Raw genomic sequence first — 60,529 nt, forward strand, 5'->3', positions numbered from 1 at the left:
GACAAACATAGGGTGGGTTCCCTGAAAGATTTTGACAAAGACGATATCTCGGTGCTACCTTTCTGAGGAGATACATACACTCAATGCAAGACCTGCCCATCACACAGCGGCTGCGTTGACCTCGGTTCTGTGAATTTATCATTTTCACACACGCGCTTGAAATCTCTTCAAATAAAAATGTTCAGAAAAAAATATTTATATAATGTTGGGAAGAAGTCAATGATCCGTATTTGAGTGGGTACACAAATTGGTTAGTGAACACAACTAAATTAGCAAAAACAATGGGGCCTAACGGTACAGTCATTTCCTAGGCGGACATACATTTACTTATATTATAAGTCTAATAAAGAAGAAATTGGTTCAGAATATTTTTTATTTAACTACATTTCCAACATATGAAATATATTCAAAACCGCATATAATCCAACAATACATAAAGCCAATACAGAATTCTAAAGTGCATTATGATAAATTCTCCTATCATTCAGAAACACAGAACAAAGAACACTAGTTACAGATAACAGCACTTCTGATTATGAAGATACATCACCTTAAGCGTAAAGGCATCTTTAAAGTCTCTCAACTAAATAGAAACACACACGTTGATCGTAGCCTACCCTATTCCTCCTACACTACCAGGAGCATAAGAGAAAATGGGAATGAAAAACTCAAACATAGATACACACATCACAAAGGTATAACAGAGACAGACACACAGAGAAGAGAGGAGGACTTTTCTGCTGAATGATATAGACACAGGAACCTGGCACCAGGGGCTAAGTAACCAATGGGAGGCCGGTAAGGACTGCGCTGATGTCAGCACTGTAGAAATGAATGAAGCAGTAACACAGCAGGTCAACTCATATCAGTCTATCGTTATGGAATAATGTCAACTGTTTAACACTAAAACCAAACCAGAGAAGGAGAGGAGCGAGGGTGGATTCAATAATTCAGAAGGCGGTGGCTCTGAGCAGATGGTAAGTTACTGTAGTGTTGGGTACGCTGGTGTGTGGTACACTGGGAGGAGATGAAGCTTTCAGCAGTCTGGTCCGGTCAGTGGAAGGAGAAGCCGGAGGCGGGGAGCCCTCCACACCACTGACTCACAAACTTCAGCACATCCTGGCACTCTGGGCTGTGAGTGGTCTGGGAGGAGGACACACACAGACCAGCTAATCACATATCAGATCACACACATACAGGGAACCACAAGACTGTATGTGTGTGTGTGTGTGTGTGTGTGTGTGTGTGTGTGTGTGCGCGCGAGTGTGTATTTGTGCCTCTGTGTGCATGCGAGCAGGCATACATGCAAAAAGTGGGTCTTTAAATCTCTGTTTGTGGACATTAGTCCATTTAACTAATCACACCTCCGCAATACAAATCACACACAAAAGGATGATGACGAAACACCCTGAAATGGGCCGATCTCTGGCACCTAAGACTCAACTCTACACAGTGGAACATTCTAAACCTGGATTCAGAATAAATCAAACCAAGTGTTTCATGCGGTTAAGGGCTGATGGACTAGCAGCTAAATCAGCAGAGGAGGTAACAAGCACAGTTATGTAGACTCCAGAGCTAACATAAAAAAAAACGTCTTACTTTTGTGGCCATTATGAATTTATTCCAGTCATCCTTGTTTGCTGCCTTGCCAGGTCCTTTGAACTCAATCTTATTCCGCAGGACCGGATAGCCTGGGTTGCATAGAGAGAGAGAGAGCTTGCATTATGATTGCATTCGTATTAATAGTCAACCAATTAACAGATGTGCCATCGTACGTGGGTCTGCTAACTGTCTCCCTGAACACAACACACTCCTCTGGGTGTTGTGGGAGACCAGTCTGTCCCTGTATCTCTGGATAGCACTGCATCTCTGTACTGTAAACTAGAGGTTATACGCCACTGTGTCTTGTCAGTTACACTGCCTTCAGAAAGGATTCATACCCCTTCACTTATTCCACATTTTATGTTACAGCCTGAATTCAAAATGGATGAAATATTTTTTTCAATACATGTTCTGCTATTTCAATACATGTTAGAATCACCTTTGGCAGCGATTACAGTTGTGAGTCTTTCTGGGTAAGTCTCTAAGAGCTTTGGACACCTGGATTGTACAATATTTGCACATTATTTGCACAAAAGTCTTCAAGCTCTGTCAAGATGGTTGTTGATCCTTTCTAGACGGCCATTTTCAAGTCTTGCCATAGATTTAAGCCGATTTAAGTCAAAACTGTAACCAGGACACTCAGGAACATTCCATGTCGTCTTGGGAACTCCAGCGTATATTTGGTCTTGTTTTTTAGGTTATTGTCCTGCTGAAAGGTGAATTTGTCTCAGTGTTTGTTGGAATGCAGACTGAACCAGGTTTTGCCTATAGCATATTATATTTTAAAAATGTGCATGTAGTCTATCTAGGTCTTTAATGTCCTCGTTTTAAAATAACAATCCTGTATATTTTTCTTAATTATTCACAGGATTTTGCCTGTGTTTAGCTCTATTCCGATTATTTTTATCCTAAAAAACACCCTTGGTGATGACAAGCACACCCATAACATGGGTGCAGCCACCACCATGCTTGAAAATATGAATAGTGGTACTCAGTGATGTGTTGTGTTGGATTTGCCCCAAACATAACATGTTGTATTCAGGACAAAAAGTTCATTTCTTAGCAACATTTTTTGCAGTTTTACTTTAGTGTTTTTTTGCAAATAGGATGCATGTTTTGGAATATTTGTATTCTGTACAGGCTTCCTTCTTTTCACTCTGTCATTTAGGTTTGGCGCAGGCCTCCTCTGAGCAAGCAGGAGTCAGCACCCTGGACAGCACCTCTGCGCTGCCTACCAGTACAGTATACACTCTCACCTCCCATCAACTAGTTAGGTTGAAGAACCACATATGTTGGGGTTCATATGAAACCTTGTGAATGCATGCAAGTAACAGTAATAACATGGCAATTATGAAATAATTATCTAAGGTAAAAGACTCTCCAGTAATTTCCCCCTCATACAAACCCACCAAGACTTTTCACGCCCCTGGAGTAGATATGGTACAGTCCCAGACACCAGGGTAATGCAATAGAGACGGGAGAGGGTAAGGTGCTCTGTAGGGGGGGGTTCTCCCACCTACCTGTGATGACGCAGGGCAGGGAGCGGATGCCCGTGTTTGCTGCCAGTAAAGAGGCTTCGTAGGTGTCCCTCTCGTCTTTGGGCAGCACCTGCTCCACCCGCTGGTCCATGGACACCGTCAACACCCAGTCACGGATCTCCTCTCGCTGGGCATCCTGGGACACGACAACAAGATCAACAACAGCCTCATACCATAATACAATCGCAGCCTATTGTCACAGGATTGTCCCAGTACAGCAATATTACACACAGGCATTATATAGTAACATAGCAAAGCCAACAATATAACCACACAATGATATAGAGCTATCGAACTAACACTGGCACAGGGCAGTCACATGACCACATTTCAGACCTGTCATGTTATAAGACATAATGACACAGCAAAAAATCTATTTGTGCCTTACAGTGACGTGTATCTTAGCAGGGAAAGGAACCTCGAAGGGGATGTCAGTGTCTTGGAAATCAGAGTGGTCCAGAGTATCTAAGTTCCCTTCCTCTATCCCCTGGAAACACCACAACACAGACAACAGGCATCAAGACAACATTCACTCACTATCTCTTCTTCAAACAATCGAATTAAAACACAATGGATAAAGCAAAAATGTGATGTGGGATAGTTACTCATACCACAGTTGTTATGATGAAATCTATATTGCTATCGATCATATAAGCTACTTGTGAAGATTTTATGCTCAATGAAAAAGTCGGCAGCTTCAGGTAAAGCTGAGGTGAAACCCCCTCAGGTAAAGCTGAGGTGAAACCCCCTCAGGTAAAGCTGAGGTGAAACCCCCTCAGGTAAAGCTGAGGTGAAACCCCCTCAGGTAAAGCTGAGGTGAAACCCCCTCAGGTAAAGCTGAGGTGAAACCCCCTCAGGTAAAGCTGAGGTGAAACCCCCTCATGTAAAGCTGGGTGGAGACTCACATCAGACAGATCCAGGAAGCGGTTGAGGAAAATAAAGGCCATGTTCTCCCAGCCCAAAGCCTGTAGAGAGAATCACATTTATCATCATCAACCTGACATTCACAACTAAATGCCAATACTGAAGTTGAAAAAAACTGATTTTACATTTCCCCAAATAATTTCATTCTGAACATGGGACGATAGGCTACTTCACAATGCAGTCTGGGCACAAAATTATTCATAACCCCTCCAATGGGTCTACCTGGAGCACAGACAGACTCAGGGGACATTGATCTGAATATTTCCCATGGGGCTAGCAACACCAACTCCCCAAGCCCCTCTCTGCTTCCCGTGATTGGCTGAGGCTCATACGAGCAGTTATCTTACCCTGGCAGCCATGCCTGCCTCATAGAAGGCCTTGTCAGCTGGGATGAGCTCCGTGTGGCGCAGCAGGGATATGGACAGCTTGGCAGCCACGCTGACCTGGAGGGATGGAGAGGAGAATGATGGAGGACGCGAGTGTGTACCACAGCTAATACTATACAAAAACAGGCTGAGTAAAATAAAAGATGAGTACAGTATATATACCAGGTCAACCCCGTTGGCAGCGGATCGCGTGGCGTAGTAGTGAGAGATCAGCAGCATCTGCTCAAACTCTTCGTGGGCAGGAGAGTTGGCCTCTGAAGACTTGGTCAGGTTCTCACACTGCAAACAGATTAGACAACGAGACTATGAAAAAAGGACCCTTACACATCATATATGGTCATTATACACTGTGACCAGATACTGTCACTATAGTCCCCTGTCTCTCTCTGGTCCTGTACTCACCAGCAGAAGCATGACGTCTCTCAGGTCAGCCCACATGCGGAAGGACTCAGCGCTGTCTCTACCCAGCAGGTTCAGTAGGTCCAGGAACATCCTCTTGTAGATGTTGAAATTCTGGAGGTTGGCTGGGGCTCCGTGCTGGGCGTACAGATTCAGGGCCTTTTCTGCATGGCCCTCTTTGATCAGGTGGGTGGCGTACAGGGCCACATACTTGTGGAGGATCTTGTAATTCTACAAATATTACAGAAATAAAAACAGTAACGGAATAAAACTGAAGATACAGCGAAGAGGATGAAAGACAATGAAACTAAAAGGAGGAATGTTGACAGTAGACTCAGTACTTGTTTGGAAGCAGTCTCTATGCACTTCTCCCATTGGCCTCTCTCAGCATACATGTCCAGAGCTGCCATGACATCCACTCCTACCAGCTAGAACCAGAGAAGATCACCATTTAGTGGTTAAGAGTATACACTTATCTAGAAAAACTACTACAGAAGGACATTTGGTAGTTTTATAAGGTCATGGTAGGAAGCCTTGTAATAGTTTGCTTTCTGAAACTTTGAAACATGTCTCAAAGCTAGCCTGATGGTTACAAACGCCTGTAATGTCGTGTGTGTAGGTGACAGGGAAGTCAGGTGCAGGAGAATCCAACTTGGTATAAATGGAGTATTTTAATAACGTTATCAAAACTCCAAAACCAAAGTACATAATAATTAAAAGTGGGTACAAGAACCCGTCACGCACCAATCCATAATACACGAGCATATGCACAAACAATCTCTGACAAGGACATGAGGGGAAACAGAGGGTTAAATACACATGTAATGAATGGGATTGGAACCAGGTGTGTAGGAAGACAAGACAAAACCAATGGAAAATGGATCAATCATGGCTAGAAGAGCGGTGACGTCGACCGCCGAGCACCGCCCGAACAAGGAGAGGCATCGACTTCGGCAGAAGTCGTGACAACGCCCACATTATGAAGTCTTTGGTGCATTATGTAGACAATACACACAGTCCTCCGAAATATGCCATTCACTTTTCAGCAGGCAGACTTCCTTATTCAACTAGAGACATCAGTGCTACTGAACCACATTGATGTGGCAAAACAAAGAGAACAAGGACTGTGGATTATTCAGCTCTTATTTCTGAGTGGATGGAACATAGGCCGCCATCTCAATGATCTCCTACCAACAGTAGGGGGGCAGAGCAGGATGAGGTAGGGAGAGTTGAGGAATTAGAGGTGGGCATACGCTGTGGCATGATAGGACGTCTTACAGTACACCACCGCAAAAATCACAAGCTTATTCTTAAAAAATGGATATTGTAAGTTATACTGTACTTGCTAAGCACAACTGCGAAATTGGCTTATTATTTGCGATACGTATTATCGTTAAATTGTAGCTACTTACCGAATCTGCTTTGCCTTGGTTTTTCAAGTGTTCTTTGTATCGCTGGTCCACATAATCTTCAAACCTACACGAATATAATATAATTAACATTTATTTAACACCTTATCTCAAAGCGCTTGAAAACGGCAAACAAATCAAGAATGAAATAAAACAGCTACAGTATATCATAAGGACCATATTTTCAGCCAGAGTTGAATGTTTTGAGTGTTTCAAGCCTCCAACAGATATAGCCGTTAGGATAGACACACAATGTAGAAGGAAAGTAAATGATCCTCCATTATGTAGGATAATGACTGTTCGTTCAGGAGCTGGAGTACATGAAAGCAATGCAACCATGTAATAGTCCCCAGATAGACAAATCACAACACAAATGCACTGTACTAAAGCAGCATAATGAGACTGGTATCACAGTAATAAGTGGGAGCAAGCAGGGATGTTGAGACAAGGCTAAGTCAAGCATGACAACAGCCGTGTGAATTTCGCAATCACATTGTCTAATCAAATAGACTTCAACAAAATGTACAATAAATAACTAATCCACTGTAAAGTTAGCTATTGTCATTCAGTCTGGATAAGATCCTAAATGACTATAATGTAACATACAGAATAGATGAAACAGGAATCTCATCCCATTCATTAACTAGAGGTCTGGAGCTACCTCTGTCCTAGGCCTTGTGTTGTTTTTAAGAGGCAGCAACAGCTGACTGTTGCCTGTGAGGCCTCTGTGTGTTTTCTCTTTCTGTAGCCTAATGACAGACGAGGTATTCTAGCCGGCTAGGCTTGTTGTTAGGGGCGACCAGGCAGAGCCGTAGTGGTGGGCCTGGCCGACAGGCTCACCTTGGATCCAGCTCCTTGGCCACTCTCTTGGCTTTGTTCCATTCTTCTCCCTCAATGAATGCATCTATGGCTTCCTTAATGAGGTCCAGGTTGAGGTACAGCTCAGCCGCCTGAGGAAAATAAAACATTGGGAATCTCAAAAGATTTCTTGAAGGACGCCAGAGACGAGGCATAAAACATGGACGCCTTGGTTTTGGGGAAATCTTTTTTTCAATCAACACACTCGCACCAAAACCATCGCTTTCCGTTGGCAGAACGGCCTCCACACACACCTTTAGATTAATAAAAGCTGTTTCTGAATGTAGTTTTGTCCAATAAATATTTTTAACAGGGACACAGGGGTCCTGTCTACAAAATCATTGGGTGGATACCTGTCTGCTACACTCAATAATAATATACTTTCAAAAAATAATTTTTCCCAATAGAATTTCACATACAGCAGCCTAAAACCATGCATTTACAAAATAACACTAAATAATCAATATCAAAAGCCTGTTAGTATTGAGGGATCAACAGCAGAAAGTGTGTGGTGACTTACAGCGCTGTACTTCCTGAGCTGGGTGAGGCGAGGGCCCACAGAGTGGATGACATCCACAGCCCTCTCGTGCGTCAAGAACTTGATGGCCAACTCAGCAGCCTGGGGCAGGTCACATACACAGGAAACATTGAGGCACTACACTCTGGGTCACAGAAACACACTGGGAACATCACATGGCACGACAGTCATCCAGGGCCACAGATAGAGGCTTGTGTCATACACCAGTCGGTTTGTAAGGACAGCATGTGTGGGTTATGTTATAGTGACATTCATTGCCAGTCCTGGAGCTCTTTTGTGTACCTTCATCCAGCACTTCTCCATAAGGGGCCCGTTGGTGGAGTCCTTGACCTTGAGGTAACACTCCACAGCCCGGGCGTACTCTCCAGACAGCTCCCATTCCTTGGCCTGCTCCACCATGCCTTCAACCCCTCTGCACACACACACAGAACACACACAGACACAGAACCTTGGCACTATGAATTAACTATAACTGAGCTGCATTGTTAAGTAATCGAGGGACCAGATGGATGTGTAGGGAATAACAGAGCTGGAATGAAAGACTTGGAAGCCCATTCTAAGAACAGAAATAAAACTGTACATGTCTGTTGATGTTAAAGTCAAGGGAGTATTCTAAGACACTACTGTGAAGGCAAATACAAGACATTTTGCCCCCGGGGGCCACATTCGGTCTTCAACGAGGTCCGGATGACCGCACTGAAAATGTGTTATGTTTTCTCGCTGTCAAAATGTGCAAAAAAAATGGTCCTCTATCCATCTTTTATTAATGCTCCCTGACTGTCTAGCTTCCATTTCAGTGATTATTAGCGAGCTGGACACAGTGAAGAAACTGTATGAACGTAGGTCCATAATCATTTATACATCGTTTCGGTTTGGTTTTAGTCATTTTAAAGTATATTGAGTTTGTTTTCACCCCCCAATTGGACCCCCTTGTTGGCCATCTCTTTGACACCCCTGCTCTACACAGTGCACTGCACACAGACTTCCCCCATTAAAATCTTAGATCTCTCCTCCACTGTGCTACAAACCCAACCCTTGTGATGTTAAAGACAGAGACAAGAGTCAAAGTGAAAGGCAACATGTGTTAGAGAGTTCTGGCTCTCAATTGAGCATGACTGACAGTACAAGAGGCCCAAATGACTCTCAATTGGGGCCTGAACTGAAGACTGTGCAGAATAAATGTCCTACTTTCCTTTTTTCCCTGTCCTTTTGACAGGCCTTTGATGTTTTCCCACAAGTCATTAAAAGCAGGGAAATGATGGTCGGAGACGGATAGAGGCGCTGCGTGTCTGCACTTTAATTAGCTGCTCATTATGGATTTAATTTAGGATAAAAAGCTGCCATGTTTTAATAACGCATCGACCCAATGCGCATCTAGATTAATAACAGACCACAACACAACAGTGTGTACATAGCCCTTTCTTTCTTCCCCATCTCGTTTAACATGTAACATTGAGACACATTTTCTCTGCCTCTCCAAGACCACAAACAGAGTTATTAAAACGTTCAAATAACCAGGAACATGTGATGTAAAAAAACACAGATGTTATTGTGTGTTTTGCTCACCGGGAGCCCTTCTTGGTAGCCTCCTTCTCGTACTCCTCTTGGAGGACGCTCAGCTTGTTGGGGAGGTACTCTTTACAGATCCGCATGGCATCACTCCACATCTCCACGTCCTGAGACAACAAAACAACAACACTCAGTACCCGGGGGCACCAAACTCTGCGAAGCACATCCAGCCAAACAACCAGCGTGAATTATGGAATGAAAACATTGCGGAGCGCAGTATTGTGTTTAACCTGTAGTGTTCTCTGTAAAGCTACCACCAGATAGCAGAACACAGGGAATGGTGAATTGACTAGATTATGAAGCCTCAATTTAAAAAAAACCCTAGAGTCGATGTCCGCGCCCCCGTGGAAATTTTATTAACATAATATATTAATCCCCATAAAAATCTGTCAGTTTAAACTAGAGATATTTGTTTTGTTCCATTGGACGCTTCTCAATCCACCGTATCTGCCGATGTTGCACTTCCGCAGCTGTAGTGAAAGGTGACAAAGCTAGAGCGGTGTTTGTCAGACCATGAGACATCACGAAAATCGGTCTTCTCACAAAGTTGTCAGTTTGGCCTACAAACTATTATGACCCATCTATAGAAAGATGAAGACCATGAATTTCTCTGTTTTGCTCTACGAGTGTCTTGGGACTCGTCTGCAGTCGGTACAGCTGATCTACCAACTTCTGCCTGTAGCGTCCGAACACTTTGGGCTACATGCTAATATGACCCTCTGTGGAAAGGTGAGACTCTCACAAACACGTACAGTGCCTTCAGAAAGTACTCAGAGCCCTTGACTTTTTCCACATTTTGTTACGTTACAGCCTTATTCTAAAAGTTATTAAATTAAATCATCAATCTACACACAATACCCCATAATGATAAAGCGAAAAACAGGTCTTTAGAAAAAAAACTTAAATATTACATTTACATAAGTATTCAGACCCTTTACTCAGTACTTTGTTGAAGCACCTTTGGCAGCGATTACAGCATCAAGTCTTCTTGGGTATGACGCTACAAGCTTCACACACCAGTATTTGGGGAGTTTCTCCCATTCTTCTCAAGTTCAGTCAGGTTGGATGGGGAGCGTTGCTGCACAGCTATTTTCAGGTCTCTCCAGAGATGTTCGATCGTGTTCAAGTCCAGGTTCTGGCTGGGCCACTCAAAGACATTCAGAGACTTGTCTCGAAGCCACTCCTGCGTTGTCTTGGCTGTGTGCTTAGGGTCGTTGTCCTGTTGGAAGGTGAACCTTCGCCCCAGTCTGAGGTCTTGAGTGCTCTGGAGCAGGCTTTCATCAAGGATCTCTCTGTACTTTTCTCCGTTCATCTTTGCCTCAATCCTGAATTGTCTCCCAGTTCCTGCTGCTGAAAAACTGGATGGTGCCAGGCTTCCTCCAGACGTGATGCTTGGCATTCAGGCCAAAGAGTTCAATCTTGCTTTCATCAGACCAGAGAATCTTATTTCTCATGGTTTGAGAGTCTTAAGGTGCCATTTGGCAAACTCCAAGCGGGCTGTCGTGTGCCTTTTACTGAGGAGTGGCTTCCATCTGGCCACTCTACCATAAAGGCCTTGTTGGTGGAGTGCTGCAGAGATGGTTGTCCATCTAAAGGTTATCCCATCTCCACAGAGGATCTCTGGAGCTCTGTCAGAGTGACCATCAGGTTCTTGGTCACCTCCCTGACCAAGGCCCTTCTCTCTCTCGATTGCTATGTTTGGCCGGGCGGCCAACTCTAGGAAGAGTCTTGGTGGTTCCAAACTTCTTCCATTTAAGAATGATGGAGGCCACTGTGTTCTTGGGGACCTTCAATGCTGCAGAAATGTTTTGGCACCCTTCCCCAGATCTGTGCCTCGACACAATCCTGTCTCGGAGCTCTATAGACAATTCCTTCTACCTCATTACTTGTTTTTTGCTCTGACATGCACTGTCAACTGTGGGATCTTATAGACAGGTCTGTGCCTTTCCAAATCATGTCCAATCAATTGAATTTCTCACAGGTGGACTCCATGGGTACTGTATGTAGATTGCTGAGGAACGTTTTTATTTAATCCATTTTAGAATAAGGCTGTAATGTAACAAAATGTGGGAAAAGTCAAGGGGTCTGAATACTTTCCGAAGGCACTGTACATGTCGGTTGTTTTGCTCTAGGACGCCCACAGATGTCTGAAGGTCCCCCGGTACTAGTATTTAAAAAAATGGAAGTCTATATGGAGACTGTTTAGTAGAACGCATAAAAATGTACATTTGAGAAGCACTGTGCACTTCCATGCTACAGTGGACATTGTAGGTAGTTAAACATGTCGAAATGAACACAGCGTGTATTTATTAAGGTGTCGAGATCAAATATTGTAGTCAGGCAACATATGAGTAGGCAACGTTTCATTCCGAAGTCTGAGAAGATTTTCGCTCGCTTCAGCTCAAAACCAGCCACCATTGTTTGCAATAAATTTTGCAGCGTTTTTTAAGTGGTTGCATCATATTACAACAATTCAACAATCCTGGGAATATTTTCAGTTGAAACTTGCCGTTCCGTGTTCTAACATGCGTGATCGGAGCACGGTAGCACACGTATTGAGAAACACCCAGCCTTACTTTGTAGTACTTGATGGCCAGCTCTGGCCTCTGAGCCCTGAGGAGGAAGGCCTCAGCCTTCTGGAAGTCCTTCTGTTCGAAGCAGAACTTGGCCTGGCCCACCAGCACGTCTGATACACTGTCAGGGTCGTTGGCCTCCGCCACCCTCTGGGCTCCAACCCAGTCCTGGTTATGGACATACCTGTAAGGGACACATCAGGCTGTAATTTAACCTCCCTCATGTTGTTACAGGTTCAAGTTCAACGTTTTGTTTATCAGATTGCAGACAGCAAACACTCTCTGAAATACTTGTTATTCTCAGATTAAAGGGCTCCAACTCTAGTTGATATTAGCTAGACGATATGCCACTAAAAATACTAATGTTGTGATCTTCCAGTAGCCCTGTTATACTGTAGGTCTGTCTACAGTTCTCTCCAGGAAGCAGAAATCACACAGTCTCAGTGACAGGGCTCCAGTTCCTCTGCTACCTGTGTGAGAGTTGAGCTCCCCTCCAACCAAACCTGTCTGCCTGCACCACCACATCATCTCACACTCACTTAATAGGTGGTCTATAACCAATGCACAGAGAAGTGAGGGGAAGTTCTGAAGGGGAAGAGGTAAGATCTGTGCTGGTACCAGCGCTCCTTTTTGAAGTTGACTCAGGAAGGCTTGAAGCTCTGACTTCTGTAGGGGACACATGCCAGCACCACTCGCTAGCTAGCAAGAGAAAAACTCCTGATACACTTACATCAGCACTGCCTCTTTTGGCTTCCCCGCTTTGATGAACTCCGACTCGGCTTCGGCGAACTTGCCCTTGAAAAATGAAACATCACGGCTCAGTGCTCGGTGGTGGAGGGATTAATAATGCATGCGTGACATTTAATGGCTGGAGAAGGGAGAAACACGGCGCTCATACCCACATTTGGGCAGGCAACGGAGTAAATATCTTTCAATCTTTGAGACGATGCAAGCTGCAGAGTAACCTTGAATGACAATGAGTGTGTGACTGGGATTGGGAGGAGAAGTAGGAAGTGGTGTGTGTGTGTGTGTGTGTATATATGGTACCTCATCCTCCAGCATCATGGCGTTTTTCAGGTGGATCTCAGGGATCTTGTTCTTGGTGGAGAGACGAGCCAGCTCAAAGGCAAAGTCAAAGGCGCTGAGAGGAAGACAAGAGAAGGGTCAAAACCAGTCCCCTAGTCAAGGTCACAGAATTACAGCAGCTTCATCAATACTGAGTCCTAGGAACGAATGGGGAAGGTCTTAAACAGCTTATGCCTAGTATTCAATGCTTCAGACTATGAGTAAAACACCACAATAAAAGCGAAAATAAAGACATTTTCAAATTCTGTATTGCTGAACTTTTTAGGCTATTGCTTAGGCTTCGTTCTGAGTCAATCACAGAACAAATACATCAGATGCTTCAAGTACCTCCCAGTGATGGACACTTGACTACAGGGACATTCCTAATGACCTCGTAAACATGAAAGCAATATTGAAGAGCATGGGGTTCCAGACAGCACAGTAAAGTGCAGTCCAGTGCATTGATCTGCTCACCAGTTGTCTGCTGCAAAGTCGATGGCGGTCTCCAGCAGACCAAACTTGTTGAGCAGTTTGACAGCAGCCTCCCCTCCCAGACTCTTGGCCCACAGGTAGGCCACCTGCTTATGGGCACTGGCTCCCCCATGGCTCTTCGCCACCTGCCACACACGTAGGAGGGGAAGAGGATTAGGAACAACAGATTCATACGCCCGAAGCTCCCACCATCAACCGCCTCACCTGTCTCTCACTGCACATGCTGAGAACAGGGAGCGAGCCAAATAGGGGAGAGACAGAGTGAAGGAGAGAGAAACTGTGAGAGAGGAGATCTCTGTAGAGAGAGCAAGATGAATGGCATTTTTGTAGTGAAGCGCATAATAAATGTGTGTGCAACTGAGTGTTAATTAAAGAGGGTGTGCGTTTACACTGAGTGTACAAAACATTAGGAACACCTGCTCTTTCCATGACATAGACTGACCAGGTGAAAGCTATGATGCCTTATTGATGTCACTTGTTAAGTCCACTTCAATCAGTGTTGATGAAGAGGAGGAGACAGGTTAATGAAGGATTTATAATCCTCGAGACAATTGAAACATGGATTGTGTATGTGTGCCATTCAGAGGGTGAATAGGCAAGACCAAATATTGAAGTGCCTTTGAACAGGGTATGTTAGTAGGTGCCTGGCGCACCGGTTTGAGTGTGTCAAGGACTACAACGCTGTTGGGTTTTTTGCGTTCAACAGTTTCCTGTGTTTATCAAGAACGGTCCACCACCCAAAGGACTTCCAGCCAACTTGACACAACTGTTGAAAGCATTGGAGTCAGCATGGGCCAGCATCCCCGTGGAACGCTTTCAACACCTTGTCGAGTCCATGCCCACACGAATTGAGGCTGTTCTGAGGGGAAAAAGGGTTCAACTCAATATTAGGAAGCTGTTCCTAAGGTTTTGTATACTCGGTGTATGTGCCTCTATAGTATAGTGGAGGGCCAGAAAGGAGGAAGCTGAAGTAGCAGAGTTGCAGCCAGGTGATGATGTTTTTACAGAGAGTGTTAGGAGGCCTGTAACCAGTGAGAGGTCTTGCAGTGTAACACGTCCATCCCGTGCTGCTGTGTTAGCACAGACCACTGTCCTCGATACAGCATTACAGGCCAAGCCAGGGGCGTCATAATCACACTGTCACACTGTCCTGCTGTTCACAGACACTCACTATCTCAGGGACTCTCAGCGAGAGACGAAAGTCAACTTGTGATGTGGGCTAGAGTCCGACCGATATATCGTTACACATAAACAAAAAAAACCTATCGGTCAGGCTCTAACGTGGACACGTACCCTGTAGGCCTCCTCCCACATGTTGTTGACACGGTACATGTTGACTGCACCCTTCCACTCCTGGCCCTCCATATAGTGGTACTCCGCTTCTGAAAACCTGGACTCGGTCTCCAACTCCTGGAATAAATATTAGATAACGCAGACTCAGTAACCCGACCAACTAATTATCCCGGCTAATCTAAATCACCTTGAGTCCCTCTCATAAGATTTATTTCAAAATGATACCCATATGATATTTATGTTTTTTCTTTCCGACCTTGGCCAGGTGCAGGTGAGTCTCAGACAGCAGGTCTGGGTGATGCTTGGCCACCAGTCGAATCACATCGTCAAACATCTTGTTCTTCTTATACATGGTGATGGCCAGGTCCGGCTCCTCCACTGTCGCAAACAGCCTGCGAATATTCCAGTCACACACACACAGTTGATTGCATTTCTATGCACTAAAATTTAGTAATTCTTAATCTCTAATTACATTAACCACAAATTAAGCATGAGCAGAAAATATAACTTCATCACAAAATGAAGTTGCCCTTTGATGATGAATCCTGCTCCACATTTGTCACAGTAGAGATCAATAAGAAAGACAAGTATTGGGATGACACAGAGTTGGGGGCACGTGGTGACACACTGCCTTTGTGGCAGGCTGGCAGCGTGTGAAGGAGAGGACTCTGTCTAATATGGAAAGGCACAGGCTCCTTTAGAGGGCGAGAGGGGTTGTTCAGTTAGGTGTAATGATTATGTTTCAGACACAATGCATCCAGGGCACCTTATTAAAGTCCAATTTGCTATCAATGCACAGCAATTGAACACTTTTGTTTGTCAATTTGTTGCAGTAGAACCTTGACCTGAACTGCAACAGACAATTTTCTGGATAAAGTGACTGTTAAATCAGGCCCCTGTAGCCCAATGTCAGCAAACTTGCCCGTGATAAAATCCATAATTAATTTGGCAGCAGGGTTTTGGTCGATACGGGTTGAAAACAGAGGAGGGTAATGAATGATAAAGAATGGAGAGAGAGAGAGGAAAAGAAGAGTGGGGAGGAAGAGAGAGGGAGTGGGGAGGAAGAGATGAGGCAGAAAGAAAGAGAGAGGTTACCTTTCTGCCTCCTTGTATTTCCCCTCTCCCTCCAGGTCCTGGGCTCGGCTGACGTACAGAGTCGACACGTCCTCTGGGGTCATACATTTCGCTGCCAGCTAGGACACAATGTGTGTGAGCGTGCATGGACACCGTACCAAGCGTCACTTTAACTCACTGTGATTGTCATTCCAATTCACTGTGCATATCATCCCACTTTAAAAGAACACACAGGCCTGTCACAACTAAACATAGAAAGCACAGAAGTGTATCCTGTTACAATCAACTGCCTGCCACTTTAAGCTGGGCGAGCCAGATAAGACGGGACATTGATGAGGATGCATACCTTATGAGCCTGCTCCCACCTCCCAGCCACCGTGTACATATCGATGGCATCTTTGATGTGGTCTCCCTTCACAAACAGGGGCTCTGCAACCTGGGTTCGCACAGAGAGAGAGAGAGAGAGAGAGAGAGAGAGAGAGAGAGAGAGAGAGACATACTGTACATTCCTTTCTGTGGATTCCAGCTCTCAAAGTAAGTAATGCATCAATACTTTAATTAAATTATGCAAACATGCAGCACAGAGGCAGCAGGGAGTCAGGTCTGGAATAAGCAGGCATCGCCAGCTGCCATGTTGCAAGGCCCCTGACTCATCGGAACAGTCGGAATGAGGCTGCGTTTCTCTCCTTCCCCCCCTCCCCTTACCTCGTACTCCTGGATGGAGGCGTAGTACTGGGCTATCTTCAGGTAGTACTTCCCTCCTGACCGGTCTTCCTGTAACTCCAGGATATGGACCGCCTTCTTCCACTGGCGAGCCCCTATGGCAGCCTCGATGGCCTTCGAGGAACAGCTACGATAGTGAGGAGAAGAGGAGGGGGGTAGAGGAGAGGGCGAGAGGAGGCGTTTGCACCATCAAAGGACATCAAACTAATCAAAGAATACAATACTAAGCAACTTTATTCATCCACTTGGAACAACTAATAAGCTATGTCCAGCCCAACCAGGGAGCAATTAACACTAGAATGGCAATTAAGACTCAATGTTACAATCCTGTCAAACCACTTTTATTGATTATTTCTTCAGTTAATTCCTGTGTTGATTCCCAGCAGTAAGTGATTAGTAGGGGATGGAGCTTTAGCGAGGCCCATTATGCCAGTCAGTCAGACCCCCACAGTATTACCAGAGGGCCAGCCATTCAATGAGCATCCAGTGTGCTATCTAAAGCAGCCTGCCCTCGGGACTGGAGCCCTGCGCTGCCTAATGAACAACACCTCCATTTGATTACACAGGAAATGAATCATTCACTTCACTATAAACAAACCCCTCGCACCACCTCCTCCTGCCTCCCACTCCTTTCATCTCTATCCGTCACTCTATCACTCCCTCTACACCTCTCTTCCTCCCTCCCTGCTTGCAGTAAGTGATGGGCAGACAGCAGAGCTGACTCACCCAGCCTCTATATAGTGGTTGATGGCGGCGTCCAGTTGTTTCTGCTGGACCAGGTAGTCTCCCCAGGCCTCCTCCAGTTTCACCACGTCAGCCGGGAAGGCAACACGAGCCAGCTCAACAGCTACGCTCGGGGAAAGACGTCACAGTTACATTCACGTCAATGCAGTTTACAATTCATTCTCCAAACTCATATCAAACTCAGTCAACAACATAATGACTGGGCTGAACTAAATAACTAATACATGCTGCATGCATGGTCTCGTCCTAACCACTACACATGGGTGATATTCATTGTTATATTCACCCTCAGTGCTGTGTCAGGCCTACCTTTCCTGAAGGCGTGGCCCTTGCGGTAGCAGTCCAGAGCCCTCTGGTTGTTCCTGATCTTCTCAAACAGATCTCCTGCCTGATCATGGGAGAGAGGAAAGTTACTAAGTTACTCAACTTCCTCCCTCTCATTAAGTCACTTACAGCACCTCTGGTCCATAACCAGATGGTTCAAGAACAGAAAGAGAAAGAAACAGCGAGAGAGAGAGAGAGAGAGAGAGAGAGAAAGAGAAAGAGAGAGAGAGAGAGAGAGAGAGAGAGAGAGAGAGAGAAAGAGAGACATTCAGAGAGAGAGCAAGAGAAAAAGTGCAGATAGAGAGAAAAACAGAAAGAAACAGAAGGCCGACTAACATCCTCCCAGACACATCCTTTATTAAGACAGACATATACTTTCCCAGACATCGGTTCTGAGGAGAGGAGAGTCATCCACCACAGAGACACAGGCAGGAAACAAAGGTTCAGGCTGTACACAGAGACATTGAGCTAGAACACATCTGTCTTTCTCTGCACCAACTTCACCTGCCTTACCAGAGACAAACCAACTTCACCTGCCTTACCAGAGACAAACCAACTTCACCTGTCTTACCAGAGACAAACCAACTTCACCTGCCTTACCAGAGACAAACCAACTTCACCTGCCTTACCAGAGACAAACCAACGTCACCTGCCTTACCAGAGACAAACCAACTTCACCTGCCTTACCAGAGACAAACCAACTTCACCTGCCTTACCAGAGATAAACCAACTTCACCTGCCTTACCAGAGACAAACCAACTTCACCTGCCTTACCAGAGACAAACCAACTTCACCTGCCTTACCAGAGACAAACCAACTTCACCTGCCTTACCAGAGACAAACCAACTTCACCTGCCTTACCAGAGACAAACCAACTTCACCTGCCTTACCAGAGACAAACCAACTTCACCTGCCTTACCAGAGACAAACCAACTTCACCTGCCTTACCAGAGACAAACCAACTTCTCTATCACACACAAATCACATTGTGAGACAATCAAGCCGAGTCACTCAGAGCCTCTCCATCAGGAGCGCATGAGACGGGATCTAAGCAACCTTTCACCTAATTCCATTAAGACTTTTAATCTGTCGCTGGAAAACAAGCGATACTCGTCTTGAAGAAGCCTAGTGGAACGACAGCCGCCGAGTTCGCGGTGTGATTTTGCAGCGGTCATGACACCCACCCTCTCATAGAACTCTCCCTTGATGAGGGCAGCCGCGATCCTGTTGATGACGTCAGAGTTGGTGACCAGCTCCTCGCGGCTCATAGCCAATCGGGCGGCCTTGGCCGGTAGGCCCGCTTTGAGGTAGAGGCTGACGGCGCCCGTGAAGTCCTCCTCCCCCTCCTTGACCTCGCCGGCCTTCTCATCCTGGTTGGTCTCCATCAGCCACTGGTAGTAGCTGTGACGCAGGTTGTCCAGCTCTGGGTGGCCCTGGGAAGACACTCCTTCAATAAGGGCTATGTTGCACAGTTTCATGGGGGAAAATCCCTGGTATTAGTTTGTTTTGTTGCAGATAGCTGATAAAATAACAACGTCATGTGCGGGTAGTACAGTCTCTCAGTGTTCGTTTACCTTGGACTCGGCCACAGCGATGCAGTCGTCCCACATGTGAAGCTCCTGATACATCTCCATCACTTCATCAATGGCATTCTACAGAGCGGTCACACAACACAGCGACACACATCCCGGTGAGACTGGGGAGGCTCTTCATGCCTTCCCTACAGACCAAATGCTTCACTGAGTTGTATAGTGTTAGACAGACATTCCGCCATTCAAGTTACACCCTCCTACCTGCTCCATATAGTACATCTCAGCCAGTTTGTAGTTCTTGTCCAGCATGGCGAGGCGTGCTTTGACTTGGTAGAACTCGGTACCATCACCACCCTGGAGATTAGACAAGGCAAGTGTCACATAAGACCAACTTCAACATGTATCTGAAAGGCTAAAGGGAATGGCATGTCCTTTCTATCAGACTGGGGCAGGCCGCCCTGCATTCAACAATGGTAAACAGGTGCTGGGGGTGCGTGTGTGGGCATGCATGTGTGTGATTAGCATTAATGGAGTTTAATAGCCCAGTGGAGCAGAGGGATGTAATGGATGGATTGACTGGCCTGGCCAGTCAGGGAGCAGCTGTGCTGGCAGGGGTGCCAATGTGCCCATGCTCCAGGGTGCAGAGAGACCCACAGGGGCCCCAACAGACACCCAGGGCTGAGCCCCGTGGCCCCAGATGGGACACCTGGATTGGATTGCCTCCAACTCAGGGCCTGGATGACTATGGACCCAAACTAGAGCCTAAAACACTACTCAGTATATCTACTGCCAGTTATGAAGGGAAATGGGGACCGGCGATGCACGAGAGACCAACACACTACAGTACGTACGTATTCCTTTGAGACTTGGTCAGCGATCCTGTTAGTCTGGTTCAGAAAGCGAGCTTTGGAGACATCTCCCAAGGCAGCAAAACACCTAAAAAAACACACAAAACAACTTAAGGCACACTGAGGGTGCAACAAAAACAAATGTGTACAGACAAAAACTCTGACATAACCTCTAAAACAAATACCAAGGGTGTTCTATCAACAGCCTTCAGCCATGCTACAGTGCCGGGGTGAACATTTCAATGGCTTTCTAACTTAGGCCGCCTGTATCACCAGCTCTTTCAGGGAAGTTGCATCACGCTAATAAGCTGCGTTCGCAATCAAAAGAGGAGCATCTCTTTTTAGCTACCTACCCTCCTTCATTTACATTCTCCTCTCCAGACAAAACCCTTTTTTCCCCCCTCTGCATGATTTATGCAAATCAACCCCCATACATAAGGAACGGCCGCTGCATTATTGATGCCATGCTACAGTCAAATCTAACTTTCACCCCGCAAAAAAATCTCAAAAGCTTAAGTAAGCACCACCAGAGTAAGTTAAGTGAGTCATATTGAGAGAGATAGCTTTTTCTAGCCAGGGACACATCTTTCAACGTGACACAGAGTACTCTCAGTTCTGGGTGAACTGCTTAGCGCTGTACTATTTCTCCCCCCCCCAGTCACGTACGCATTGCTCAGATAAAAACACTGAGGAGAGAGGGGGCTGCTCCAGGCTAAACGCCTTCACGGGAGGCGAGTCACTTTTCACAAGTTAAAACGGAGAGAGAGCGAGAGAAAGGATTGTATTAGAAGATAAGCCTAACAGTGCTGTTGTTTAGGTTTTACCGAGCCCCCTAGGGACACGCACGACGACATGAGTGGAGTGTGTGTATGTTGTGGCATGAGTGACGCAGTCTGCGTGTGGTCCCCCGCTGTGCTGACCTCTCTGCGATGTGGAGCTGGCGGGCCTCCAGAGACAGTTTGCTCAGAGTTTTCCACATGGCTTCCGTCTCCGAGGACATCTCCAGAGTCTCCAGGAAAGCTGTGGCTCTGAGGGAACACACACACACACACACACACGTGAGTCACACACAGCAGGACCATCCACAGGGACAACTCACAGCAGGAGAGAGCAACAAAGTGTAACTAGAAAAAACAGATTCAACAGAAAAACAACCCTCTTTTTTGCAGCTATAGGGTGACAGTTTGAACACAGGGATTTTTCCGCATTTTTTTGGTCCTCCTAAGTCCAAACAGTGAACAAATGAATTTTCGGGACGGAAAAATGTTTCAGTGTAAACTTAAACAACTAAATATGTACATATACAAAGTATGTAGAAAAGATAATGGACCTATATATATATATATATATATATATATATATATAAATATATATATTTGAATAATATAATCTTTGAGAACTAACAATCACCAAAATAAAATCTACATAGTCAGGGAGAATTTAAGATTCCCAAAACAATGAATATAGCAGTATTTATTTTGTGAGTATGTTTGAGCAAAATAACACAGTATTAGCCATGACCAAATAAATAGAATTCATTGTATGAAATGGTCTTAAATGCACACATTTCTCTACAGTGCCAAGATGGTGGCTTGTAAAATTTTCTACAAAATTCAGCCGCCCAGAAAGGGGCCGACAGCACCCATTGCCACGACCCCCCCCCCCCACCTAAGCCCCTTTTGAAGAAAAACGTGGCAGTTGTCAAAATAAACTACATGCACTTCAAATAGGCGACACAGCATTGAGTGTGGAATGCGGACCACAATAGTTGCATTCTAAACCCACATTCATTCCACCCTGGATGTTGCACAACTAGAGATCTTACCAAAACCAAATCAGCAACTAGAATCGTAATATATTGTAAGCTGCCACTTTTGTGCATTCCGAAAGACCCACTGCATTCTTACAAGGTAGATACTAACCTATAATAGTCGCCATCGTCAATAGCTGTTCCAAACTCGATAAGGCCCTCGTCCAAGGTGTAGGACACAGTGTTGACCCCCTCGGTCACGATCACCTCTGTCTTACCATTGGACCTCTCCAGATCCACTACATCCCCCTGTGGAAAACAGAGAGGCCAAATCAGCCCTCTTCTCAGCCCTTATAGTTCTACCTGCTAGGAGATAATTACACTGTGTGCCTTTCACTGCACTCAGAGGCTTAAAGGTTCATCAAGACAGAGGAGGACAATAAGAACACAGGCATGGGCTGTGGTGTGGGGTGTGAAAAAGAAGAGCTGCACACAGTCGGTCACATTGGGTATTAAACTTCAAGGTCTATAAACAGAAAGTAGTCAAATCAGTAGTTCAGCCACACGGTGACTAACGTTAGCCCTGCCAGTAGCATACGAGCTGGCCGGACCCTCTCCCCCCGCCCTTGCCCTCACCCTGAGGGGGAACATGGTGGCTCTCTCTGGGCTGTCGATGTTGTACCACACACACAGGTTGCCTCTGTTCTGGCTCACCACCACGTCACTGCCGGGAACCCACTGCACGTAGGAGCAGAAGCTCAACACTGTGGTCTTAACACTGCTCTCTATGTCATACAGGTGGAGCTGAAGGAGAGAGGGAGAGAGAGAGGAGAAGAGTTAGAGGATTAGGCAGTGATGCAAGGAATCACATGAAGCCGGTCTGTTACTCAAATAAACTCAAATCCAAGCAGTAATGCACCTTTCAAAACTAGAATTTCAGCTCTACTGGGTCCTCAACAACAAATTCTAAACCATAGCGAAACATCTGAGTACAATGAGTCACTTTTCAGTCAAAAGCTCCCAAAGGGATTCCCAATTAAAATGCTTGGCATCCTTTGCCCAGGGCGAGCACATCAAACAGGCATAGCTCTAGGCAGCCCAGTTACTTTAAGCTGCTGCCTCACCCGTAGTTTCTTGTCCCTGAAGAGTAGCTTGCGCCCCGTCTCATTGAGCTCCAGCCAGTCAATCTTGGAGTCGTGGTTGATGGTTCCCAGGTTGTATCCGCCGGCCAGATCCACTGTGAGTGGGAGGGAGAGAGATTACCTGAGCCGTGCCTCTAGGTCATAGCAGCAATCAATGACTGGTGGCATCGAGAGACAGAGAAGGAAAACATTCTCAACTCCAGAGTTTGTACTAAGAGGGTAGGTGGTGTATCGTGTTTAAAGCCACATTATATATCTATATATCTGCTAGGCAAGAGATAAAACGGTATGTTGTAAGTGAGGGGCCTACAGAACAAAGCCATGACGCAATATGAATATGTCAACGTTCACAGTAGTATACATTCACTCTGACAAACATCTATGATTCTCTAATGAATCATGTGACAGAGAGGCCTGGCTTTGCTACTCCTTTTATTCTGTAGTCAAGCTTCTGAGAAGCTAAAAAATCATTTTCCAATTTACACTTTCAGAGCGAGGGAGGGAAGGAAAGAAAAGAGGGAGGGAGGGGAGAAGCAACACAAAAAAAAGAAAAAGAAACTGTCATTCAAAGGGGAGAAATAAATTGGATGGAGGTTGTTTCTCATTTTCACCACCTGAACAAAAAAACTGTTTGGCGGTGACAGAAAGACATGCCCGGACTTAATTAGCACAGGAAGTGGACAGGGCTTGGGCAGATGGCGCTCAGCTCAGCCCTGCACTGTGGCGGGGTCTGGGCTTGGGCCGTGCTTTAGACTCCACACCGCCACCCACCACCCCGCCCACCATGGGGTCAGCGCCTAATTGAAAGGCCCGTTATCTGGAAGCGGCATATGCCTGTTTGTCTCAGCATCATTCTTTACCGGCCCTCACAGGCGCTAGCGTCTCAGGCTGCCCCAGGGGAGAGAGGGGAGGAGTGGGGTAAGAGAGGGACGGTGTGGGCCCGCTAAAATCAAACAGTCGTTCACCTAATCAATACCTAGCAACGTGGGGACCAAGTCGCTCGGAGCAGCGCCTGCCTGCCTTTACATGAATAGGTATCATCCATCACAAAAAGGGCAGGTCAGCGTCTTTGTGTGTTAGACTCTCTTTATCTGCAAATAAGAATGGATGGGAGGGCTGGGCTGGAACTTGGCCTTGGAGTGAAGGTGACTGACACTTTTAGTTAAAATATTTAGCAATTACTTCACACGGTCACTTTGGATGCAAATCCCTTCACTAGATAGTAATAGCCTAGATAAAAACACATGACACGATTTTACCTTTCTGGAAAAAGTAAAGGTCTGAGAATAAAAGCTGTAGTCAACAAGCACCAGAGTCATAACCTTGGCTTGACTTTGACCAGAAGACAACCCTTCTGCAGCACAGAAATCATGTCTTCGTGTTCTCGGTTCACCATCTCAAGGAGCATACACTCTGCATCATACATATTCCTGACACACACACACACACTTACCAATGGCAATGGTCTTGATGTCAATCAGGTAAGCTAACTTTTTGTTGCCTTCAACCCCCCTCTGTTTCCTCTCATTAAGACGAACACTAGAGATGCAGACACAGTGTGGGGTAGACATATACGTAAGCAGAGGGGGAATGTTAAAACTGAACATCCAAACATTAGCACAGAAATATCTCCAATCTGACAATCTTGACACCCTGAATACATTAGGATGGATTTGTAATGACTAACTTTGTGCACTGAAAACTGACTTGACAGCTGCTTGCAAAACGCTTACCCTTCTCACGCATTCAAAGTATGCCTGACTGTCATGTACAAACAAAGCTCAACACTACCACCTAGTGACCATTCTTCATGTACGAGTAGAAGACAAACAGAAATGTCTCGGTGACGTTAGAAAACGCAACTGCTTTCTATAATATAATATGGTATAAATATATGCATTAGGAGAATGAGTGAAAGCCAACCTGATTAGATGTGGGTTCATGAACTCCGTTCTCACTGATCCCAGGATGTCGTTGCTGCCGTACTCCACCAGCGTCAGCTCCCCAGCGTTGAAAATCATACACACCTGATACAACACATCACAGTCAGCAGCTGACTCCCTACCATTAGGAGAACATTCACAATTCCTACGTTCAAGAAGCAATGACAGGGACATGACGTGTATTTTATCATTCATAAATTGGGATTGCAGGACCTGAAAACTCCTCACTACAGCACATAAACTGCAGCCAAAGCTAAACAGGGACAGAAGAATGGAATCGTACCGTTTCATTTTCAAAGAAGAATTTTTCATTCCCCCCGGAGCCTTGCCATGCAACCTGAAAAAAGAACGGCAGAGGGGTCTTTGTTTACCCGGGGCGAAGCGCGGTGGGCGTCACTTCCTGCTTTACACTACATTACACACACACATATATACTGCAGCCTGTTATTGCGTATGTCTGTCATTTTTCGACAGCAGCACTCCAGCTCCAGTGAAGGCTCTTTGAAAACTCTCAGTTAAACAGGGATTAGCACACCGAACCGTGACAGCCCTTGAACTTTTAAAACAAGTCCTTGGAACTTCTAATATAGCAATTTGTTTCTCACTGTGCCACAAATATGCAAGAATATTCGCACAGAGGAAGGGATGGTGGCCCATAAAAAAAACATCTCTTGCACTTAGTGTCTTGATTCTTCCAACGGCTCACTTCAAATTGGAGTCTGTATACCACACACATGAGCAGGTAGAGGTAATTACTCCATAACTAGCAGAGTAAAGGATTAGTGAATGGCCAGACCATCATACCTCACTGAGCTTGTTGGAGGTCAGGTCTCCCAGCAGCAGGGTATCAGAAGTGTGGCCCACCAGATAGCGGTCCTTCCCCATGATCTTCACCTCGTCTATCTCATAGCCGTAGTGGGACTTCAGCACCACCCGCATCCCTGTAGACAGGTTCTTTACAATCACCTGGAGACACATTGTTCAGTTAGTTAGTCAGAGCCTCCAACCCGCAAGGAAATAAGTGACAAAGAACTGTTGGGAGGGTGTTGTGATGATAAGTGAAGCTCAATACAGCCATGTCTCTGAGCCACAACTCAAGGACTCAAGTTGATCTTTCCCTGTCAGATTAACTGCAGTGGCCCGCTATCGTTCTGAACTGAAGGCGGTGAATACCACAACGTACCTGACTCAGTCCCACATAAGTCATCTCAAATTTGTTCTTGTAGATGCTCCTCCTTAGGCAGCAGTCAAACTGTTCCACTCCCCCACACAGTGTACCCTGAACACAGGGATTGACAAAAACATGTGAAGCTGCCACAAAAGTTAGAATTGCAAAAAGCTGTGAAAGGCAACGTGTAGTCTACTTTCTACAGTACTGGGAGCTAATCAAGTATTTCATTACTGTTGGGAACAGGTGTGTTCGTTCATGTATGGCTACTCACTGCACAGAGGCGTGAGCCATCCTTCTTCCAGGCCAAGGCAGTGATGGTGTACAGGTTGGGAATCTCTTTAGGGGATGCTTCGTCCCATGCACCTTTCCGAGGACCCCAGTTGAAGACTCTCAATCTGAAATTACATAATTTGAACAAAACAGCTTATCACTCAGAACTTCCTGCTTCCAAGCAATGTAAGATAAGTTTGTAATATCATGCTTATTACTTGTATACTGATGTATCAAAATGAAGACTGACCGGTCATAGCTGCCGATGACCACAGACTGTCCACTGGGACTGGTGGCGGCCACAGTGAACTCTTTCTCCGAGCGGTCTCGGCTGTAGTCAAAAGTCTGCTGGATGTGACCCTCCCTGCCATAGGCCACTATCTTCTTGTCACATCCAGCCACGATGATGCTATTGGTGCCCCATGCCAGGGCATATGGTGGGCAAGGGTGGGTCAACAATTTGCCCTGCAAAAAGATTGGAGAGACATGCATCAATGCACATCTACCTGATAAGATTTTTTTTTAACAGTGAAATGTGAGAGCAAAAGGTTTGACCCAAGGAGTACTATGAGAAAATAGTACTCCTTGGGGGACACATTGAGATGATTTAATGTCAGTATTGGGTACAGTACCTGAGATTCTCCTGAGCCTTCGTCATCAAAGAAATATCTTACAACAGTCCCGTCTGCGTGGCCTGAGAGCATGCCCTTCCCAGAAACACTGGCACACAGAGAGGAGTACAGCATTAGAGCTACAACATCAGACTATAACTTTGAATGAGAGGGTTTGAAGAAAGAAAAAGAAAGGCACATACTTTGATGTCAATGAGACAACATAGGAATCTGTTCCGTAGACCGTAGATGACTTGTTTGTTTTTGTGTTGGCAAGGCGAACCTGGGAGGAAGCAAACAAAACATATCAAGATCCAACAGAATGTTCTGAAAACTCATAGTACTTCCTGTTATTGAAAATACTGGCAGTAAAAAAATATTGATTGTGTAAATTACTTACCTTTCCCTCTGCTAATCCAAAAACGATAGCGTGTTCTGCTGGCCATAGCAAACAAGTCAAAGCACTCTGAAACACAATGAGATTGGTTTTAAATGTACTTTTAAATTGACTGTTGTTTGTATTTTGGTAAATAACTCAAAAGAGAGCTTGAACATAGTTCTACTGCATCACAGAAATGTGTGATTACTTACTGTCTGTACAAATTTGTTGCAGATGACCTTTTTCTCACCCCTGTGAGAAATAAAGAAACATCACACTTGAGACAAAGAGATGGTAGAGCGGGCCATCTGTGAATCCAAACCCAGCCAAAATACAAATACCAGAAGCATTCTTACCATTCCTCTCCAATTTTGTAGACATAGATTATGTTATCAGTTTGGGCAATGGCAATTTTTGTTGAGTCAGGAGAAAATGCCATGGCCTTGACAACATAGCTCTTCTTTCCATACTGCAATAAGATAAATATCACAAGAACATTATCACTCTATCGAATATACCTAGTTTCAGTTGCAAGCTGTGTGTGAGTGTTTCTGGGAAAAGCTTCCGGTATCAAACTGGTCAGACAAAAAGTGGTGTACATAATTGATGAGAGGATTACATGATAGTCAAACTTGACAACTGAGATGCCTACTAACCTTAGATTCTGCAGGCTTAGTAGAGAACTTATCCCTTTTCTCTCCTTGCTCATCGTACAGTAAGACCACTCTGTCCACAGTGCATACAGCAAATTTGCCATTATTCGGTGCCCATGTCATACAAGTAACTTTTGCAGCTCCCTCCTGTGGTAAAGGGACAACAAATTGGATACCATGTCAGTATAGTTACTTCACACGGGTAACTAGTGTTTTTCTTCAATCCTGTCTCTGACCCACACCAAAAAGTCTACACACCCTGACCTCTAGGACCTTCAGTTGAAGAAAAAAATTGACATAAGTTAGCTAACGTTAGTAAAACGTTATCTAGCTAGTTAAGGACACATGCTGAGTCTTGCTAGATATCAATCAAATGTATTTATAAAGCCCTTTTTACATCAGCAGATGTCACAAAGTGCTATACAGAAGCCCAGCCTAAAACCCCAAACAGCAAGCAATGCAAAGACACAAAGACATTGTTCATCTAGATATCGCCACATGAAACCGAATCTCATCGGGATGCAGTTGTATACATTTCACATCTGTATTACTCTGGATTGTCGTCGCTGGTGAAGAAACCTATTCTGTTCCCTTTTAAGGTGGGAATTGAACAAGTAACTGTGCCAAAGTTACAGTATATGCACCACGTGTCATCAGACCGCCCGAAAGACATGACCAGATTGAGAAAAGTGCTGTGAGATGAAGGGACAGATAACAGCAATAGCCAAGGTTGGAAACCTAAAGGCACAAAAGGCACTAAGTGTGGAGATTTGTGTTTAGTGTGATGCAGAAAAATAAGAGACTTCTATCCTGTAATATTGACTTTCAATGTGGGGCTGGTGGCAGCAATATATACATTTACGGTTAAGCTGGAGGTAGAAAATTCAGTACATAACACATTGAGGCATACTGGGCTAGCTAGCAGCAAGCAAATGTTAGTCATCAAAGCATTCTAGTTTGTTAGCTAACGTTAGCTGTGGTGGTTAACGTTACTAGCTACTGTAGTAGTAAAATGGCCGAGCTTACTTGGGGCGTTAAAAGCGTCTTCAGATGCTTTAGTTGCATGGTTGAAATCTATAATCATCTATGTAACTGGTGTAATGTGTAGTCTTTATAAATTATAATATAATCCCGAAGTTACTGCTGTTTACGTTAGCTAACGTTAGAATTGGTTCTGTTGATAAGGGAGGCAGACATTTTTCAAAACATCCGTTCTCCCTGGTTACGGTTGTCTGGCACGTATGTGGGCGTGTTACCCAAAAACGTCTGACGACAGCACGCACGAAAATATCCAGAGCTCGGATATATATATTTTTTACATTTTAACTATAAAATATTTGTAAATACAATAACAGCTAGCAAAGCTAGCTTTACATCGAAACGCATCAAATAGACCAGTACTATGGAATTGCAAAAAAGTACATCTTGGAGATGCCGGGGATTGAACCCGGGGCCTCATACATGCAAAGCATGCGCTCTACCACTGAGCTACATCCCCATTCTAAAGTTTAAATGCTGAAAAGCTAATATGATATGGCTATCAGCTATTCAAGATGGGTGAAAAAGTGAGATGTTACACGATTAAACAGTGCATCATTTTTTTTAACCCTCCTATTATGTTGCGGGTCAATTTGACCCATTTCCACGTTTTAGTTGTCTAAAATACTAGTTACCCTCTCTTTTTCTCCATTAAATTTAATGACTTTCTTCATTTAGGGTCATGAACCTAACTTCAAAATGTGGACACGCTGATGTGTTGTGGAATGTCTGTGTAGATTGTGTACACAAACATGATGTTGTGGGTCATTTTGACCCAGAGGCTTTCATGTGTATAGATATTTCCACAGGTCCAAAATAAACAAGTGTCTTTGATGTATTTTGTTTTCACTGGTTCTGGTTGCAGTTTTATAATTATGTTTGAGTGAAAAGGAGCTTTCCCAAACCGCTTTCTCAGTGCGGGAGCAGCAGATCTCTAACATAGACACTAAAAAATGAGCTCCAAACAGAAAATGCTTTGTTTGTGAGAAATTAAAAATGTTTAACAAATAGTTCTTAAATATAGAGTTGTTGAAATCAAATGTTCTTGTATTTCTTCTTTCTGAAAGATCTGACAAGATAAAATAAAGTTTTTACTTTATTCTTTGACTGTCTTGAGTGCATTTAAACTGTGTGGGTCAATCCGACCCATAACATAATGGACGTCATTTTTTTCCCAGCAAATCACAAAGGTTAAGATATGAAATTGAATTACTAGAAAATGACAGTTCATTAAGAAAATGTGTCTTCTTACATGTTTTGAAATATTTATGGTTGTGAAATAAGTTGAAGTGGAGGTTAAAAACATTGCTTTGCAAGGTTGATCTTCTGTTATTTTGTGGTGGTTTGTTTAAGCAATAAGGCACAAGGGGGTGTGGTATATGGCCAATATACCATGGCTAAGGAATGTTCTTAAGCACGACGCAACGCGGAGTGCCTGGATACAGCCCTTAGCCGTGGTATATTGGCCATATGCCACAAACCACAAGGTGCCTGACTGCTATTATAAAATGGTCACCAACATAATTAAAACAGTAAAAATAAATGTTTTGTCATACTGTATATAAAGTGTAATACTGGGATGCAAACACAAAATTGAATACATTTTATCTCTATATCTGACATTGTACAGGTGTCTTCTTTTTGCTAAGCTCATAACCATGTGTGTGAGGTGTATACTTTTGTTTCAAAATATATTTTTTTAAGACTACCAAGAAACTCTATGTGTGACCCTGATTTAGCCCAATGAAGTAAAAGGTTAACAAAAACACATAAACAACATGAAGCTAAGTATGTCTTTGTACTTGGTACAATTCAAGTCCAAGTGGCAAACAATAATGTAAGCATGTGGTTCTGGGCAAGTGTAGTCATTGTTTGTGTGTGTATGTACATGTAAGTTGTTCGTATGTATACGTTTGTTGTACTTGGAGTGTTTGTTTTTTTACTTAAAAAATATGATTTAAAAATAAATGAAAAAAATAAACAAGAAACAGGTGCACAAATATCATACACCCCAAAAATGCTAACCTCCCCTTTATTGTAGTGATGAGAGGTTAGCATGTCTTGTGCATTCAGGACTATCTGTAATCATAGTGGCATCCACATTAATGTAGAAGTGTTTAGAAACATATTCAATTCTTATTAACAATAAAAGTGACTCCAAAATGACAATACATTATTTACCATTAATTTCTACTGGGCACAAAATAATCTGAAACACAACCAAAAAAAACAGCAAATGCATCCAACAAGTTTGTCGCTACTTTATGTTAATTTTAATGCTACATTCATTTTGATTACTGCATTGTTGGGTTTGGAGCTTCCAAGAAAGTTTTCACAGTACTTGTGCACGTGACATTAAAACTTGAAACTCAAGCTTCACGTCACTCACCAGGGCCATGATGATCTGAAGGAGACTGCTAAATCAAGGCAAAGGTAAGAATCTCTGGATTATGAAACAGATGGAGATATTTGTGATGTTCCTCTGGGTACCAGCTCATGTGGGAGTAGAGGGGAATGAGGAGGTGGATGTGATAGCCAAGCAGGCTCCTAAACATCCTAATGTTGAGATGGAATTGTCAATCAGTAAAGCAGAATCCAAGGGGTTAATAAGAATAGGGGTTAAAAATAAGTAGCAAGAGTTATGGAACAGGGAGAGAAAGGGAAGACCCCTGTATAAGATCCAGGAAAAGGTGGGGTCAGGGAGGTCCTCAGATCAAGAGAGAAGGAAGGAATGTGGGAAAGTGTAGTCACAAGGCTGAGACTGGGACACATAAGGCTCAATAGTACATTGAAATTGGTGGGGAAACATCCGACTGTGATCATTGTCAGGAGGAGATGGAGACAGTGGAAATGTTCTATTACAGTGCCAGAAATATGTGGGGGAAAGGGAGCGATTGTTATTAGATTTGAGGAAAAGTGGGGTTGAAGAGCCAGGATTAAGTGAACTGCTGGGAAAATCTTCAGGGGATGTTGTATTTAATTCAGTGGCAATTTTAGCATGTATATCCTTGTGGGGCAAACAAAAAACAAGAAAATTGTAGATGTATGCCAGCAATTCCACTACACAACACTAAACAATACATTCATTGCATTATAATGGTGACAAATGGTGCCCAACAGCAGTCCCAACACCTACCACTGCTACACCTGGCTATCAGTGGAGCCTTGTCTGGCAGCGAAACAGTTAATTCAGCCTCATTTACTGCCTTTGAAAAAAAATAGCTGATATGGCTAACTTGCTTAAACAAATGTGGTTTCTACTGACAATTGAGACGTACAAACTATGGCATAAGGGGACGACGAGCAGATAAGAGGCAATCCGTAATTTCGAAGGACGGATTTGGTCAATACAACTATTTATTCAGCACTTTTGAAATGAACAGCAACATAATTCAGAACATGGGGCGTTCTTACAGTTTTCTCCCTGTACACCAAGTCAGAACAGTAGGATAAATAAAGGGGGCATATAAGCAGACAATGAAAGCTCTTACAATATTTGATGATTACATTTCTCTAAAACAGGCTATAGGCTACATGTGCATTACCAAGTCAGAACAGAAAGGCGAAAGTAGGGGAAACAGGGCCAAATTATTAGGTTGAGGCACATGGGCTACTAACAGCTTACTACACAGCATACACTTAGTATTACTTTCTTAGCTACCATATACATATCTCCCAGGCAGTTAGAAAAGCTAAGGCTAGCTTTTTCAAACAGAAATTTGCATCCTGTAGTACTAACTCAAAAAAGTTCTGGCACACTGTAAAGTCCATGGAGAATAAGAGCACCTCCTCCCAGCTGCCCACTGCTCTGAGGCTAGGAAACACTGTTACCACCGATAAATCCACTATAATTGAGAATTTCAATAAGCATTTCTCTACGGCTGGCCATGCTTTCCACCTGGCTACCCCTACCTGGTCAACTGCCCGGCACCCTCCACAGCAACCCGCCAAAGCCCCCACCATTTCTCCTTGACCCAAATCCAGATAGCTGATGTACTGAAAGAGCTGCAAAATCTGGACCCATACAAATCAGCCGGGCTAGACAATCTGGACCCCCTGTTTCTAAAATTATCTGCTGAAATTGTTGCAACCCCTATTACTAGCCTGTTCAACCTCTCTTTTGTATCGTCTGAGATTCCCAAAGATTGGAAAGCTGCGGCGGTCATCCCCCTCTTCAAAGGGGGTGACACTCTAGACCCAAACTGCTACAGACCTATATCTATCCTACCTTGTCTTTCTAAGGTCTTCGAAAGCCAAGTTAACAAACAGATTACCGACCATTTCGAATCCCACCGTACCTTCTCCGCTATGCAATCTGGTTTCAGAGCTGGTCATGGGTGCACCTCAGCCACGCTCAAGGTCCTAAACGACATCATAACCGCCATTGATAAGAGACATTACTGTGCAGCCGTATTCATCGACCTGGCCAAGGCTTTCGGCTCTGTCAATCACCACATTCTTATTGGCAGACTCGACAGCCTTGGTTTCTCAAATGATTGCCTCGCCTGGTTCACCAACTACTTCTCTGATAGAGTTCAGTGTGTCAAATCGGAGGGCCTGTTGTCTGGACCTCTGGCAGTCTCTATGGGTGTGCCACAGGGTTCAATTCTCGGACCGACTCTCTTCTCTGTATACATCAATGATGTTGCTCTTGCTGCTGGTGATTCTCTGATCCACCTCTACGCAGACGACACCATTCTGTATACATCTGGCTCCTCTTTGGACACTGTGTTAAACCTGTTAAGGTATAGGGGGCAGTATTTTCACGGCCGGATGAAAAACGTACCCAAATTAAACTGCCTACTACTCGGGCCCAGAAACTAGGATATGCATATTATTAGTAGATTTGGATAGAAAACACTCTGAAGTTTCTAAAACTGTTTGAATGATGTCTGTGAGTATAACAGAACTCATATCGCAGGCAAAAACCTGAGAAAAATCCAACCAGGAAGTGGGAAATCTGACACTTGTAGTCTTTCAAACCTTTGCCTATTGAAACTACAGTGTCTGTGGGGTCATTTTGCACTTCCAAAGGCTTCCACTAGATGTCAACAGTCTTTAGAAAGTTGTTTGAGGCTTCTATGTTGAATTTTGAGGGAATAACAGCCGGTTCAAGCAGTGGACTGTCTGAGGTCATGTAGTTACTTCATGCGCGTTCACGCATGGCTAGCATTTTTATTTTTCTTCTGTAATAAATACGCTATTGTCCGGTTGGAATATTATCGATTATTTATGTTAAAAACACCCTAAGGATTGATTGTAAACATTGTTTGACATGTTTCTACAAACGGTAATGGAACTTTTGAGCTTTTCGTCTATTGATTTGCACTCCCGCATCGTGCCCTTGGAATAGTGTTCTGGACGCGCCACAAAACGGAGGTATTTGGACATAAATGATGGACTTTATCGAACAAATGAACATTTCTTGTGGAAGTGGGAGTCCTGCGAGTGCATTCCGCCGAAGATCAGCAAAGGTAAGGAAAGATTTATAACACTAATTCAGAGTTTTGTTGATGTCATGACTTGGCGGGTAGCTGTATAGCTTGCATTGATGGCTGAGCTCTCTACTCAGAATATTGAACAATGTACTTTCTCCGTAAAGCTATTTTGAAATCTGACACAGCGGTTGCATTAAGAAGTAGTGCATCTATAATTCTTTAAATAATTGTTATATATTTTGTCAACGTTTATGATGAGTATTTCTGTAGATTAATGTGCACATTCACCGGAAGTTTTGGGAGGCAAACATTTTCTGAACATCAGGCGCCAATGTAAAATGCTGTTTTTGGATATAAATATGAACTTGATCGAACAAAACATACATGTATTGTGTAACATGATGTCCTATGAGTGTCATCTGATGAAGATCGTCAAAGGTTAGTGCTTAATTTTAGCTGTATTTCTGGTTTTTGTGACGCCTCTCCTTGCTAGGAAAATGGCTGTGTGGCTTTTCTTGTTTAGGTGGTGTCCTAACATAATCTAATGTTTTGCTTTCGCTGTAAAGCCTTTTTGAAATTGGACAATGTGGTTGCATTAAGGAAAAGTGTATCTTTAAAATGGTGTAAAATAGTCGTATGTTTGAGAAATTTGAATTATTAGATTTTTGATGTTTTGTATTTCGCGCCCTGCTATCCCATTGGCTGTTGGCTAGGGGTCCCGCTGGCGGAACGGGGTCCCACTGGCGGAACGGGGTCCCGCTAGCGGAACGTCTGTCCTCAATTAACTAACCTCCAGACGAGCTTCAATGGCCTCCAACTGCTCTTAAACGCAAGTAAAACTAAATGCATGCTATTCAATCGATCACTGCCCGCACCTGCTCGCCCGTCCAGCATCACTACTCTGGACGGCTCTGACTTAGAATACGTGGGCAACTACAAATACCTGGGTGTCTGGTTAGACTGTAAACTCTCCTTCCAGACTCACATTAAGCATCTCCAATCCAAAATTAAATCTAGAATCGGCTTCCTATATCGCAACAAAGCATCCTTCACTCATGCTGCCAAACACACCCTCGTAAAACTGACCATCCTACCGATCCTCGACTTCGGTGATGTCATCTATAAAATAGCCTCCAACACTCTACTCAGCAAACTGGATGCAGTCTATCACAGTGCCATCCGTTTTGTCACCAAAGCCCCATACACTACCCACCATTGCGACCTGTAAGCTCTCGTTGGTTGGCCCTCGCTTCATACTCGTCGCCAAACCCACTGGCTACAGGTTATCTACAAGTCTCTGCTAGGTAAAGCCCCTCCTTAGAAAATAAAGGAAAGCCGCACACTCTAAGAGCTCAGATGCAAAAATTTTAATAACCAACGTTTCGACAGCTAAGCTGTCTTCATCAGGGTATCATCACAAACACTGAGAGATGAGTCATTTATATAGTGTCAAGAGACACACAGGTGTTTGTAATCATGGCCAAGTATGGCCTAATATCATTGGTTAACTGAAATATTAAAAAAATGGTATACAAGGAACATACAAAAAGACAAACAAATGGATAACATATGATCATAGCATTTGTAGTCTAAAAAGTATCTAACAAACAATTACAATGGCAAAATCACAATAATCACAAGAATGGCTTCAGATCAAAGTCTATGTTGAGACCGAAGGGAGCAAGCCCCTCCTTATCTCAGCTCACTGGTCACCATATCAGCACCCACTCGTAGCACGCGCTCCAGCAGGTATATCTCTCTGGTCACCCCCAAAGCCAATTCCTCCTTTGGCCGCCTTTCCTTCCAGTTCTCTGCTGCCAATGACTGGAACGAACTGCAAAAATCTCTGAAGCTGGAGACTCATATCTCCCTCACTAGCTTTAAGCACCAGCTGTCAGGGCAGCTCACAGATCACTGCACCTGTACATAGCCCATCTGTAAACAGCCCATCTATCTACCTACCTCATCCCCATACTGTATTTATTTATCTTTCTCCTTTGCACCCCAGTAGCTCTACTTGCACATTAATCTTCTGCACATCCACCATTCCAGTGTTTAATTGCTATATTGTAATTACTTCGCCACCATGGCCTATTTATTGCCTTAACTTATCTCATTTGCACTCACTGTATATAGACTTTTTGTTTTATTTTGTTCTACTGTATTATTGACTGTATGTTTTGTTTATTCCATGTGTAACTGTGTTGTTGTATGTGTCAAATTGCTATGCTTTATGTTGGGCAGGTCGCAGTTGCAAGTGAGAACATGTTCTCAACCAGCCTACCTGGTTAAATAAAGGTGAAATAAATAAATAAATACAAACTGTCTCAGGCATGTTACTACAGTTGCGACTCCTCCCTTCTCATTGAGCCTGAGGACCTTGATGCCCCCGCCTTTTCCTTGATCTTATACAGGTGTCTTCTCTTTCTTTCCATGGTTCTAAAATCCCCTATGGGAAAAAATTAATGATGTGAATACAATGAAAAAATGTATTGATATCTAATACTGTTATTACTGTTGCAATAAAATAAAATTAAAATATATGAATTAGAAATGAATGACGAAAAAACGATTGGAACAATTTCCGTGTTTGACCGCTAGGGTTTATGGGTATTATGACGTTTTCACTGTGGGGTTCTATGTAAACACGGTGAGGTCGCTGAAAAGTTCCACACTGTTGGTGCGGCATGCGGATCTAGCGCTCAGTTTTCGGCATACAACATTTCTTCATATCGTTTTTGACGCTTTATTTTGTTTGCAAATAAACCAACACAATAATTTGTCTTCCTTTTAACTTAGCCATTTTTCAAGCAAGATTTTTGCTCGCGCATCCTCATTAACATCTGGCCAGCGTGTGTTTCACGTGGGCAAGCGTTGCGGAACTGAAGCATTGATCAGACAAAAAGCTGGTACTGCTTCCCATAATCGAATCGAAGACTGCGTTGATTCTGTACAATTACACTATTGACAATTTTATTTAAAAAATGGCAACCCTGATTTTAGAAGATGGGACCACGTTCAAGGGCCGCCTTTTCGGGGCAAATGCGTCAGTGTCTGGTGAAGTTGGTAAGTCGTATTTTATGAGGAGAAAGCTATTTAGCCCATCGCATTGCAACATCTGTCTACTGTAGTTATGTTATAATTTATACAGGTATTCTAATGGGTAACGTTAACTACCTATATGTTGCCCACAAAGTCAAATTGTACAGCCAAACGCAGCTCTATTCACCCAACACTCTTGCCGGTGTGTGCCTAGTGGTCTGCATGTAACCCCCAAAGTTGCGCGTGCCCTGTAGTAGTATGACCCATAACCTCTGACCCCTTCATTTATCCTTATTTCCGCTAAGCATTTTAGCTAACCCTGTTCCTAACCATAACCTAATTCTCCTAACCTGCTACGAAAAGTCACTTCTGGTCATAGCTGTATTCCACCTAATCAGATCTCAATTTCAGTCAGTTTGAACAACTTATGAACATGTTTCTCCTATATTGTCCTTGCTGTTTATTTATTTTGTATTATTTAAACTTTATTTAACTAGGCAAGTTAGTTAAGAACAAATACAATGATGGCATACCCGGCAAGACGTGGACGGCGCTGGGCCAGTTGTGCGCCCCCCTATGGGACTCCCAATCACGGCCGTATGTGATACAGCCTAGATTCGAACCAGGGTAGTCTCTTGCACTGAGATGCAGTGCCTTAGACCACTGCGCCACTCGAGAGCCCTCCGCTGTACCGTGTCCCATACATTGTAATGGAGATGTAGCTAGCATTAATTTAGATTGTAAGGTCTATTTCTTTCAATCCACGTGTACTAATAAATGGAGCACAGTGCACATTTCCAAAGTTCAAGTTGCATCACCTTTTTCAAAATGTGCCAAATCTGAATTGAAGCACTTCTCACTAATTTGCCCTTTGCTATGAAAACAACTGAAAAGTTGACCTGATGATTGTTTTCCAGTGTTCCAGACAGGCATGGTTGGCTACCCAGAGGCCCTGACTGACCCGTCCTACACGTGTCAGATCCTCACCCTCACCTACCCTCTGCAGGGCAACTATGGTATACCCCAGGATGAGGAGGGCGACTTTGGACTCAGCAAAGTGGGTGGAGTTGGCATGTAGTCAGCGTTTCACAGAAGCGTCCCAACAGAAATTGTGGGTGGAGAAAAGTATATTGCCCTCGTTGACCCCAAGCACCTGTTTGAATGTAATGTTCTATTGTTTTCCCCCCCAGTGGTTTGAGTCTTCTAAGATCCACGCTGCAGCCCTCATCGTCGGAGAGGTTTCCCAGAACCCCAGCCACTGGAGCTCAGCCATGTCTCTGGACCAGTGGCTCAAAGAGCAGGGCATCCCTGGCCTAGAGGGTCAGTAGAGTTATCATTCTAAACATCCTAGTACTGTATCAAATGTTGTCTGAATATGTGTTTTGATATGTGCTGTCTACAGTAGAGCCTCTACAATAGAGGTTGCCGTTAATGCGCTTGCTGTGACACTGTAGGAGTTGACACCCGTCGTCTGACCAAGAAGATCCGTGAGAAGGGAACCATGCTGGGGAAGCTGGTGGTGGATGGAACGCCCGAGGCCAACGTTCCATTTGACGACCCTGACCAGAGGAACCTTGTCAAGGAGGTGTCCATGAAGGTACGGCGTTGCTATGTTTAAGCTTGACCTTGTCACGCTTTTCTAGTGTTACCATCCTGAAACTTCCTCAATCAAATGCCAATTGTTTTGTGTGGATTGCATAACACTGAATCTGTAGCTTAACACATTGCATGTCGTTGGGGTTAGGGTTAGTGCCTATCTCACCACAGTGGATAGGCAGATGCCTAATCCTTCTCAGGATGTAAGTACCTTTTCTGTCTGTGTTGAGCAGGAGCCCCGGGTGTTCAACCCCAGTGGTGCTGTCAGGATCACAGCTGTAGACTGTGGCATTAAGTACAACCAGATCCGCTGCCTGTGTCAGAGAGGGGCCTGTGTCACCGTGGTGCCCTGGGATCACCCACTGGACAGCACAGGTTAGTCACAGCTAGTTACGGCACTGGGTTCCATATACGATTCAGAGATGACTCCCCGTTCCCTTGTTTTGCCTCTTATCTCTCCCCTGCCTTAATCTTTACCTTGGAGCATCTGACCTGCAAAGTTAGTTCCAGCCATGATGTCATGAAGTTCCATTGTATGTGAAATGGTTTGTATTATAATATTTATTTTGGCTATGCTGACAAAGTTGTGGTCCTTTTCAGATTTTGATGGGCTGTTCATCAGCAACGGCCCTGGGGACCCCCAGTTCTGTACGGAGACCATAAACAACGTGAGGAAGGTGGTGTGTGTGGACAACCCCAAGCCTGTGTTTGGTATCTGCCTGGGCAACCAGCTTCTCTCCCTCGCCATCGGGGCAAAAACCTACAAAATGAAGTTAGTACAGGGCACTACACGGTTGTCCTGACTTGTCACTCTCTCTTTCTGCCTCCTCAGGTCTTAAGTTCTGCTTACTGTCTTTGTTTGGTTTCAAAGAGGACAAAGCCAGTGGTGCTGACTGTTTTTGCTATTGTTTGGCCCCCGACCTCAGATGTCAGTTCTTCCCAGGCCCCTCTTTATTTTTATGGGAGCGTTCTGGTGTGAAATGAGCTTTTCTGCTTAGCGCAGCAGTTTGGACATAGCCTAGTGCATTGCTAGGGTGCTGGAAAGGCCTGGTTTGTTTTGGTAAGACTCCTGGGATTGTTACTTTGTTAGCATTCCGTTAGTCTCAAGGCCAGATGAGATGCCAGTTTCCTTTTGTCCCTCTGGTATGCCATGCAGTCAGTCAGCGGAAAGCAGAACAGTTTAGAGGGTTTAAAGCAAGACCTTTGCACTGTGCAGGTGTCAAGTAAGGATTCTGCAGGAGCACTATGAATCTGCATCTGGAATAGAGCTCAACCATTGAAGAATAGAATTTGACTAAAAACACTTGTCTGTTTCAGGTATGGGAACCGTGGCCATAACCAGCCCTGTATCCACAAGGGCACAGATCGCTGTTTCATCACATCTCAGAACCATGGCTTTGCTGTGGATCCCCTGACCCTGCCACTGGGCTGGGACGTGCTCTTCACCAACGCCAATGATCAGACCAGTGAGGGCATCGTGCACAACACCAAACACCTATTCAGGTACCATCAACCAATGGGAACTCATGCGCTGCTTCCAGCCTTTCAACTTGTTTGAAGGCCCAATGCAGCCATTTTTTACACCAAAACATTTCTGGGTAACACTTTAAATATATTAAAATGGGCAAAAATAGCTTTTGAGACAAACTTTCTCAAGCAAGCATTTTGCTAGGACAGTCTGGGAGGGGAAAACTATCTGGCAGAGAGGTTTGGAACTCTTTTTGTTATTGGACCATTAACCATTTTACCGCATGGTGAAGTCACCGTGGAAAGCCGAAACTCCTGCCAATGCAAACCTCTTGATTAGAAGGTCCTGTGTATATTGTATTTTCAACCAGCAACTATCAGGAAATAACACTGATCAAATGTTTTCACGCTTTTACAGTGTTTTCATCAGCTGTTATACAATATGATACAAAACACAGGAAAACAGAATTGACTGCACTAGGCCTTTAATTGGAAAAGATGGTAGACCTCAAAAGGACCCTCCAAGATACAGGAAGTTGAAAACCAGATATTGTTTTACCCATGTCATTCCAGTGTCCAGTTCCACCCAGAGCACATGGCAGGCCCCACTGACCTGGTCAGTCTGTTTGATGTGTTTCTGGACACAGTCAGAGACCACAAGGAGGGCAAGAGTGGCAAACCAGGTAATACGTGTTCATCTCAACTGTTCTTACATATGTATTCCACATTAGGGTATAGTAACACCTCTCCCTTCCTCTAGTGAAGCAGAGACTAACAGAGCACCTGACCTATCCTGGATCTACCAATCCGGAGGAATTTATTCGGCCACGCAAAGTCCTAATCCTGGGTTCTGGAGGCCTCTCCATTGGACAGGCTGGGGAGTTTGACTACTCTGGCTCTCAGGTGAGACACACTACCAACCCCAGTGAAGACCCAACAGCAGGTGTCAGGAGCAGTATCATTTAAGAGTATTTGAACTAATCAGACACTTCTATGTCCATCCCCCCAAGGCCATAAAAGCATTGAAGGAGGAGAACATTCAGACTGTGCTCATCAACCCCAACATCGCCACGGTGCAAACCTCCAAGGGTCTTGCTGACAAGGTTTACTTCCTGCCTCTCACCCCGGAGTATGTCACTCAGGTAAGGAAGGAGGTGCTAATGGAATGGCCACTGCTCCCTGCGCCATCCTCCAGTCACTGATTTCTGATCAGTGCTCAACAAGCAAAGCATGTGTATTACATCTCTCAGGTACTCAGAACTGATAGAAGATCAGTAAGGAGCATGGTTGACCTACGGTTGATATTCATTCAATGAGTGAGATCTGACCCTCTGCCCTATTTCGCCTGTCCAGGTGATAAAGAATGAGCGTCCAGACGGGGTCCTCCTGACCTTCGGGGGGCAGACTGCTCTGAACTGCGGGGTGCAGCTGACCAAGAGGGGAGTCCTGAAGAAATATGCGGTGCGCGTGCTGGGGACGCCGGTGGCTTCCATCGAGATGACTGAGGACAGGAAGATCTTTGTGGAGAAGATGGAGGAGATCAATGAACACGTGGCGCCCAGCGAGGCCGCTGTGTCTGTGGAGCAGGTAAGGAGAGGGGCTTGGGACAAATGTCACACACACTCCTTCTCACACACACGTTGACCCATACTGATTGTCACTTGTACGTTGATTGGAATCGGAGTGTTAATCTGTTTGACTGTTGTGGGCTTTTGCTTTTTGATGTGTATTTTGATGTGTTCTGGTCTTTTCTGTGTGTCCTAGGCGGTGGCGGCTGCAGAGCGTATTGGCTACCCTGTCCTGGTGCGCTCGGCCTTTGCCCTGGGCGGACTGGGCTCTGGCTTTGCCAACAACAGGGAGGAGTTGACCTCCCTGGTGACATCTGCCTTCGCCCACACTTCCCAGGTCCTAGTGGACAAGTCCCTGAAGGGCTGGAAAGAGATTGAGTATGAGGTGGTCAGAGACGCCTACGACAACTGTATCACCGTAAGTAGAGGGACATCACTATGCATATATTTGTTACTATGTAAGTACTATGTACAGGTAACTGCCAAAATAAAGGAAACGTACTATGTACAGGTAACTGCCAAAATAAAGGAAACGCCAACATAAAGTGTCTTAAAAGCCAGAACGGCTTCAATAGGCCTTTGCATAGATTGGAACTCTATTGGAGGGATGCGACACCATTCTCCCACAAGAAATTCCATAATCTGGTGTTTTGTTGATGGATGTGGAAAACACTGTCTCAGGCGCCAATCCAGAATCTCCCGTAAGTGTTCAATTGGGTTGAGAGCTGGTGACTGAAACAGCCATGGCATATGGTTTACATCGTTTTCATGCTCAACAAACCATTCGGTGACCACTCGTTCCCTGTGGATGGGGGCAATGTCATCCTATCGGGGCATAGCCATGGTAGGCCAAAAAAATGGCCTGTCCAGCATTTTTTATACATGACCCTAAGCATGATGGGATCTTAATTGCACCAGCTTTTTAATATACTTTGTATCCCTCATTCACTCCAGTGTTTCTGTTATTTTGGTAGTTACCTCTATATTTGTTACTATACGTTTTTTCCCCAATTTTATTATGCATTTGACTGTTACGGCTAATCTTTAGAGTTTATACGTCATTATTTGTTTAAACGTGAAGCTTCCTTTATCAAGCAAGTTGAAAAAGCAAGAATGTGATTAAAGTGTTGAGTGTTTTCTATCCTGTAGGTATGTAACATGGAGAACATTGACCCTCTGGGTATCCACACTGGGGAGTCCATCGTGGTGGCGCCCAGTCAGACGCTCAACGACTATGAGTACAACATGTTGAGGAACACCGCCATCAAGGTCATCAGACACCTAGGCATCGTGGGAGAGTGTAACATCCAGTACGCCCTCAACCCTGAGTCTGAGCAGGTAATGGTCCATACTGACTTTGTGATCGTTTATACTAGTGTTAACCCTCCGAAACATCAGTGTTTCCCATAAATTGTGTCCACTGCAAAGAAAATGTATATTTCGGGATGGTTAAATGTTTTCAATGTGAACTTAAACGACTAAAACCAGATAAAGTATGTAGAAAAGATAATGGAGCTATATATTTTTAAACAAGATCATCTTTGAGAACTTATCACCTAAATAAAAGCTAGACAGTCAGGGAGAATCTAAAATGTCATGGCAATGGGCCCCCCATTTGATTTTTGTTATAATTGAGTCACTCAGATAGCATAAGAACACATCTTAAGCATGGCAAAATGTGTAGAATTGCAGGAAACATGCTTTAAAACAGTAAAATTGTATTTTTGCCCCATGACAAAATGTTTAGAATTCCAGGAAATTAGATTTAAAACGCCAACATTTTGTCTCTGCAGCCAAGAGGAGGGCCTCTAAAACCACGCCATTGCCTACGCCCACTACCCCCCCCCCCCCCCCCCCCCCCCCACCCTAACTTTGTCACGGCTGAAAAAAGTATTTGGGAGGAAACGCTGAACGTGTTCTGATACTTTAAAATGTTTCTACTGTATTGCAATCTAAATCAGTGTTTTTGTGCTGCAGTACTACATCATTGAGGTGAATGCCCGTCTGTCTCGGAGCTCAGCTCTGGCCAGTAAAGCAACAGGATATCCCCTGGCCTACGTGGCTGCCAAGCTGGGATTGGGCATCCCTCTACCTGTCCTCAAGTGAGTTTATTCACGTTTTGTGGCCTGATGTCAGGTTAAGAATTGCATTTTGACACTGATCTACTAATACCACGGTTCTAACAGGTAATGTTTGTTATTGTACAGGAACTCTGTGACCAACCAGACCACGGCTAACTTTGAGCCCAGTCTGGACTACTGTGTGGTGAAGGTCCCTCGCTGGGATCTCAGCAAGTTTCTCCGCGTCAGCACCAAGATAGGTAGCTCCATGAAGAGCGTGGGTAAGAGGACAAGCACTTTTTTATTAATGATCTAGTTTGGGAGCAGCAGAGTGCTCTATCTGCCTGCTATCTGTGGGGCAGATGATTCTACCACCACTCGGGTTGCATTGCAAGTTCACACAAAGGAGTTGGTTGATAGTTGGTTAACACAGTTTTTGTCTGTGACCTTTTGTAGGAGAGGTGATGGCCATCGGCCGCAGCTTTGAGGAAGCCTTCCAGAAGGCTCTGCGGATGGTGGATGAGAACTGTGTGGGCTTTGACCACACCATCAAACCAGTGTCTGATGAGGTAAGCTCACTCACTCACTTTTTTTTTTTTTTTTACCTGTCTTTTTCCTCTTTGCTGCATTTTATGTGAACTGTTCTGTGGTCTTACAGGAGCTGCAGACCCCAACAGACAAACGTATCTTTGTTCTGGCGGCTGCTCTCAGGGCAGGCTATACAGTGGACCGCCTTTACGACCTAACCAAGATCGACCGCTGGTTCCTCCACAAAATGAAGAACATCGCGGACCATGAGAAGGTGCTGGAGTCTTACAACCAGGACGAGAGCGCCATGCCTCTGGAGGTGATGAGGAAAGCCAAGCAGCTGGGCTTCTCAGACAAACAGATCGCCCTGGCTGTGCAGAGGTACAGTACCGTGATACTCCTGAGAATGGTAGCCTATTGTTCACGTTTCAAAACCTCATTAAAAGTTGAGGCTGGTACATGAAAAACATACAAAATAAATGAGAGATTCTTCATTGATACGATGGCGAGTCGGAATGGGACGCAGTCTGTCTGGGTTATGTTTTGTGTCTCTGGGTTCAGTTCCTCAGAGCAGTGAGGAAAAAAAAAAAACTTGGTTTAAAATGTCTGTTTTTAAAATAAACTTGTCTGAACTCTGACCTTTAAACCTATGTCTCTCTCCAGTACGGAGCTGGCGGTGAGGAAGATGCGCCGTGATTGGAGCATCCTGCCTGTGGTGAAGCAGATCGACACTGTGGCGGCGGAGTGGCCCGCCCACACCAACTACCTGTACCTGACCTATAACGGTACGGAAAGCGACCTGGTCTTTGGAGATCCCCATGTCATAGTCATCGGCTCTGGGGTTTACCGCATCGGCAGCAGTGTGGAGTTTGACTGGTGCGCTGTGGGCTGCATCATGGAACTCAGGAAGGTAAGTCGATTTCTGCTTTGTGCAGAATAGCTCTCATTTATTAGAAGAATGTTGAACAAAAGCTGATATTGTCATGATTTTCTGTGTTTGGATGATTTTTCTTTAGATGGGCTATAAAACCATCATGGTGAACTATAACCCAGAGACTGTCAGCACAGACTACGACATGTGTGACCGTCTCTACTTCGATGAGATCTCCTTCGAGGTAAGGGTGCTCGACTGATGGCTTAGTCCCAACTCTCTTTCAAAAAAATTTATTTTGTAGTTTTTCGTCATACAATAATCAACATTCAAAGGTCCGAACTTACTTGATCTAATGCTTTTATCACCTGAGCAAAGGGCCTCAACACCTCGCCATCAAACCCTGTTTCATGCATGGTATGTTGCCATAACCATAAAGCTCCATTGTCTCCTCCCCTCCTCCAGGTTGTGATGGACATCTATGAGATGGAGAACCCAGAGGGAGTGATCCTGTCCATGGGGGGCCAGCTGCCCAACAACATCGCCATGTCCCTCCACAGGCAGCAGTGTCGTATATTGGGCACCTCCCCGGAGTTCATCGACTCTGCTGAGAACAGGTTTAAGTTCTCCCGCATGCTGGACACCATCGGCATCAGCCAGCCCCTGTGGAAGGAACTCACTGAGATTGAGGTCAGCATAGAACAGGGCTTCTAATCCATTTTGAATTTCAAAACAGTAATGAAGAGGTTGTAGGTCTTGGTTGCAGATGAGTCAATCTCAAGTTGGATAGAAATTGTGACACAATATCCCATTACGACAAAGTAAAAATGTTTTTAGAAATGTTTGCAAATGTATTGAAAATGAAATACAGAAATATCTCATTTACATAAGTATTCACACCCCTGAGTCAATACATGTTAGAATCACATTTGGCAGCGATTACAGCTGTGTGCCTTTTAAAAGCTTTGCACACCTGGATTATACAATATTTGCACATTATTATTTTTTTAATTCTTCAAGCTCTGTCAGCTGGTTGTTGGTCATTGCTAGACAGCCATTTTCAAGTCCTGCCATAGACTTAAGCCGATTTTTATGTCAAAACCGTAACTAGGCCATTCAATGTCGTCTTGGTAAGCAAGTCCAGTGTATATTTGGTCTTGTGTTTTAGGTTATTGTCCTCCTGAAAGTTGAATTTGTCTCCTCAGTGTCTGTTGGAAAGCAGACTGGACCAGATTTTCTTCTAGGATTTTGCCTGTGCTTGGCTTTATTGTATATTTAGTAAAAAACATATTTTATTTTATCCTACAAAACTCCCTAGTCCTTGCTGATGACAAGCATACCCATAACATGATGCAGCCACCATCATGCTTGAAAATATGAAGAGTGGTACTCTGTAATGTGTTGTTGGATTAGCCCCAAACATAATGCTTCGTTTTCAGAACGTAGGTTTTTTTCGTGCCACATTTTTTGCAGTTTTACTTCAGTGCCTTATTGTAAGCAGGATGCCTGTTTTGGAATATTTAAAAAAAAATCTGTACATGCTTTCTTCTTTTCACTCTGTCATTTAGGTTAGTATTGTGGAGGAACTAGTGTTGTTGATCCATCGTTAGAAGATAACTATCACAGCCATTAAACTGTGTAACTGTTTTAAAGTCACCATTGGCCTCAATGTGAAATCCCTGAGCGGTTTCCTTCCTCTCCGGCAACTATCTTTATAGTGACTGGGTGTATTGATACACCATCCAAAGTGTAATAACTTAACCGTGCTTAAAGGGATATTCAGAGTCAGTTTTTTCTCTGTCAATAGATGCCCTTTGCGAGACATTGGAAAACCTTCCTGGTCTTTGTGGTTGAATCTGTGTTTGAAATTCACTGCTCGACTTAGGGACCTTACAGATAATTGTATGTGTGGGGTACAGAGATGAGGTAGTCATTTAAAAATCATGTTAAACACTTATTGCATACAGAGTGAGTCCATGCAACATATTATGTGACTTGTTAAGCAATAGTTTTTTTCTCCTAAAGTTATTTAGGCTTGCCATGACAAAGGGGTCGAGTACTGATTGCCTCGAGACGTTTCAGATTTGCATTTTTAATTAATTTGTAAAAATGTCTAAACATAATTCCACTTTGACATTATGGGGTTGTGTGTGTGTGTGTGTGTGTGTGTGTGTGTGTGTGTAGGCCAGTGACACAAAAGCTACATTTAATCAATTTTAAATTCAGGCTGTAACACAACAAAATGTGGCAATAGTCAAGGGGTGTCAATACTTTCTGAAGGCACAGTATGTTATATTGTATCCTCCTCTCCTCCCCAGTCAGCCATGAAATTCTGTGAGACTGCGGGCTACCCCTGCCTGGTGCGTCCCTCCTACGTGCTGAGTGGAGCGGCCATGAACGTGGCGTACACAGACAGCGACCTGGAGAAGTACCTCAGCAGCGCTGTGGCCGTGTCCAAGGAATACCCCGTGGTCATCTCAAAGTTCATCCAGGAGGCCAAGGTACGTCTTGGGAGATTCTTTACTACTTAGATTGAAATGCCTTGCTGCTTTGTCTTTTTAAAGGGATAATTCACTTATTTTCAATTTGCACAAAAAAAAGGTGAACTATCCCTTTTTTAAATATCATTATAGCTCCTTCAGTCAACAGTCTGGACCTGACTGGCGTCTCTTTGTTCCAGGAAATAGACGTGGACGCGGTGGCGTGCGACGGCGTGGTGATGGCCATCGCCGTATCGGAGCATGTGGAGAACGCCGGGGTGCACTCTGGGGACGCCACCCTGGTCACGCCCCCCCAGGACATCAACCAGAAGACCATGGAGCGTATCAAGATGATCGTCCATGCAATCGGACAGGAACTGCAGGTCACCGGGCCCTTTAACCTGCAACTCATCGCTAAGGTAAAGTCTAAAGGACATTTTTTTTGTTTTTGGAGTTTCAAATCAGCGGTTGACAACCAATAACATGCCAAACAGATAATAACCCACAACCATACAAGTGTGTTTCTGTTCCCTGTGGGATTTCCAATGGCTGTCCGGTTGCCTTTAATTGCAACAAATGTGTTTTCCGGACAGGATGACCAGCTGAAGGTGATCGAGTGCAACGTCCGAGTCTCCCGCTCCTTCCCATTCGTCTCAAAGACTCTGGGAGTGGATCTGGTCGCCCTGGCAACGCGCGTCATCATGGGAGAGAAGATGGAGCCCGTGGGTCTGATGAAAGGAGTGGGCATCGTGGGCGTCAAGGTAACCCAACTGAGGAGTCCACAACTGTAAAATAATCCAGTTGAATTATTGTTTCACCGATCATACACCAACTTGGATATGTTATCTCTTAGGTCCCCCAGTTCTCGTTCTCTCGTCTGGCCGGGGCTGATGTGGTGCTGGGGGTAGAGATGACCAGTACTGGGGAGGTGGCCTGCTTTGGAGAGAACAGATACGAGGCCTATCTGAAGGCCATGCTCAGCACAGGCTTCAAGATCCCCAAGAAGAACATTCTGCTGTCCATTGGCAGTTACAAGGTACACTAGACTGACTATAATACAATGAGCTAAACGTTTTCATGGAAATTCATTTCGAGAGGCCAGCGGTACATAAATATTAATTGTATCTTTGCAGAACAAGAGTGAGCTGCTGCCTACTGTTCAGGCGCTGGAGAGTCTGGGCTATGACCTGTATGCCAGTCTGGGGACTGCTGACTTCTACACTGAGCATGGAGTCAAGGTACATCACATCTAGGATGAGTGGGCTCTTCTCAACAGGATCCCAGAATGAGCAATTTTCAATTCACAACGTTACTTTCAATTTACTTCCTGAATTTGACCGAATTGTTATGTTCGGTCTCTTTCAGGTGATGGCGGTGGACTGGCCATTTGGGGAGGAGGAGAGCGACTGCCCCAACAAGGACAAGCAGAGGAACATCTTGGAATACCTAGAGGACCACCACTTTGACATGGTCATCAACCTCTCCATGAGGAACTCCGGAGGCCGACGCCTCTCCTCCTTCGTCACCAAGGGTTACCGCACCCGCCGCATGGCCATCGACTACTCCGTGCCCCTCATCATTGACATCAAGTGCACCAAGCTGTTTGTCCAGGTAGGTTAGTTAGATGATGGGATGGGATGATGGGATGTTAGCCACTGCTGATGTTTGACGTAGCTGTGTTGATTCTACATAGATTGTTGACTGTCCTGACTGAAGCACGTGCTCCTATAATTGTAGGCGCTGCGTCTGGTTGGCGGCTTCCCGCCTGTCAAGACTCACGTGGACTGTATGACGTCACAGAAGTTGATTCGCCTGCCTGGTAAGCAGTAAGGCTTGGGCTGCGCTAAAAAGTAAAGTCTGTTCATTTCAAATATAAGCACCTTGTTTTCTTCCTGTATTTGGACAATACATGATAGCTTCTTCAGTCAACCTGTGGAACTGCAGTGTTTCTGAACAGTACTCATTGAGTCCCCTCCCCCTGTCCCCGGTGCCAGGTCTGATAGATGTGCACGTCCACCTGCGGGAGCCGGGTGCCACCCACAAGGAGGATTTCTCCTCGGGCACAGCGGCTGCCCTGGCAGGGGGCGTCACCATGGTGTGTGCCATGCCCAACACGGCACCTGCCATAATCGACCCCAGCTCCTTCGCCATGGTCCAGAAGGTAATGAGAGGATAGTCATTAAGACATTTACCACTGGATATTTGAAATTAGTCTGTTCCAAAACATTAAATTATGCCTATTTATAAAATGGGCCAAATCAGTACCTGAAGGTTTACTCGTGAGCTGTTCCTCTGTTTTGTCCCTGTCGTCTCAGCTTGCCAAGGCAGGGTGTCGGTGTGACTATGCCCTTTACGTCGGAGCGGCTTCAGAGAACTCCACCATCTTGTCCTCCATTGCTAACTCCGCCGCTGGGCTGAAGATGTATCTGAACGACACCTACTCCACTCTGAAGATGGACAACGTCTCAATGTGGATGGAGGTAGGTATCGACTGAATGAGGTCGTTGATGGGTCGTTCACGTTGATCTGTTTGAGCTGACCAGTTGCGCTTTCTCTTTGCGTGAACTAGCACTTTGAGAAGTGGCCCAAGCACCTGCCAATCGTGGCGCACGCAGAGAAGCAGACTGTGGCAGCCGTCTTGATGGTGGCCCAGCTGTACCAGAGAGCTGTTCATATCTGCCATGTGGCCAAGAAGGAGGAGGTAAGATGGCCGCCTGGATCATCACATACAGATATATAGCACTGCTTTGCCTTGATGTGTTGCCCGTTCGTTGTCTCCAGAGTGAATGAGGTGCCAACCGAGGCACGCAGAAACCTCGTAGTTGTGTTTTTTTTTGGAAGGAGTCCTCACAGATTGCTTTCATTAAGTTGAACTGCAAGAACATACACCTGTAGCTAGAGGAAAAAACGATCTAACAAATGAGCTATGTGCCATTTGAAGTGATTCATTTTAAGACCAACACATCAGAACACACATAAGATAAAGAAAGAACCATGTTTGTAATGAATTGGCATCTATTCCACCCTTCCCTTCTCCCAGATCCTGATCATCCGCGCAGCCAAGCAGAAGGGCATCCAGGTGACGTGTGAGGTAGCGCCCCACCACCTCTTCCTGTGTGAGGAGAACGTGGTGGACATCGGGGGCGGCCGGGCACAGGTCCGCCCCATGCTGGGCACCCGGGAGGACATGGAGGCCCTCTGGGAACACCTGGACATCATTGACTGCTTCGCAACCGACCACGGTGAGTAGGGCTACACCATAAATCCATATTTATAGTTTACTCCGTTTGTCATATCTTCTGCCCTGCGCCTTCTATCTACAAACACCAAGCCCCACCCCCTATTACTCAAGCAGGCAGCACAGTTCCTCCATACATTTTTCCATAGGCTTTGTTCAACGAACCTTGGTGGAGTTGGTGCCTACTATTAGATTCACTCTAGTCTGCAGGCTGCTCTAGCTAAGTCAATTCATGCAGTCAAAATATTTAACCAAAAAAGAACAATGCTGCTTTTCACTTTGCTTCTTTATAGAAATCCACATGTTTTCGGTATTATACTATTAGTTTGTGTAGCTATTTATCTCTCTGCAAAACACTAGTTAGTCTGGGCAAGCTTCTCGTGTACCTACCACAGGAGGCTGCTGAGGGGAGGACGGCTCATAATAATGGCTGGAATGGAGTCAAACACATGGAAACCATGTGTTTGTGTTCTATTCCGTTCCAGCTATTAATGAGCCGTCCTCCCCAATTAAGGGGCTACCTGCCTCCTGCGGTGCCAAAAATGTTTTTGTTAGCTGCTAATACTAATCGCTAATAAGCTAGCTAAAATGTACTGTGCTAGGGCAAATGTGTCTAGCAAACGTTAGCCCTAATACAGGCAGCTACTACTAGTGGTGTAGATCAACATGCTTGTGCAACGGCATGTTCTGAATCAGAGGAATAGAATAAGCATATTCTAAAATCTTTGTCAATGTAACATCTATTCAACTGTTATTTGGGTCCCCTGGGAAACACTGACCAACACTCCTACCTGGCTTTAAAAAAAAAAAGTGTTGTCTTGCCAAACAGCACTGTATTCCAAGTTCCTACTTTATTACAACCATATCATTTCTATGATTCCTGATGTTTTGATCTGTAACGCAAGTAAAATATATATATATATTTTAATTTTTTTTATTTTTGTCCATATCGTGAAGCCCTAATGGTGAGGTCTCCATTAACCCCTACTTATTTTTTTTTATCACACAGTTAGAAGATGAGTGTTGCCATACAACAGTTGTGATATTTCTGTGTGTTTTGGCTAACTCACAGCCCCCCATTCAGTGGAGGAGAAGAACTCAGAGAAGCCCCCCCCAGGTTACCCCGGCCTTGAGACCATGCTGCCCCTTCTCCTCACCGCCGTCAGCGATGGGCGCCTCACCATCGACGATATCATCAAGCGCCTGTACGACAACCCCCGCAAAATTTTCTCCCTTCCCGCACAGGACAACACCTATGTAGAGGTAGGCACACGCCAATGAGAGTTTTTAACCATGTAAAATGGGCAACATGGCGAGGATTTATATCCTTGGGTTTCCACGTTGAAATACAAAGAGGGATTGAATAGATGATCAATGTTTTGGCTTTTCAAGAACATTCTAGACCTGCTGTCTCCCACCAGGTGGACCTGGAGCAGGAGTGGGTTATCCCCAAACACATGCAGTTCACCAAGTCCAAGTGGACGCCCTTTGAAGGCATGAAGGTGAAGGGCAAGGTCCGCAGAGTGGTGCTCAGAGGAGAGGTGGCCTACATTGACGGACAGGTGCTGGTCCCTCCTGGCTATGGGGAGGATGTGAAGACTTGGCCTGCACCCCTCCCCCTCATCCAGCCCCCTGAGCCAGTGAAAGAAGTCCCAAAGGTACAGTCCCACCCCTTTCAGCTCCGCCCAGTCACGTTAGTGTGCGGATACAGTAATATGTGCTTATGTAGCATAGTAGCAAGCATTGTCCGTGGCACTAAGGCTGTTGTGTGTCTTTTGTGTGTGTGGCAGACCCCAGAGCACCCCCGGCTGACCCCTCCGTGTGAGGTCATCCGTACATGCGCCCAGAGTCCTCGCCGTTCCGCTGGGGATGGCCGCTACATGCTCCCGCCTCGCGTTCACAGGTCCTCCGACCCAGGCATGCCCCCAGGTACTACAGCCTCAATGTTTTCTCTTGCCTAACCGAGCTCTTGCTTGTGGTGGCAAAGTGCTGTGTGAATGTCCGTTTCAATAAATGGTATATTCACTGTCCATTTACAGGTTTTAGGACGATGCACACAAAATGGCACGTGGATGTCATTGGTAAACCTTTTAGTCTATATCATGAACCCACTGATCATGTGATTTTTTTTTTTTAAGCACACTGTATATGAAGCGTTTGAGAAAGCGAAGTTCGTATAACGAGTGATTCCACTGTCTCTACCATAGGCTGCATGGTCATCATGACCGATTGATTGGCTGAGTACATTTGCTGATTAAATGAAATGTCTAAATCTAGTGCTCCACCTATAGCTCACTCTGATGCTAAAGACCTGGGACTGTGCTTTATCGATGGATACAAGTGTATTGTTGAGACAGGAATGAAGGAATTATAAAAGCCTTTTTGTTTTGGTTGGCCATTTGCTATGCTCTTCACCCATTACTAGGACTGTACGATCACAGCCCCACATCACTGTGAAATCAATGATGTAAGTTGTTTGATTCTCACATTTATTAAGATGAACTGTCTTTGTAAGAAACAATGGATTGATGAAATGATACTCAGTGCCGTATCAATCTCAAACGTATTTATAACCCACTGACGTTAGCTTTCAATATGTCAGTACACTGGCTAATTGCTGTAGTATTGTCTAAATACCACAGTTTTGTATAATCTCTCTAACACTTGTGTTCTAACGTTTTGTCATGAAATTCTAAGCAGCTGAAGATTCAAGGGCGAGAGCATTAAGAAGAGCATTTGAAGAAGGTTTCAGAGAAGGTTTGAAGCTTGACGTAGCTCAGCTGTTACGCATAATACATTTCCTAGCTCTGCTGTTGTTCAGGCTGTTTGGCGTAATATTCTGGCAGACCATTTCAATGGAGTTATACTGGCAGCTGCTTTGAATACCTGTATGTCATGGAATACTTGGTTGTAGAGATGCTAGAAAAAGGTTGCAATTCCGTTCCTTCTCATTAGTTGCTGCGCTACCCATGTCGCTTTGCTCTGAGCCGACTGCTTTCCTAGTGCTTGGATCGCTTTGAAAGAAAACGCGGTGAAATACGGTGTAATAATCAGTGCTTTTCAGGTGTTTGTCGTGTTTCATCCTCAGGAAATAGAAAAGACTGCCATCCTTTTAAGAGACTTTGCTAAAACAATTCATATTAAAACGTGTTCTATTTTTTTCCTGTGGTATTTGAAGCATTTGGTGTTCCTCTGTCCCCAGAGATGGCCCCTGCAGCTGGGGACAGTTACAGCCATCCCCCTCCCCTGGCCAGGATCCTGTCCCCCCGGGCTGAGGCAGCGGCAGGGCAGCCCCTGGCCCACCTCCAGACCTCCCCGCTGCTCCACCCCCTAGTGGGACAACACGTCCTCTCTGTCAGGCAGTTCAGCAAGGAACAGGTACTCTACACCAGCGTTTCCCAACCCTGGTCCTCAAGTACTCCCAACAGTACACCTTTTTACTGTAACCTGATTCAACTTGTCAACTAATCATCAAGCCCTCAATGAGTTGGATGGGTTTGTTAAGGGCTACAACAAAACTATACTGTTGGGGGGTACTGGAGGACCAGGGCTGGGAAATGCTGCTCTACACACATAGCCAGGGACATTATTTACTAAATAACTATTTTTATATATATATATATATATATATATACACAGACGGTACGCAATTAAGGTCACAGTTATGGAAACTTATATATTATTTTTTTTCATTTTTTTTCCTTTCTTGTAACTTTATTTCAGATCTCTCACATGTTTAACGTGGCCCATACTCTACGCCTGATGGTTCAGAAAGAGAGAAGCCTTGACATCCTGAAGGTAAGAATTCTTTCCTTTTTGTTTAAAACTCTGATTAATCTAAAGAACAACCGTGTGAGTATTTCTGTGATTTGTCACAGTATAAATTGCAGGAGAGAAGCTCATTTCAGAGTAGCCGGTCAGGCTGTTCCATTAAGCCCAGTGTTGAGTCACCCAGGGTTTGAGTAATCTGCAGGACTTCCGGAGGCAGCATAGTCCTTCAGCTTAAACGTACAGGAGCAGGTGTGTTGTATAAAATAACAACAAAACAACTCCCGGATATGATTACTCACATAGGAGTTGATGACATCACCTGATCCAGAATGGAATACAAGCAACACCTGCCACCTGTGTGCATCTATGCCTAAAGACCTCATAAAACGAGTTATCTGAATGTCTCAAGGTGTGCTGCTGTTAGTAAATCTCAGTTGTAAGAATATATTCGGGGGGGGAAATATATATATATATATATATATATATATATATACATACATACATACATACATACATACATACATACATACATACATACATACATACATATCTCAGCAAAAAAAGAAACGGCCCCTTTTTAGGACCCTGTCTTTCAAAGATAACTCGTAAAAATCCAAATAACTTCACAGATCGTCATTGTAAAGGGTTTAAACACTGTTTCCCATGCTTGTTCAATGAACCAAACAATTAATGAACATGCACCTGTGGAACGGTCGTTAAGACACTAACAGCTTACAGACGGTTGGCAATTAAGGTCACAGTTATGGAAACTTAGGACACTAAGAGGCCTTTCTACTGACTCTGGAAAAACACCAAAAGAAAGATGCCCAGGGTCCCTGCTCATCTGCATGAACGTACCTTATGCATGCTGCAAGGAGGCATGAGGACTGCAGATGTGGCCAGGGCAATAAATTGCATTGTCCGTACTGTGAGACGGCCTAAGACAGCGCTACAGGGAGACAGAATGGACAGCTGATCGTCCTCGCAGTGGCAGACCACGTGTAACAACACCTGCACAGGATCGGTACATCTGAACATCACACCTGTGGGACAGGTACAGGATGGCAACAACAACTGCCGAGTTACACCAGGAATGCACAATCCCTCCATCAGTGCTCAGACTGTCCGCAATAGGCTGAGAGAGGCTGGACTGAGGGCTTGTAGGCCTGTTGTAAGGCAGGTCCTCACCAGACATCACCGGCAACAACGTCGCCTATGGGCACAAACCCACCGTCACTGGACCAGACAGGACTGGCAAAAAGTGCTCTTCACTGACGAGTCGCGGTTTTGTCTCACCAGGGGTGATGGTCGGATTCACGTTTATCGTCGAAGGAATGAGCGTTACACTGAGGCCTGTACTCCTGGAGCGGGATCGAGGTGCAGGGTCCGTCATGGTCTGGGGCGATGTGTCACAGCATCATCGGACTGAGCTTGTTGTCATTGCAGGCAATCTCAACGCTGTGTGTTACAGGGAAGGCATCCTCCTCCCTCATGTGGTACCCTTCCTGCAGGCTCATCCTGACATGACCCTCCAGCATGACAATGCCACCAGCCATACTGCTCGTTCTGTGTGTGATTTCCTGCAAGACCGGGATGTCAGTGTTCTGCTATGGCCAGTGAAGTGCCAGGATCTCAATCCCATTGGATCGGAAGGTGAGGGCTAGGGCCATTCCCCCCCAGAAATGTCCGGGAACTTGCAGTTGCCTTGGTGGAAGAGTGGGGTAATATCTCACAGCAAGAACTGGCAAATCTGGTGCAGTCCATGAGGAAGAGATGCACTGCAGTACTTAATGCAGCTGGTGGCCACACCAGATACTGACTGTTACTTTTGATTTTGCCCCCCCTTTTGTTCAGGGACACATTGTTCCATTTCTGTTAGTCACATGTCTGTGGAAGTTGTTCAGTTTATGTCTCAGTTGTTGAATCTTGTTATGTTCATACAAACATTTACACATGTTAAGTTTGCTGAAAATAAACGCAGTTGACAGTGAGAGGGCGTTTCTTTTTTTGCTGAGTTTATAAACGCAACATGCAACATTTTCAGATTTTACTGAGTTAGTTATAAGGAAATCAGTCAATTTAAATCAGTTCATTAGGCCCTAATCTATGGATTTCACATGACTGGACAGGGGTGCAGACATGGGTGGGCCTGGGAGGGCATAGGCCCACCCACTGGGGAGCCAGGCCCAGCCAATCAGAATGAGTTTTTCCCCACAAAAGGCCTTTATTACAGACAGAAATACTCCTCAGCAACCACCACCCCTGATTCCGCAGGTGAAGAAGCCGGATGTGGAGGTCCTGGGCTGGCGTGGTTACACGTGGTCTGCGGTTGTGAGGCCGATTGGACGTTGCTGCCCAATTCTCTAAAATGGCATTGGAGGTGGCTTATAGTAGAGAAATTGACATTAAATTCTCTGGCAACAGCTCTGGTGGAAGTTCCTGCAGTCGTCATGCCAATTGCACTCTCCCTCAACTTGAGACATGACAAAACAGCACATTTTTAAAGTGGCCTTTTATTGTCCCCAGCACAAGGTGCACCCGTGTAATGAATATGCTGTTTATTCAGCTTCTTGATATGCCATACCTGTCAGGGGGATGGATTATCTTGGAAAAGGAGAAATGCTCACCAACAGGGATGTAAACAAATTTGTGCATGAACTTTGAGAGAAATAAGCTTTGTGTGTGTATGGAACATTTCTGGGCTTTTTTGTTTCAGCTCATGAAACATGGGACCAACACTTTGCATGTCGTGTTTATATTTGTGTTCAGTGTAGAAATGCTGTGTGCCCTGAAATGCCTGAATGCTGTGCTCAAAGATGGATCTGGTGTACGCTAGTCTGTATTCTTTGTCTTAGACCCCTGTGTGTTACTCTCTCAGGGTAAGGTGATGGCGTCCATGTTCTACGAGGTCAGCACGCGCACCAGTAGTTCGTTTGCGGCGGCAATGCAGCGTCTGGGTGGCTCCGTGGTCCATTTCTGCGAGGCCACCTCCTCGTCGCAGAAGGGCGAGTCTCTGGCGGACTCGGTCCAGACCATGAGCTGCTACGCTGACGTCCTGGTGCTGCGACACCCCACGCCAGGGGCCGTGGAGGTGAGCACCGGTGTCGATACGCCGCCTTACAACTTCACTTGAAAACGTGTCATGTTCATTAAGGCAAGATATTCTGAGAGAACACTTTGAAAAAGAGGTGCTACCACCTAAACACCGACCGCAAACCTTGTCAGTTTGAGTGAGAAGATGTACTTGCTCGGCTGTATCCGACACGTTTATTTCCACCTGTAGGCTGCAGCGAGGCACTGCCGGAAGCCAGTCATCAACGCTGGGGACGGGGTCGGGGAGCACCCCACTCAGGCCCTGCTGGACGTGTTCACCATCAGAGAGGAGCTGGGTACGGTCAACGGCATGACGGTGAGACCTCAACACACCCATCTCCCCTTCAGGGATGATGGTCATGTCTTCGCAGCAGTACTAGTGCTAATACCAATTTAGAAGTGTAAACAGCGCAGTATTTTTTATTTTTTTTGACAGTAATGCAAACAGAAAGCTGTAAGATCTGGAACCTGACTGTGTATGTTGTGATGGCAGCCTGCCTTTTTTAAGTCAACATAGCCAATGGCCCTCCAGACTTCATCCAGGTGTCCTGACTCTTGTCTCTCGATGTTTGTAGATCACCATGGTAGGGGACCTGAAGCATGGCCGCACAGTGCATTCCCTGGCCAGGCTGCTCACCCAGTACAGGATCACTCTGCGCTACGTCGCCCCAAAGAATCTCCACATGCCCTCCGAGATCATTGACTTTGTGGCCTCCAAAGGCATCAAGCAGGTGGGTGGATCACATGGGTTTTTTGGTGGTAAAGCCGATGGCTTTGTATCTAAATCTCAATGGCACTGCTGCTGGTATGTAGGTGTCCTTCACACATCGAATGCACTACATAAAGCGCTAAACTGCTGTATGTCCTTGTGACTGCAGGAAGAGTTTGAGAGCATCGAGGAGGCCCTGCCTGACACTGACGTCCTCTACATGACCAGGATTCAGAAGGAGAGGTTTTCCTCAGAGGAAGAGTACAAAGCGGTAAGGATGGGATGGGGTTTCACTAACCTGTGAGGCCTTAGTGTTTGATCAGTGCTAAAGGACCCTTGTTTTTTTTTTTCCTGCAGTGCTTCGGTCAGTTCATCCTCACCCCACACATCATGACTGGAGCGAAGAAGAAGATGGTGGTGATGCATCCTCTACCGAGAGTCAATGAGATCAGGTACGGATGTTCCCCTAGATTACAACGGATCTCTCTTCATTATACTTCCTTTGATTCACTAATGTTCGCAGTCTTAAGTGGGAGGATTTGGTTTAATGTTTACTTTCTCTCTTGCAGTGCGGAGGTGGACACTGATCCTCGTGCTGCCTACTTCCGGCAGGCTGAGAACGGCATGTACATCCGCATGGCCCTCCTGGCCACTGTGCTGGGCAGATGATTGGTAGATAGTTGGACACACCCCACTGTTGGGACTGCGAGACCAAAATGGACCAAATGTATTAAGGTCTCAGTAAGTGAGGGCGCACTACTGGTGATCACAATGATGAAACCGCTCCAACAGTCTATATACAGTCACATGTTTAGTGTGTACTCCTCTTCAACCCTGGTATTTCTCCCGGAATTAATTAGTATTATCACTTAACAACAATTACTGTTACATGTTACAGATATCGGTATGTAGTTCATAGAATATTTTTGTATCACTGACTGGAGTCGTCTGTGGTGTTGATTGTATGGGGGGAAAAGGGATACATGCTCCTCATCAAAGGTGGAACCATTGCAGAACATCCTTTTTAAGCGAGAAATAATTATTAAGCTGATTTGTTGGACTCTTTTTAGGTGTTTTATAAATAATAAAATGTGAATGGTTTTGTAGATGGGGTTTATTTTATTAACTACAGGAAATTAAGCTGTTATCATGTAAATGTTTAGTGAATGGTTCTACCCAGGTGTGTATTCATTAGTCTGTTGCTAAACCTACACATCGATCAAGATGGCGAAACGCAAGTACAGGGGCAAAGTAGAGGAGCAATCACGGATTACAAAAAGAAAGCCAGCCACATTGGCACACATCAACGCCGCCCTACCGTATGAGCTAAACACCTTTTTCTCACGCTTCAAGCACAACGACTGAGCTGCCGAGGAGAGCACCTGAGGACAATGAGGGCTACTTAATTACGGTCTCCACGAAGGACGTAAGAAAGTTTTGCCTACCGCCCTGACCGATCCACAGACGACGCAATTGCCATTGCACTTGCACACTGCCCTCACCCACTTGGACAAAAGGAATGCATATGTGAGGATGTTGTTCATTGAATACAGCTCAGCCTTCAATACCATAGCGCCTTCTAAGCTCACGGCCCTGGGACTGAACTCCCTATGCAATTGGAACCTGGACTTCCTGACGGGCTGCCCCCAGGTGGTGAAGTTAGGCAACATTACCACCTCGACACTGATTTTCAACGTGTGGGACCCCACAAGGGTGCGTCATCAGTCCCCTCCTGTATACCCAAGACTGCGTGGCCTCACACAGTTCCAACTCCTTCATCAAGTTTGCTGGTGACACGACAGTAGTAGGCCTTGATTACC

The 60,529-nt window shown here is 44.9% G+C and overlaps 2 protein-coding genes and 1 non-coding gene across 5 annotated transcripts; 1 reads left to right on the forward strand and 2 right to left on the reverse strand.

The window, feature by feature from the left end:
* Nucleotides 1–355: 355 nt before the first annotated feature.
* Nucleotides 356–29,046, reverse strand: ift172 (intraflagellar transport 172). Its single transcript, XM_029750575.1, has 47 exons — nucleotides 28,837–29,046; nucleotides 27,814–27,957; nucleotides 27,514–27,626; nucleotides 27,370–27,409; nucleotides 27,179–27,244; nucleotides 26,982–27,061; nucleotides 26,800–26,887; nucleotides 26,418–26,632; nucleotides 26,169–26,292; nucleotides 25,910–26,005; nucleotides 25,531–25,692; nucleotides 25,010–25,063; nucleotides 24,707–24,810; nucleotides 24,237–24,322; nucleotides 22,766–22,878; nucleotides 22,278–22,445; nucleotides 21,814–21,950; nucleotides 20,812–20,919; nucleotides 19,895–19,979; nucleotides 19,305–19,397; nucleotides 19,086–19,163; nucleotides 18,696–18,944; nucleotides 17,497–17,575; nucleotides 17,170–17,290; nucleotides 16,426–16,570; nucleotides 16,067–16,156; nucleotides 15,742–15,839; nucleotides 14,903–15,038; nucleotides 14,647–14,763; nucleotides 13,336–13,478; nucleotides 12,844–12,937; nucleotides 12,527–12,591; nucleotides 11,800–11,980; nucleotides 9,221–9,330; nucleotides 7,937–8,066; nucleotides 7,637–7,735; nucleotides 7,099–7,208; nucleotides 6,262–6,325; nucleotides 5,191–5,277; nucleotides 4,853–5,080; nucleotides 4,613–4,729; nucleotides 4,412–4,507; nucleotides 4,046–4,105; nucleotides 3,529–3,627; nucleotides 3,123–3,276; nucleotides 1,600–1,691; nucleotides 356–1,143 (listed from the first exon to the last, which is right to left on the reverse strand). Exons 1-47 carry the CDS (start codon nucleotides 28,873–28,875, stop codon nucleotides 1,054–1,056), a joined length of 5,247 nt encoding a protein of 1,748 aa, XP_029606435.1. The 5' UTR covers nucleotides 28,876–29,046; the 3' UTR covers nucleotides 356–1,053.
* A 190-nt stretch (nucleotides 29,047–29,236) lies between these two features.
* On the reverse strand, nucleotides 29,237–29,308 carry trnaa-ugc (transfer RNA alanine (anticodon UGC)). The gene has a single exon. It is a non-coding gene; the product is annotated as a tRNA-Ala (tRNA).
* Nucleotides 29,309–36,920: 7,612 nt separating this feature from the next.
* Nucleotides 36,921–59,815, forward strand: LOC115192272 (CAD protein). Of its 3 annotated transcripts, none has more exons than XM_029750587.1 (43): nucleotides 36,921–37,352; nucleotides 38,246–38,385; nucleotides 38,519–38,648; nucleotides 38,783–38,925; nucleotides 39,158–39,299; nucleotides 39,525–39,696; nucleotides 40,242–40,427; nucleotides 40,965–41,074; nucleotides 41,152–41,294; nucleotides 41,402–41,533; nucleotides 41,745–41,978; nucleotides 42,156–42,377; nucleotides 43,109–43,297; nucleotides 43,937–44,061; nucleotides 44,167–44,300; nucleotides 44,476–44,588; nucleotides 44,678–44,928; nucleotides 45,211–45,457; nucleotides 45,564–45,662; nucleotides 45,884–46,108; nucleotides 47,737–47,919; nucleotides 48,099–48,317; nucleotides 48,492–48,659; nucleotides 48,752–48,934; nucleotides 49,032–49,136; nucleotides 49,264–49,509; nucleotides 49,636–49,717; nucleotides 49,893–50,059; nucleotides 50,214–50,378; nucleotides 50,468–50,599; nucleotides 50,939–51,140; nucleotides 52,209–52,399; nucleotides 52,558–52,794; nucleotides 52,927–53,065; nucleotides 53,834–53,893; nucleotides 54,339–54,514; nucleotides 54,860–54,934; nucleotides 57,786–57,998; nucleotides 58,191–58,316; nucleotides 58,576–58,731; nucleotides 58,879–58,980; nucleotides 59,067–59,161; nucleotides 59,279–59,815. In XM_029750587.1, the coding sequence occupies exons 1-43, from the start codon at nucleotides 37,271–37,273 to the stop codon at nucleotides 59,376–59,378; spliced, it is 6,741 nt and encodes a 2,246-aa protein (XP_029606447.1). In that variant the 5' UTR covers nucleotides 36,921–37,270; the 3' UTR covers nucleotides 59,379–59,815. The 3 variants fall into 3 exon arrangements, with proteins under 3 accessions (XP_029606447.1, XP_029606454.1, XP_029606462.1); XM_029750594.1 differs by having other exon boundaries at nucleotides 53,837–53,893; XM_029750602.1 differs by lacking the exon at nucleotides 53,834–53,893.
* Nucleotides 59,816–60,529: the final 714 nt, after the last annotated feature.

Source organism: Salmo trutta, chromosome 1, assembly GCF_901001165.1.
Source record: "Salmo trutta chromosome 1, fSalTru1.1, whole genome shotgun sequence".
Classification (NCBI taxonomy): domain Eukaryota; kingdom Metazoa; phylum Chordata; class Actinopteri; order Salmoniformes; family Salmonidae; genus Salmo; species Salmo trutta.

Bases quoted from the DNA above. Each gene is read 5' to 3' on its own strand.
- LOC115192272 (XM_029750587.1), top strand. From the start codon at position 37,271: ATGGCAACCCTGATTTTAGAAGATGGGACCACGTTCAAGGGCCGCCTT. The intron at 37,353-38,245 runs GTAAGTCGTATT...ATTGTTTTCCAG, and splicing joins GTCAGTGTCTGGTGAAGTTG to TGTTCCAGACAGGCATGGTT. The intron at 50,060-50,213 runs GTAATGAGAGGA...CTGTCGTCTCAG, and splicing joins CCTTCGCCATGGTCCAGAAG to CTTGCCAAGGCAGGGTGTCG.
- ift172 (XM_029750575.1), bottom strand. From the start codon at position 28,875: ATGCAACTAAAGCATCTGAAGACGCTTTTAACGCCCCAA. The intron at 27,410-27,513 runs GTAAGAATGCTT...TATTTCTCACAG, and splicing joins TACAAAATTGGAGAGGAATG to GGGTGAGAAAAAGGTCATCT. The intron at 15,840-16,066 runs GTATGCATCCTC...ATTGTGTCCTAG, and splicing joins GGTGGGAGCAGGCTCATAAG to CTGGCAGCGAAATGTATGAC.